This window comes from Hyperolius riggenbachi, chromosome 7 (assembly GCF_040937935.1).
Source record: "Hyperolius riggenbachi isolate aHypRig1 chromosome 7, aHypRig1.pri, whole genome shotgun sequence".
NCBI lineage: Eukaryota > Metazoa > Chordata > Amphibia > Anura > Hyperoliidae > Hyperolius > Hyperolius riggenbachi.
Window position 1 is genome coordinate 93,694,493 of NC_090652.1, and position 60,948 is coordinate 93,755,440.

Consider the following 60,948-nt stretch of genomic DNA (forward strand, 5'->3'; position numbering starts at 1 on the left):
ACCTTTAAGATGCATTTGGACAAGATCAAAATGTTCAGTCTTGAAATGAACTGATCATAATCATTTACAGTTTATGCCATTAAATAGTTCTAATTATTTTAATGCAGGGACCCATACACCTAATTATCTTACCTCCCAACATTCTGAGTTAAGAGAGAGACACTTTACGCATTGCGTCCCGGCCGTGGCCAGCTCCTGTGTGGAAGCCCGACTCCGGCGACTTACAAGAAGATTCTGGGGTGCGTTCAGGTAAAATGCGGGGGTAGAGAGGAGAATAGGGGGAGCGGTAGGCATCGGCACAGGTGACATATGCCCGCTCCCCCAGTCTTCCTAGTTTTTTTTGGCTATGGTATCCTAAAAATGCTGGGAATAAGGTTTAGAGACAGTTAAACACATTTTTCATGAGAAATATATATATATATATATATATATATATATATATATATATATATATATGTATTGATATTCAGGGGGACTGGGACTCGCAGCCAGCACGCAGGAGATGGTCAGTTCAAAGCATAGTTCATTGAACGCTTAAAACAAACAAGCTTCATGAATCAGCATCAAAAATCAAAGGAAAATAGGCTTACTTCAGCCACATAAGAGCATCCAACTGTCCACAGGAAAAGAAAGTCCACAAATCCTGCACAGTCCAGCCTTGTTTCCTCACAGAAAGCTGGGAATATTCCTCCAGATATTGGTGTGATAAGATCTCCTGCAGCTTACTGCTGCACACACACAGGCTTGCAGCTCACTGCTGCACACACTCAGCCAGAGTGCACAGGTCTGCACCTGACTTATTACCTGCCTTCCTGCTGGGCAGGTATGAAAATCTGGTCTGTATCCGGGTGGAGTGAGCGGCCCACCCATGCTATCCTTCTCACTCCTGAATCTAGCCCTGAAACTGCTATCAAAGATAGCAACCTTGGTTACTAATCAAAAATCCTGGACTCATTTCCGGATACAGACAGGATTCACTGAGACCAAACAACACAGGCAGGAGAAATGTACCGTCCAACCAGGACCTGTCCAAGTGGTCCTGTACAATATACAGATAGATAAATAGATAGATATAGATATATAGATATACTAGCAGACCCAAGCCCGTTTAAAAACGGGATCTAGGGTCTGTGTTTTTTGCCGCCGCATGTACTGCGCACACGCGCGCACCCGCCACACACGCATCCTATTATATAGGATATAGATATATATACTGATTATTCAAATTATGACTATACTTATGCATAGATATATACCGATCATCCGATATACAGTATACTGATCATCCAAATTATGGCTATGCCTATGCGTAGCTATATACTGATCATCCAAAACTTTCAAACCCCCTTTTTTAATATGGGGTGGGTCCCCTCTGTCCTGTAAAAACACAGAGGCGTAGACTCCACAAGATCCCTGTGAGTGTCCTGTGATTATTATGCTTGGGGGCCCACTGGGTTGTTGTTATGCCCTGGCTTGAGAGTAATGTTGATCTCGACTATAGTCAGTCTGCTGTATTATTTGAAACCTATTTTTTTTTTGTAGCCTGGTCTTTTAAGGCTCAGTCAGATATCCCCGAGCTACTACAAAGCAGCCCTACTTTAGATAGTGTAATGTAGTAATTATCCTTGTTTCAGCACCAGAAACATTTTCTTTATATACCAGTATATATAGCATTATATTGATATGTAACCCCACTATCACAATGGGCTCTATTCATAAAAAACTTGTGGCGTAAATACTCGTAGAGGTAAAATACCGCAGCGGTATTTTACACTTCTGGGTGGTCATTCAAAAAAATCTTGAAAGCTGCGATGCAAGAGCGGAGATCTCCCGCTGAAAGCTAGCGGTAAGCTGTCGGAAGGCATGCGGAAACACTTCAGCCGGCAGAGTCCCTCCGTGCACTGCTCTCTCTGTGAGGTCTGTCCCATTCACTTGTATGTAATCCGCAAAATCAGAGGAAGCGGTATTTCCCGTCCACATACCGCTTCCTCTAATCTTTATGAATGGCCATTTTGTTACTTTTTTCTAGATAAATCTAGAAAAACACTGGAGAAGGCGGAAATTTCTCGCTCTGCTGGGGGATTGTAGATTTTCATGCGGGAACAGCTTTTATGAATGCCCACTTTGCTAAATGGACGTGAAAATCCGCTGTTTTGAGCGGAAAACTTGCGGTAAGGTTTTATGAATAGAGCCTAATGATGTTTAGCCTAGGCTGTTTAGTTATGCGGAATTCTCTGCCCAGAGCATTCTGGGAGACCAGGTGTTGCTTCTACTGACTTCAGAACACACAGTACACAAACATTCAGCAGTGGTGCACCTACCAGAAGTAAAGATGTTGGCCCCTGTGCTAAATCTACGAATATAAATCAGAGAGAGAAAAGATTTTACAATGAGTAAACATTGACGAAATAAATTAAATGTTGTTAAAAATAAGCAATTGTATCAAGTAATATTGTTACAAATTATCAATTTATTGATTAAGCCATATTCAAGTTCCTCTGTAAAGTACCCCCCGAATCATGGGTAAAAAAAATATTGAATAGAGCCCATGGTGGGCTAGATTACCTTCTTCTAAGTCTCCTGACCCTGTTTGTTGTCTTTGGGGCTCCCACCTATTCCTTCTCCTTATTTCTCCCTGAAGTTTCTCCAATAGGCTCTATGCGATTCTGAACTGCGCATGTGCGAGTTTCAAACCACACATGTGCAATGAAAGAAAGCTCTTGTGAACGAGCACTTCCTTTTGCACACATGGTTCAGAACTTGCACCTGTGTGGTTCAAAATCGCATGGTCCTCTCTGGGGAATTTCTGGGGAACAAGAAGGACCCTGAGGATAATGATGGGCATTTGGACACTTGGGGAGGAAATCTAGCCCACCATGGGCTCCATTCATTTTTCTGGATTCAGGGATGTGACAAATGTTGCGCTCACCAATAGGTCTTTGTGACCACTTTTTCTGTTTGATAGTCAAGCAGCCTTGCACTAGACTGGCATCATACCTAAGTATTTATAGACCTCTTCTTGTACAGGCTGAGTTTAACACTGTAGTCTATGATGAATTGATCCTTTTGGAACACTTTTGAGTGGTGGCATTACTACAATACATGGGGCCCCCAGCAAAACTTTAACACCCCTTTACTTGCCTCCCTTTGGGGCCTATCTCACAGGGGTCATAAAGCAAGTGTGGCTATCATGATCTTCACATCCATAACAAGTGTAGCCACAATAGCACCTGATCTGAAGTATAGTGCCCTATATCGGAGGAAGGGAAGGTTGGCAGCTGGGGCCCCCCTTGCGATCATAAGGGCTGCTCCCCTCTAGTTATGGCCCTGCTCTTGAGTTGTAACTGATGATTGCAGTAACCAATGTTCATATTTCTTGTAGGTCTATAAAAAAAAAAAAAAAAAAAGACTATACAGTAAGCATAAAATCAAAAGTTATTTCATGGTATCAGTGCTGAAAATGTATTGGCTATCATTCATAAAGGAGCTGTCGGTAAGGAGAATCAATGCGGGAAAACACTGCTGCTGGTATTTTAGAATTCTGGGTGGGCATTCATAAAAATGTATCCAGTTGCGATAGCAGTGCAGAGATTCCCCGAACTAGGCTGGCGGTAGGCAGGCGATAGGCTTGCGGAAGCACAGGAAAGCAGCCGAGTTGATACATTTCTCCGTGTTCCGCTCTATTGCAGCTGCCTGAGAGGTCTGTGTCTCCATTCACTTTACATTGGTATCGCCACATCAGAGGGAGCGGTACTTCCCGACCTCACACCGCTTGCGGAAATCTTTATGAATTTACATTTTGTAACATTTGTTCCGATCATCACCCCACAAGGCGGTGATTTATCACTCTGCTCGGTAGTGTCAGTTTTTCATGCGGAAAGAGGCTTTATGAATGCCGAACTTGCTAAGTGTTCGGTAAAGTCAGCTGTTTTAAGCATTTCCGCATGCGGAAATGCTTTATACATGATAGCCATTGTCTTACTCTTCTTAGTTGTTCAAGATTTTATAGTTAAAAATAAATAAATATCAGACTGTACCCACACTACTTCCCCAACGCTTTGCTCTTGAAAGCCAGTAGTGAGTACACCTGACTTCCAGCAGCAGCAAGGACCCACTTGCAGATGAGCAGCTTAAGCTTACTGTGCAAGTACAGTTAAAACTCGTAGAGTTGCAGAATAGCCACACTCCAACTTGACGGGAAGCATGGCCATAACAGCAAATCTGACAAGCTCTTGTCGGATATGTTCAGAGTATGTGCGTGTTTACTGTAGGAGCTAGTAACTTAGCAGCGGGTGCCCCGAGAACGAAGCATGTCATTTCGGGGTGCGCTCTAACTCGCACTGCACCTGACCTGGGCGCTGCCATAAACAATGTTATTATGTCTATGGCCAAGCAGCAGCGTAATTCGGGTGCTGGAGATTGCCCCTAGCCCCCCCCCCCCCCCCCAGTTGCTCAGACTCGGAGTGGGAATATGGATTAACCTCCTTAGCAGTAATCACGAGTTCAGTTCGGGGTGGGTAAAAACGTGCCAGGAGCAGTATCCCCGAGCTTAACTCATGGTAGCCACCGGGAGGTTACTGAAGAATGTAGCGCACAGCAGTCGTTTTAACTCACCTCCCGGGGGATCCTAACGTTAGCTGCCATTCCAGTGTTCTCCCCAGAATTTTTTTCCAGCCGGGTGGCATGAAAAAGCAGCCGGGTGGGGCGAGATGAAAATGCAGGGCAACTCTGCTTACAGCATAGGAGGAGGTGAGCCGATGACAGCCGGGTGGTCACCAGATCTAGCCGGGTGGAGCACCCAGCTAAAATAGCCTGGGGAGAACACTGCATTCTTCTTCCTCTCCTCTGAGGCCCTTCTTCCCCCTGGTGAGATCACTCTCTGTCATCATGATGACAGCCGTCAATCTCACTGTAGGGTTACAGCGACACCCGGAGGACGGAGAAAAAACAGCAGCGCTGGATCCCAGGGAGGTGACTCTGTGCTGAGCTGCTGCAGATCTCCCTGGTAGCATGATTTTTTCCAGGGTCTTAAAGGGGGAAAAAAAAAATGGTACCGCTCTTTAGACCCTAAAATCCAGAAATAATCATAATGCCAAGTGGGTTAAAGCCGAGCTAGTCAAGAGAAGCATTTCTCCAGTGGACTAGTTCTATATGCTTTACTTCATTATAAAAAAAATAACTGTCTGGACGAGTTACCCTTGATGACACAAACGGTTATCTCAGCCTAACTGACAAGTACTCTTACAATTTACTATGCAAGTAAATGCAAACTGAAAGTATCGCCCCGCATATGCACAGTCAGCTAACTGAAAAGTTCTGTTCTGTGACGCACCAGCGAGGGAGTCCTCCAGCACGGCCAGATCGGCAACAGCAGCGGGCTCTTCCGCTCTCTTCTATGGTGCGTTTCCGGCTCAGGGTGACGTTTCCTTAGCCGGTATCGTGTGCTCGTTGGAGAAGCTACATTAGGAGCGTCAGAGTCTTTACAGGCTGTGGCTAGGTCTTCCGCGGCTGACGGGACCGACTACCACCTGACAGCCATAGAGAACTGCCACCACCGACCGAGCTCCCAGAGTCCAACGCGGCTTCCGCAACCCGCTCAACCCCTCCAGGAGCTGACAGGGGACACTTCCACTCCCGGTTTCCCAGTCCTGCTTTACCAGAATACCGAGTCCTGCTACCCAGGAATCCCTTGCGGACAGAATACTGCTTCTCCGTGAATCCCTTTACTCCACTCTCCCAGAATCCTCTGTGTCTTGTGTCCTGCTCTCTGTACTGAGCTCTCCCAGAATCCTCTGTGTTCAGAGTCCTGCTCCTTGTAATCCATTCTCCCAGAATCCTCTGTGTCCTGAGTCCTGCTTTCCTAGAATCCTCTGTGTCCTGAGTCCTGCTCTCTGTACTCTGATCTCCCAGAATACTCTGTTTATTGTCCTGTCATTGGCTAACTTCATCTACACCTGTCTTCTAAGGCTCATTTTCAATACTGTAAAGCAAGCTTGTTAGTTGACTTTACCCTCGACGCCTTGATTCTTCTTTTGTACTACAGTGTTAGACCTTCAAAACTCTCGCATCAACACTTGTTTGCCCTTCTTACTGTTTAATCGTGTTTTTACGTGGTTTTTTTTTTGTGTGTGTGTTTAATTGTCTTTTTGTGACCTATCAAGAATCTACTTTTCAGCTGTATTTCTCAACCACTATTTGCTTTTAAAGGTTACATCTTTAGAGACATATTACTCAATAACAGTATTTCCCCATTCTGACTGCAAGTCCAGTATTTGTGCCTCTTGTCACAGTCATGGCATCCAGAACACCAAACACGCCAGATCTGGAGAAGAGTTGTGTGCTGTGCTGTCAAGAGCTAGATGTGTATGCTGTGGGAAAATGTGACCATCCTATCTGCTACCGCTGCTCCACTAAAATGCGGGTACTGTGTGAGCAGAAGTACTGTGCTGTGTGCAGGGAAGAACTGGATAAGGCAAGTCCAAACCGCATTACCAAATATGTTTGTACAAGAATTGGTAAAATGTGTCCCTGGTACTTAACTGAGTTTTGCTGCCTTAGGGAATTGGATTGTTTTTATCTAATTAAGAACAGCAAAATAAGTAGATCTGCATAGTAACTACTAAGATTTTTTTTTTTTGTACTTTTTGTTAACATGTTTCACAACGTTCTCTTTTGCTTTTTTACTCATGCTTCTATGTTTCAATTTCAGGAAATTTTGGCACTAGTCTACTTTACACTCAACAGCACAAAGCGTTGCGATTGGCTTAAGAGTGTGGGCATAGTTTACTACAACCTATCTCATTAACGCACCATTTTCGCCGCCTCTGGACATTGCATGCTATGGGGGAGTTAACCATATTGCCGCAAGGGCTGACTTGCATGACTTAAGATTGAGGAGCTGTCACTTTGAAGCTGAGATTTAGTTGATGTGAAAGTAAGATGCTCCTTTGTCAAGGGATGAGTCCCACTGCTGCTTGAGTGTGTGGAGGCTCCACCCACTTGGACATAGATAGGGTCTTCTCCTCTTGGCCTTGAGGTACATATTACCATAAGTAGACAAGAGGTTACCACCTTACATTACAAGGAGTGACACCTAGAACAGATGATCATTGACAGAAATGTCTCTAGTAACGGTTTATGTTTAATGGTTAACTTCAGCCAGATTGGTTTGGAAGGCTATTTCGTGTTGTGTGCACACACAATTCTTCCTTTTTTTTTTTTTTTTTTTTTTTTTTTTTTGAGAATTTTTATTAATTTCTCAAAGAAAACACCGTATATACTCGAGTATAAGCCGACCCGAGTATGGGCCGACCCCCTAACTTTTAGCTAAATATACTGGGAAAGATGATGGACTCAAATATAAGCCGAGGGTAGGAAACGTAGTGGTGCAACGGTGCAGAAGAAAGCATTATTTGGAGAATACAGGTGGATTGGATTGGGTAGAAAGTACATATACAGTGGAAAATGCCAGACTGGAATGGTGTGTGTGTGTAGCTGACATTTGTGCCCCTGCCGTTCTAAAATGCATACAGGTGTCTCCTGACATTGCTGGACTCACCTGCAGCAACGCTCCTGGTCAGTTCATTGATCCACAGTTTCTTATGTTTCTTGCAAGATCGTCAAATAAAATTCCTGCAGAGTATAGCTTCATGCATACCCTTCCCCCTTTCCGTACAGCAGCACATGGTGCTCCACCAGAGCAGTTTGGTGCACATTTGTTGGTTCCCAAAGAGGGACTGTCCCCCTCCCCTGTGCACCCCTCGCATGTGGTCCCCCAAGTGCCAATATGAGATCTGGAAGTGCGCGGTGACGGCTGTCCATGTAGTCCTCAGCATGTGCAGTGTGCCAGAGCAGACTTTGGGAGAGACTTCTGTGCCGCCCACCCCCATACCCGAGTTCCTGTGTGTGTCCCCTGCATATGCGGTGGTGGTGCATCTGTCACTCACCCCCTGGTGCCTGATTGTCTCCCCGGCATGTGCGGCATATGCAGCGATGGTGTGTCTGACTGTCACTCAACGGTCTGCGCCGCTTGGAATCCCTCTGCCTCTCGTAGCCGCGGTCTCATTGCTATGGCGCCATCTAGTAACACCTGTAATTACGTCATAGCAATGAGACCGTAACTACAAGATGCACAGAGATTCCAAGCGGCACAGACCGATGAGCGACAGACACACCACCGCTACATATGCCGCACATGCTGGGGAGACAATCGGGCACCAGGGAGTGAGTAATGGACGCACCACCACCGCATATGCCGGGGGACTCACTGGAACTCAGGTACAGGGGTGGGCAGAACAGAAGTCTTTCCCAAATCCTGCTCGGGCACACTGCACACGCTGAGGACTACACGGACAGCCATTACCACGCACTTCCAGATCTCATATTGCGGCGGGAGCACATTGGGGGGCCTCTCTGTGCTTATATGACTCGAGTATAAGCCAAGACCCCCACTTTTGGGCTACTTTTTTGGGGTCAAAAACTCGGCTTATACTCGAGTATATACAGTAAGAACAATCGGCATGCACACACAATTCTAGCTAACATTGAAAGCCATATGTTTTGCATCACCTAGGCAATGTCCTGTGAATTAGATTTGTGTCCTAAATGACTTGAAGCGCTTTTACATTGGACACTGTTAATACTGTATATGTTGAATTGAGTGTATGTACGTTTGTTGTTCTACTTCATAACATTTGTATTGGGGGGGGGGAAAGAATAGAGCAGCATGTAGCTGCTTTAATGTAATCATGGTATAGAAATTGCAGCATTGGTCACCAAGGTGAAAAAGCTGTTCACACTTCTTCAAATTTTACGTTTTTTAAAAATGGTAAACAAAAATTGACAGACCATTTTCAGACCGACAATCTGTATTAATAAGCCTTGTATAAAAAGACAGGTCCTATATGGGTCTTCCTGTTTGGACCTTCACCTGATCAATGCTCAACCTACAATGAAAAATGTATTGTACCCACAGACTGACTGACACTCTTTACCAAGCAGAGCTACAATGGCTATTATGCCCTCTATAGCCAGTGGAACTGTTATATCACACCACTTCATCTCCAGCTGTAAGCTCCCCCCCCCCCCCCCCTTTCTATATTAACAATAGGTGTTTTAGTCACTCCTTAAAAGTCTCTGAAGTCTTTCCTGTACCAGGTGATGCTGTCATGTGCTTGCCTTAAAGGACAACTGTAATGAGAGGTATATGGAGGCTGCCATATTTATTTCCTTTTAAGCAATACTAGTGTCCTGGCTATCCTGCTGATCCTCTCCCTCTAATACTTGTAGCCATAGACTCTGAACAAGCATGCAGCAGATCAGGTGTTTCTGACAAGATTAGCTGCATGCTTGTTTCTAGTGTGATTCAAACAATACTGAAGCCAAATAGACCAGCAGGGATTGCCAGGCAACTAGTACTGTAAAGCGGACCTGAATTCAGAACTTCTTCTCTGATCTAAAGGATATGCAACAGCATAATAACCTTTAAAGAAAAAGATTTCTTTGTTACATCTGATACAAATCCTGCAATAAATCTGCAGTGTGTGTACTTCCTGCTTTTATGGAAGCAGATGTAGGGTTAACATCCTGTGTTTACCAATTAGCTTTTCTACTGTGGGAGTCAGCTGGTGCAGGTGAAAGATCAAATTACAACTTGTGCTTAGTCACAGATGAGGGGGATTAGACAGGCTAAACTCTAAATACACACAGGGTGCATTTCTCTGTTTTCCTTCTGTCCTGTGCAAGAGTTAAGGCCCACTTTAAAAGGAAATAAAAATGGCAACCTCCATATACCTCTCACTACAGTTGTCCTTTAATGTTTCCCCTATATTAGGCCCTGCTGGACGGGACTACCCCATAACAAGTCCCAGCATTGCGTTTTCTATAAAGGCCCTCTCCTCTATCTACTCCCTATCACAAGTGTTGCTACCCAACCTCCAATGACAGGTGCTGCTATTGGGTGCTTTCCCAGCCAACAAGGCATATCAAGGTCTGTTGTTATGTCTTCTCTGTACAATATGCCACTTTTGTGTTCGGTCCCCTCTAATAAGAACTACTGCAGTCATAACATCCTTCCTATAGCAGTTCAACTGTAACCACTTCATACCTCTATAACAGGTGCTGCTATTGTCTACCTCGCCCACTCGCCCGCTTCCCAAATATAGAGTTATTCTATAATCACGTTGCGCACACACACACGCCCAATGGAGTATTAAAGAGTTAAAAACACTAAAAACTAAAGGGTTGAGGTGGCTTGCCTCATAGACGACAACTTACTTTGAGTAGAAATGTTTATTAACCTCCTTAGCGGTAACCCCGTGCTGGACACTGGGTAAGCCGCCGCGGAGGATATCTCCGCCCCTAGTGGGGCGATTTTCATTCTATAAAGTGCTGTACGCGCAGCTAGCACTTTGCTAGCCGTGCGCAGAGGTGGAAGAGGGCCCCCCCCCCGCCAGAGGCCTGCGCTGCCCAGACCAATCACTCCCGGGCACCGCAAAGGGCCGGATCGGATGCTCCTGACGTCAGGGCGTCGGCTGACGTCCATGACGTCATTCCGATCGTAGCCATGGCGACAGGAGAAGCCAAACAGGAGATTGCGTTCTATACGCAATCTCCTGTTTGCTGTTGTTGCCGGCAGCGATCGAACTAGAGGGACACATGCGCCCTCTAGTGGTGGTTCATGTAGCTACCACTCAGGTAGCTACATGAAACAAAAACAAAAAATCACAAAAAAAGTGCAATGCAGCCTCCTTGGCGGAAAAAAATGAACCGCCAAGGAGGTTAATAAGCACAGGCAACGCGTTTGGTGGGATCTAGCCCACTTCCTCAGGCCAAATAAAGTGCCACTGCAGTCTAATCGCCGCATTCGGGGCGCCTCTAGCTTTCCTACTTTCCTTTCCTTTCTACTCAAAGTAAGTTGTCGTCTGAGGTAAGCCACCTCAACCTTTTAGTTTTTATTTTTTTTATACTCCATTGGGCGCCTCTTTACTCCCTTCTGTGTCCTACTCCCCTCCACGTTCCAGTGAGGGGAGTCCCATGCACCAAACTTGAGGTAGAATCCACACCACCTCATGGTTTTAGAGTGCATGAGGTTCTTTACCAAGAGAGCCTCCAGGATCACTGGCTTACCTGAGTGGAGTCCGGTATAAGACACTCCACCTGCTTGAAGTGATTGGTTGCCCCGTGTGCAATCCACCTTTGTGAGTATTCCCTTTTCATACACTTTATTTATCCATCTACCTGTGATATACTGCACAATTAGGGCTCCCGTTGTCTGTGGTTTTCCCCAGTACCCTATACTGTGCTGTAGTTGATCATTTTTCTGCCTGTGCTGTGTTGGCAGAATGCTGTGTTTGGCTGACTTGCTTTTAGAAAGAACACGTCTGTGACAAGCTGGGTAAAGAATGTCAGGGTGATGTCATGACTGAACTTTCCTGTGCGAGATTGAGCGTGATTCATCACTGTGTGAAAGCTCACGCCTGGCTTTTTTTTCTACAGGGATTTACCCTGTGCGCTCTTGTTATGACTGACTGAAATCACTGCTTGTATAACGTAAAACACTGTGGCCCTTTTTCAATTCACTTTTTCTCCTAAGTTTTTTCTCTTTTTCACACCTTATCAATAAAATGCCCTAGAAGCCACCAGCAAGCAAAAAAACGATTCAGAATAATGAAGTGTGTGTGTGGGGTGTGTGTTTTTGGTTTTTGTTTTTTTGTTTTTTATGGCAGAGTGCTAGAAAGTTTCTTTTTAAAGAGAATCTCTAACTAAATAAAACCCCCTGGGGCATACTTACCTCGGGAGGGGGAGCCTTTGGATCCTAATGCGGCTTCTCCCATCCTCCGAAGCCTCAGGCATCCAGCACTGGCTCCCCAAAAATACAGCCGACAAGCCTGTTGGCTGTGGCGCAGACGCAGTGGCACCTTCAATATTTAACTTCCCCGTCTCCAGCGCAGTAGCAGCTTTCCAATGGGTTAGCGGATTGCATTGGGCTCGGCTATTTCTGCCTGAGCCCGATCAGAAATCTGCTACTGTGCCTGCGCAGGATTGTGGTAGGTAAATATTTACCTCGCCAGTGTTCTGGGGCGGCCAGCACTGGATTCTGGACGGGGAAGAGGACGGGGGAAGCCGCATTAGGATCCAGAGGCTACCCCCTGCCAAGGTTAGTAACCCCCAGGGGGTGTTTTTTTAACCTGATCGTTCTGAAAAAAATGTATTGGTTAGTGGGAATTCAGTCGTTAATAGGAACAGATTGTTTCCGATCACCACAGTAATCAAACAATCAATTAGCTGTTGGATTGCACCGTTACTGGGCACCAGATTGTGAGATTCAGTCTGAACAGGTAGATGTATTGGTTTGATGCAAACAAACTTTCATGTATGATCACATACGTAGTCACAAATTATATTGGTAATTCCGATTTGAAGTAGACCAGAGACTTCAAATTGTAAAGCTTTGATATTTACCCGGGGCTACCTCCAGCCCCATAAGCTCGTCTGAGTCCCACGCCATCCTCCCACGGTCTGCCGTTCAGCGGCAATCAGCCCTGGTAACAGGCTGAGGCCTCTTGTACACTACATGCGATTTCGGTCTATGATCGGAATCACAAATTGTATTTGCAGAGGGCCTCAGTCTGGGTCACAGTAGACACGGACTGATGCGACTGAGCCTGTTACTGGGGCTGATTGTGGCTGAACGGCAGACCACGGGAGGACGGCGCTAGACTCGGACGAGTCTTATGGGGCTGGAGGAAGCCCCGAGTAATTATCAAAGCTTTACAATTTGACATCTCTGGTATACTTTAAATTGATGGTCTGAAAGATTGTACTAAGCAAGTACTGTCATTAATAAAGGATTTCAGCAATTAATGTTGAGCGACACTGGTGTAACGCAATTTGTCATATTGACATCCCTGTTCTTGTGTCCTCAGGTGGTTTTTATTAAGAAGGTGGTTCCTTTCTCCAGTATTAACACCTCCCAAATGCAGTCTGAGAAGAAACACGACATATACTTCAGTGATGGCAGAATGTTCGCTCTGTTCAGGTAATACAAACTTATTGTAAGGCATCCTTCAAACAGAAATTAATGTAGATCTAAAGGCAAATTGTTACAGATATTTTACTGCAGCCAAACCTAACCCTATTCTCACACAGAACCCTCCCACTACCGATGCCTAACCTTAACTACCGGACACTCCCCCCTGCGATGCCTAACCAAACCAACCCACCACCACCAATGCCTAACCTTAACTACCGAAACAAAAAGTTTTTTTTATACATACCTGAGGCTTCCTCCAGCCCCATCTGCTCAGATCGCTCCCACGCTGCTGTCCTCCAATGTCTGCATCTCTAATACCGGGTCCCGTCTCTTCTGTCAGTTGGAGCCAGTCTGACGTAAGAGAAGTGCGCTCTCACCTGCTGGAGAGCTCTATGGAGGGCGCACTTCTCTTGCGTAGACTGGCCCCGACTCGCAGAAGTGACGGGACCCGGTTCCTGAAGCGGAGGACGGCGGCGTGGCAGCGATCCAAGCGGATGGGGCTGGTCTAAGTATGTATAAAACTTTTATTTTTTTTATATTCAGCTCTGGTACACTATAACACCATCCCCACTACTGCAAATCGGCTGCAAAAACTGAAAAATGGCAGAGGCTCTGCAGGCGTTCAGGCACTGCCCTAGGCACCAATGGTAATATGTGCAAGCGCCCGCTATTTGAAGCTGCAGTTTGCATTACTTGCATTTCATTTGTCTAACTTTATGCCTGAGTAAGAGAACTAAATGTTCTCGAAAGCTTGCAGCTTAAAGAGAGTCTGAAACCAATTTTTAAAAACTTTTTTTTACCTGTTGTTTAGGTTAAGGAATATGGCCAGTGCTAAAACGATGCGTTTCCGTAGCAGATTGGGGTTTTATACCCACCAAAAACCGGGGAGCGCTTCCTAGTATAGGCAGAGCTTTCTGCTGTAGCTCTGCCTCTACTCATGTCAATCCCTGCTGATCGCCGCCCCTCTGTCTTTCACGGAGAGGGGCGGGGAGAGGCGGCGATCAGCAGAGGATTAACGCTAATGGAGGCAGAGCTACAGCGCTAAGCTCTGCCTCCCCGGGCAGCAAAATCCACGACTTTGAAAGTCGTGGATTTTTGCCCCAGATCCTTGTTCTGCAGTGGGAATGCAGCGTTTTAGCACTCGCCATATTCCTTAACCTAAATAACAGGTAAAAACTAATTTTTAAATTGGCTTCAGACTCTTTAAAATGAGCTTAGTATTACATACAAATTTTTCTCTTTCCCGATCTAAGGTTGACATTGCATATCATTAGCTATTTATATTTACTTTTGACAGCACTGGCACTTTTTTTATTTTTTTTTAATTTTATTTATTTATTTTTTTAATTTTATTTTTTTATTTGTTAGATCCCCTTTACAGGAAACCCAAAGCGGGCGACCGAGGCTGAGATAACACACCTAACACAGCCTAAACTGACGGGCCGCCCCCATGCACACTCTGGGGTGGTTTTCACTTTTTACAAAACCATTCTTGCTCATCCTTAGTAGGGACATTCCAGTGTGAGCTTTTTTTAGAGGCAGTCAGTTCCTGTTCAGTATAGTCAGTAAAGTGCTGCAGTTAAGATGCAGGTGTCAATACTGGGAATGCTAAAACTCCACTGTGTATTGCGTGATGGTTTGCTAGTCTCTCTTGTGCAGCAATATTCCCTTTTGTGTATGTTTTCTCTGCAGGCGATTGCTACAGCATGAATGCTGGATGTGCTCTGAAGTGAGGCCTTTCCACACCTTTGCTGATCTAGAACAACATATGAGAAAACACCACGAGCTCTTCTGCTGCAAGCTGTGTGTTAACCATCTAAAGGTAAGCTGCTCAGGCACAGGCAGTGTGTGTCACTGCCCCAGGCCACCAGGTGGGGCTAGATCACTGTTTTAGCAGAAAAGGGAAATATCTGTGTCTTGGGAGATGAGATTTAGTCTTTGTGGGACTAAAGTCTGTTTACATAAAATGCAGAAGTCTATATGATGAATGCTATATTGTGTTGCTATTTTAATGGAAAGTTATGATGTGCATTTGATCGGTAAAACGTTTGTAAATGAACAGTCTAAAACCCCATGAATAGATGATTAGAGGCACCCCAAAAGATAAAAACACAGTATCCTCTTCCTTTCTCTTTACCAACAACCTTTGCAGCCGTGCCAAGGATAAATCCTTCTTTCATCCACAGAAAATGTCATGCAATGCCACAGCGCCAGGGATTACGCTGTGATCGGTATACATATACTCCAATCCACCTCCAGAGATCCCTACTGTATCGTGGGTGCCTGTAGTGCAGATCCGTGCACCCCAAGAAAAGAAAGAGGGATTCTCTCAGTGGATAACGTTCAAGGCAAATTTATTTGTGGATAAAAACATCAAACAGGCTTGTATAAGTATCACTCACATAACGAGGGTCCTATACCATTTAGGACCCTCTCCGGCTAGTTCGCTTCCCACCCTTGTGGTTCTAAGTGAGCACTTGAATAGTTTCGGCCTTCCGCCGTCATCGGGATATGAGAGAGCGCAGGCGGGCTAGGATCTCTCTCTCTCTCTCTCTCCCTCTCCCTCTCCCTCTCCCTCTCCCTCTCCCTCCCTCCCTCCCTCCCTCTCTCCCTCTCTCTCTCTCTCCCTCTCTCTCTCCCTCTCTCCCTCTCTCTCTCCCTCTCTCTCTCCCTCTCTCTCTCCCTCTCTCCCTCTCTCCCTCTCTCTCTCCCTCTCTCCCTCTCTCTCTCCCTCTCTCCCTCTCTCTCTCCCTCTCTCCCTCTCTCTCTCCCTCTCCCCCTCCCTCCCTCCCTCTCCTGTGCAAGTTCCAAGCCTACTCCCGAATCACCGGCCGGAGACTGCATTACTTCCGGTCGGCAGCCATTCTCCCTGTTGCTAGGGAGAAATAGCCTATTGCAGCCAGTGGAGAGCCCCATGCTTCTGCTGGCCACCAGGCTGTTTTCAGGGTGGAACCAAGGCGGCGGCTGGACAGGTGAGCGGCGATCATTGTGGATGCAAAATGATGGAGCGCATCTGCTTAGTGGATGTGCTCACTGTGTCCATTTTGCATCCGCTTTAGTGGGAACAGAGCCCGACTTTGAACATTGCAGGGCTGTGAAGGTAGTGGTGGTATGATTGTACAGCCTCCCTTCCCTCCTGATAAGTTGGCTAAAGCCCCGTACACACGTAGATTAAAGTCAGCTGAGGCGTCTGATAGTCTTTGGAACATTAAAAACCATTTAAGGGATTTGCAAGCTTTATTTAAAGGAGCACTATAGCAAAAATGAAAAACTATAATTAAATATTTAAAATGTATACAAATAAAGCCGTAAGAACATTACTGGCAAATAAGGTTAAAAATAAGCCAATGAAAAGGTTTGATTGTATAAAATATTAAAATATAAAAAAACCACTTACCAATGGAGTTTGGATGAGCTCAATAGAGGAGGAAACATGCAGGTGTTTGGGAGGTAGAAGGGATCCCCCTTTAGGTCAGCAGTAGTGTAGTTGGATCCTCCTAATATCCTTGGCTCCCACAGGAGCAATGGTGAAACTAACAGCTCATATTCTTGTTTCAGAATTTCACTTATGAGAGGAAGTGGTACTCTCGCAAGGATCTAGCTCGCCATCGTATCCATGGTGACCCTGAGGACACCTCCCACCGCGGTCATCCTCTCTGCAAGTTCTGTGATGAACGATATCTCGACAATGATGAGTTATTGAAACATTTACGCAGGGACCACTACTTCTGCCACTTTTGTGACTCCGATGGGGCTCAGGAATACTATAGGTGGGTGTGCTTGTAGTTCAAAACGTCATACATTGAAACAGTCTAAGGTTTTATAAATGGCAGCACCTTGTTCTTCACTTCTGGCATGTGCTGATACAGGGGAAAGCCAGAGGAATGATGGTTATCAGCATAATTACAGGTTCATTCATCACAGGTAAATTACTCAGTGACAGTCGTTACACAGACAAGCATGTAAATCATCTTGTAAGAGCAATGAGAAGTCTTCTATACTGGAAGTTATTTACATATTTGTAAATGCATGTATTTGTTTGGCAGATAAGTTGGTGTTGCAGATCCTTTAGCCAGCTAAATCTTAGTTACATAGTTACATAGCCAGCCTGGCTGAAAAAAGACACACGTCCATCGAGTTCAACCAGTACAATCTGACACTGAAATTGAAAAGAAAAAACTTTATAATACAATGAATTGTATGTGTAGTATGGATAATTAATGGCACATTCGTAGCAAAGCAAGTCTAATTTTTATTTTCAGTTATAGAACCTTTTTTTTTTTTTTTTTTTTTTTTTTTTTAACCACTTCGCATCCAGACCTTGTTTTCAACTTATTGACCAGAGCAGTTTTGACAGTTTAGCTATGTCCCTATTTAATTGGAAATAACTTTATCCCTACTTACGACACAGAAATGAAATATATATTGTTTTTTTCAAGACAAACTAGGCGTTCATTGTATGCCATTTTTTTTCCCTCAAATAATTTTGTTTTCTATGAATTTTAATTGGAAAACAAAGAAAAAAATAGAAAAAACGTGTATTTCCTAGTTTTACCAATTCCAGTTTAAAAATAAAAAGTGCTACTGTAGATAAAAAAAACTCAAATTTTTTGTTTGGCTATTCTTACTGCTTATCACAAAACTTAGATTATGTTCCTGTCACCATTTATAGTGATGATATTTGATTCTGAAATAATGCAACAAAGTGTGTTTTTCACTATAAAATGAGAAAATACAAGTATTTTTAATAGTAAAAATCAATCTCATTAGCTCAGGAAACTTATATTCCCATTCACCAATTAGTCCTGCATCAGATAGTACCAAAAAATGTGCACAGGAGCAAGCCCAATCCTGCACAGCACTGCTTTTGCTACAAGACTTATATCTACTGACCTATGGCTTAGATGAAGTCCCAGAGGACGTATATCTACTGACCTGTGGACAAAGTGGTTAATATTGCATTATTGTTACATTTGCAGTTTACAAACTACACTCTGCATTTTCAACTATGAATCAGAGCAGAGCTAATGACCCTTTGAACTTCTCTGCAGTAAAATCTGATCTGAAGTTGTCTTTCATTGTTTCTTTGATGTAGAAGTGCTTCAGATAATAGCATGAAGTTTTTCACTTCAGAATCCCTTTAAATCAGTTGCTCTCAGTTCTAACTGAAAGGACAACTGATTTTTAAAGTAATGCCCATGTCTTCCTATGGCACCTTTCACACTTAATGAGAACCTGAACTGAAAATAAAGTCAAAATAACCACACACAGGTCATACTTATATCCTGTGTAGTCTATTCTTCAATCTTTCTCCTCTCCTGCGTCCCGTTTGTCCACTGTGATCAATGGAATTCTCTGTACTCCATTTTACAAATGGCCAATTCCCCATAACAGCTTCCTGGTCAGCATGCTGTTAAACTGTAATATCACCCACTTGAGCCATAGGGAAACATGGAAATTACCTTGCACATTCAGTTGTAACTGACAGCTGCTGATATATAACTGACAGCAACTGGTATATTTCAGTTCTGCCAAAATATTGTCAGAATTTGAAGAGATCACTGTAAGAAGAAAATGGTGAGCTTCTGAGAGGAACTGAAGACGAGGTAAGTATGTAATCATTTGCAGCTACATCATTTATTTTAGCCACCTGAGCAGTTTTGACGGTACGGATAGATTATGTAGCTGGCACTTGGCTAGCTACATGTGTCCCCCGATGGCCGCCGGCACCCTCTGATCCCCCTGATCGCCGCCCTTATACATACCTCCCCCCCGAAACCCGCGATGGCGCAGCCTCTCCAATAGCCTCCAGGCGTCGCTATGGGGAGGATCGGGACTGCGCATGGCGTCGATGATGTCCTGTCTAATTGTCGCCATAGATTTTTCTCGATCGTCGGGTCGGGAGTGCGTCGATAGCGGTCTCCGCTGTCTTCTTCTCCGCTCCGGGCTCCAGGGCTGCAGCCTCCTTGAACTTCCTGTCCCGGCAGGAAGTTTAAACAGTAGAGTGCCCTCTACTGTTTAAACTTCCCCTGGACAGGAAGTTCAGTGAAGCAAGCCAGCCGGACCGGAGACCAGCGCGGAGAAGACAGCAGAGACCGGGGCAGTCGCGTCGGCCAGATCAGGTAATGTATAGCGGTGGCAGCAGCTTCACAGATTGTGATCGGTTTAATTCTGAAATCGATTCGCAATCTGTTTGCAGTAAAGGCAGCCATACGATCCCTCTCTGATCAGATTCGATCAGAGAGGGATCTATCTGTTGGTCGAATCTGTTGGCAAATCGACCAGTGTATGGCTACCTTTACACAGTTGCATGATTAGGGCTGTTTATGTTTGACCTTTAAAATACACCTAAACTGTTTAAAAAAAAATGGTTCACACTTACCTCAGTAAAAGGAATGGATGGATGGACCTAAGGTTTTCCAGATCCTTTCGAAGCCAACCGATCCAGCGTGGAATAGGCTTCTTCTGGCAGCGCTTTCATCCGTGCAGGAGGGCATCCGTACTTAACATGAACACTCAGGGCCTGTTTCAACTTGAGACGCGCAGTGTCACATCCTGGTGTGCGGATACCGAGACGAATCCCATCAGCCGTGCCTTAGACGGCTATGGGATTCACAGCCTCCCTCATCATTTCGGATGGTAATGTCTGCCGAATCGCTAGCGCAATTGATTCTGCCGGCGGTTCCATTATACCCTATGGAAGACTTTCCCCGCACAATTTGCCTGCGGGGAAACTCTGTGGATTTTCCACACCAGTGGAAATGAGCCTTTGAGGTCTGTGCATGCCCAGTAGAACTAAGTTGCTTGTGTACAACATTTTTCCTCCATGCACAAGCAACTTTGTTCTACTGGGCATGTATAGACTTTACTTGAGCATGCCCAGTATGGATTTGCATGTCCACAGCTGGGATTACAGCCCGATGAAACCTAGTCAGCGCTGTATTGGTGACCTGTGGAGGATCTGGGAGTCACCCGAGGCTTCCCTCTACTGAGCTAAGTATCTAGTTCCTTTTTTTTTTTTTTCCAGTACTATTTCCCCAGAGGTTCCCTTCTAGGTGTACTTAAAGCCAAAATTACCTCTGTTTTACAGTGACTATTCTTTCTTGCGGGAACACTTTCGGGAAAGCCACTTCCTGTGTGAGGAGGGCAGGTGCAACACGGAGCAGTTTACACATGCATTCCGCAGTGAAATAGACTACAAGGCACACAAGACTTCCTGTCACAGCAAGAATCGCGCAGAGGCCAGGCAAAACCGCCAGATAGACATCCAGTTCAGCTATGCCCCCCGCCATAACCGCAGGGCTGAAGGTAACGTGAAGTAAAATGTGATGTGAATCTATCTGGTTCAACCATAACAGCTCTGCGTAACTTAATATTGCATGGGGCAGTATGAAGCTTGGGACTGTACCAGGGACACTGATATTAAATACATAAAATGAGGTGGCTTACCTCAGGGAAGACAAATTAATGTAATGAATTTTAACATGCACTGGCAATGCGTTTCATCGGTCTATGCCCACTTCCTTAGGCCAAATAAAGTTCTGAAGGTTGGTGTAAGCCATAGAGAGGCGCCTATGATTTGGCTTACAGCAACCTTACAGCAACCTTATATCCGCCTGAGGAAGTGGGCATAGACCCAGGAAACACGTTGCCTGTGCTTATTAAAATTAATTTATTACATGAATGTCTTCATTGAGGTAAGCCACCTCATATTTTCTCATTTTACTTGTTTTTTAACAGTTTTATTATACCATTGTGCCCTTCTTTCCCCCGTTGTGCTTCCTGCCCTCTTTAGGGAGGAGTATATCTCTGGCCCTGAGTGTTTTTGCCACCTCAAGGACCATTTGGTTGTTTTTCTAACAAGAGCGCGACTGGCACCCAGTTTGCCTGAATACCAGAGTGGAGTTGGGTTTATATATCTCCACTTCCCTGCAATGGTTGGTTGCCTTTCACTAACATCCATTTGTGAGTACCATTTGTGTTGTTTAAATCCCTACTCATTTGTGACATAATGCACCATCCGAGCTCCCGTTGTCTCTGGCTAATTGGCAAATGAAATTATTGCCGACCAGGTGACACTCTCTGCCTGTGTCTTCACTCTGTCCCCCTCCCTCTCCTGAATAGACACATCACCCTGGCAACAGCTGAGTCGCTTCAGAAAAGGAAGGGGGCAGAGTAAAGACACAGGAAAAGAGAGATACTTGCCGTCAATGTTCACAAGCAAGCCTGTACTGCTCTGTGTTGAAAATAAGTTTTGTGTTTTGTTTTTTTTGTTTGTTTTTTGTTTTTTCCACACCGTGAATGCTTTGGGATGCTTTTAAATGTTCTTTTATGTACCTAGGAGTAATTACCGTAATTACTAAAATTTTAGTTTTTATAGTATAATCCCACTTTAAAGACAACACTATCCAGTTAGTGGCAGATCTGTTATTATTATTATTATTATTATTATCATTTAGTATTTATATAGTGCCAACATCTTCTGTAGTGCTGTACAGAGTATATTGCCTTGTCACTTAACTGTCTGAGGGGCTCACAATCTAATCCCTACTATAGTCATATGTCCATGTATGTATGTATGTATGTATCATGTACTGTATGTATCCTAGTCTAGGGCCAATTTAGGGGAAGCCAATTAACTTATCTGTATGTGTTTGGTTTGTGGGAGGAAACCAGAGTTCCCGGAGGAAACCCACACAGACATGGGGAGAACACGATCTTCTTGACCAGTCATTTACTTGTTCTGCCACTTTGCATTATTCAATACTCTATTAGAAAATATTTTAGCAAAAATCTTGTGTAAAACCTATTATGCAGCCACCTACTGCTGTGAGCTTTATTCTGCTTAAAGAGACAATGAAGCGGAAAAAAAAATATGATATAGTGAATTGGTTGTGTACTATGAATAATTACTAGAAGATTAGCAGCAAAGAAAATATTCTCATACTTTTATTTTCAGGTATATAGTGTTTTTTCTAACATTGCATCATTCTATAATATGTGCAGATTACACAACACTCAGCATTCAAAATGAGTCTTTCAGAGCAGTCTGTGAAGTAATGACCTCTCCTCTAGCAGAGAAAAAGTAAACAGTTCACTTACAGTTGAGATAATAAAAGTCAGATAACAGCCCTCTCCACTACTAAGACTTAGTCGGAGAGTTAAAGTGAACCTAAAGCCTACCAAAAAAAATTAAATGAACTCACCTGGGGCTTCCCTCAGCCCCCTGCAGCCGATCGGTGCCCTCACAGCCCCGTTCTGACGCTCCAGGACCCGCCGGCGAACACTTCCGGTTTGGCCGTCACCGGCCGACAGGCATGGGAACGCGAGTGATTGTTCGCGTTCCCAGCCTGTATCGCCCCCTATGCTGCTATTGCGACCTCCTGGCCGCAATAGCAGCATAGGGGGCGATATACCGGCTGGGAACGCGAACAATCACTCACGTTCCCATGCCTGTGTGACGGCGAAACTGGAAGTCGTCGCCGGCGGGTCCAGAAGCATCGGCGCGGAGCTGCGAGGGCACCGATCGGCTGCAGGGGGCTGAGGGAAGCCCCAGGTGAGTTAATCTCCTTTTTTTTTTTTTTTTTTTTTTTTTTTTTGGTAGGCTTTAGGTTCACTTTAATGGCTTGTTTGCATAGAGATAACAACTGGAGTTTCTTAAGTCTTCCTGTACTGGAAACAATTAGACTGATGTATCTGATCTTAATGTTTTATTTCTTAGCTGTACTACACATACAAATCATAATATCATAATTTTGTTTTCGCTTCAGTGTCTCTTTAATGCAATGTAAAACTGTGATGTGGCTTATGCCTGGTGGTGCTCTGCTCCATCACTCACTCAAGAAGGGCATCACTGATCAGATTTCAGGTTTATGTTTAATTTAACATACAATCTATATTAAAAAAAATGTAAACACTTAGCTTTAGAGATTGCAGAGATCAGGCACAAAATGCTAAGAATGATACTGCTGGATGCTGCAGCCTGCAACTACTGGGATGGGATTTCTTCTACATCTAAGGGCCTGTTTCCACTACACGCAGATTCTGCATGCAGAAAACTGACTCCAATGAATGTCTATGGGCCTGTTTCCACTGAACACGATTTTTCTGATGCAGATTTCCCATAGGCATTCATTGGAGTCAGTTTTCTGAATGCAGAATCTGCGTATAGTGGAAACAGGCCCTAAGTGTTTCTACGTTCTATTGTTTTGCAGGGGTGGTCGGAGGAGAGGACTACGAGGAGGTTGACAGATTTAACAGACCGCTGAGAGGGCGTGGCAGCCACCAGAGTAAGAGGGGAAGTTGGAGATATAAACGGTAAGTGATGGTGAATTCCCTTCAGGTTTTATAGCTTCAGACTATTAGGTTTCCAAGTCCTGGCAGAAATGTGCTTCGATATTATTATTTTTTTTTTTTTAATTTGTGAAAATCTTTGATGTCTTCCAACAGGGAAGAAGAAGATCGGGAAGTTGCAGCTGCAGTGAGAGCCTCAGTGGCGGCCAGGCGACAGGAAGAGATGGGCAGGAGGCTGACGCATGATATTCCAGATAATTTCAAGTCTAGAAAAGAGGAGGGCCGGGACTCTGACGAAGGTCGCAGAACAAAACCTGCCCCTAAACCTTCTGCTGAAATGTCAGGTGAGCACAGATTACAGATTCTGTAAGAGGGCTTCTGCTTGTATTGCATCATCCTGCTGCTCAGGCTGCAAGGGGTGGAGCACAGATTGAGCTCTCTAGGAATAGCGGCTACAATAAAATTACAGCTCTTAGCAGCAGCTGGTGTGCAGACCTGGTTGGTGTCAGCTACTGACCAAGTGATTTTAAAAATCTATTTAACATCGCCCAAACAAATAACTGAAAACATGAGAGAAGGGACTCCAGCCACTGCTGAAGAACTGACCCTTGCTGTAGAAGTCTAAACCAGATTCTCCAACCAGTGCACATGGTAAGGCTAGGTCCACACTGGTCCGTTAAGGAACTTTTTTTTTTATTTATTTTTTATTTCTCACCCAGTTTTTTTCCAGAAATGCATTTTTTTGTAGCATATGTTTCCAGTCCGTGGAATCGTATGCCCCAGCCGTGGGGGGAGAGGCAGCCACGATGCTGGAGGGATTTAGCAGGCAGGATGGGGTTGCAGTGGTCACCTGGGTCCCCAGTCCCACCTACATGCCGCAAAACTTGTTACAATGTATAGAAGCGAGCAACTTACCTTCTCTCCACTTCCTCTGCTTGCCGTGTCACTGCCTGCAATGCCGCCCTCTATACTTCGGAGGGAGGCAATGCAGGCAACTATACCCTCCAGCATGGCAGCCCCCACTCCCCCCACAGGCTGTGACACAGAAACGGATCTGTTTCTGTGTCCAAATCTGCCTGTGTAGAGGGGGATCAGTTTTTTTTTTCTATTGCCTGCCACTACCCCTGCGTGTGTCAGGATCCAGATCAGTTGCGTGAAAATGCAGCAGATTTTCCGGTTTTGAAAACGGATCCCCTCAAAATCAGAAGGATGCGGTTTTTGTTTGGGTGAAGATGGCTGCTATTTTTAACATTGCTATCCATGGCTCCGGTTTTGATCAGGTTGTAAAAACGGAGCCACGGATACGTTTCCAGACCTAGTATGAACTAGCCCTAACGGCTGGAGGGAGGGGTGTCCCAGGGGTATAGAGAAACCGGCAACTGGTGTTTGAGTAAAAACGGAGTAGGAAAAAAGCGAGAGAGGGGGACAGCCTGCAGTTACTGGGATTTCTTATTTGGGTGTTTCTACATTGTATTGTTTTCCAGGGGTGGTCGAAGGAGAGGAATTTGAGGAGGTTGACAGATTTAACCGGCCGATGAGAGGGCGTGGCAGCCACCAGAGTAAGAGGGGAAGCTGGAGGTATAAACGGTAAGTGATGGTGAATTCCCATCAGGTTTTATAGCTTTGTTTTCCGAGACCTAGCAAAATTATGAGAATATCTTTATGATTGACATCTTCCAACAGGGAAGAAGAGGACAGGGAAGTTGCAGCAGCAGTGAGAGCCTCTGTCGCAGCCAGACGACAGGAAGAGATGGGCAGGAGGCTGACGCTCGATATTTCAGATAATTCCAAGTCTAGAAAAGAGGAGGGCCGGGATTCTGACGAAGGTCGCAGAACAAAACCTGCCCGAAACCCTTCTGCTGAAATGTCAGGTGAGCACAGAGCTGCTGATTTCTGATTTCTTTTGTTGGCCACTTGTGCATCATTGTTCGAATGATGCGTTAAAGGGAAATAGGAGTGAGAAGGGATATGGAGGTTACCTTATTGCTGTCATACTTGCCAGCTCTCCCTGACTTTACATCAGATAGCTTGAGTCTTGTCACATACCTGGAACAAGTTACTACTAGGTCAGTGATTCGAAAAATACTGTATTAGAGGAAGGCAGAAGACCAGTGGCACCCCCCCCCCCAAAAAGTCTGTAATGGCACCTTCCATATCCCTCTCACTTCAGGTTTCCTCTAAGCTCTTCTCCAGGCCCGGATCATTTAAACAGAATCTGTACTCTAAAATTCTTACAATAAAAAGCATACCATTCTATTCATTATGTTCTCCTGGGCCCCTCTGTGCTGTCTCTGCCACTCCCTGCTGCAATCCTGGCTTGTAATTGCCAGTTTTATTCAAAAAGATGCAGAGGTGGCGTGGTACTTCTCCTTTAAGAGGTGTGGTACCCCCAGCTTTTGTGCGAGAACAATGTGCACAGGTGGCTAACTTTATCGCCGACAGGCTGCGCGCATTCAAATTGCTTGCATAGGACGTGTGCTCCGCTGTGGCATTTTGAAGAAAGGAGCGTAAACTATGTACATATAGAAACAGATAGCGTGCATCTTCCGTCCAAACCTATGTATTTATTGCAAGTGGACATCACCAGTGAAGGTTCAAGTAACACAATCCAAGTGTATCCTATGCAGTAAGCAAATATTTGTAGCATAATACCTTGTCTGTAGTTCCGTGCGTTAGCCTGTCAGCATGGGAGGTGGGAGTGCGGGGCAGATGTGGGCCTAGCGACGGCCGTTTCGCGTCCTGCTGGACGCTTGGTCACGCTGCTTTCCACTGAAATTGCCAATTTTAGGCAGTGTTTACAAACCAGACATGGCTGCTAACAGCATGTGATAGGCTGAGAGTAGCTCAGTGTGTCTCATACAGAGTCTGCAGGGTGCCTGGAGAGCAGTGCAGCTTGGATACCACTTTTCACTATCCGGATCTAATTCGGATCCGGATATCCCTCTATCCGATCTGGGTCAGATATCTGAGTTTAAAATTTTCCAATCTGAATCGAATATCCGACCTCAGTATCCGGCCGGATTCAGATATCCGGATAGAACAGCGGAAGTGACCTGAAAATGGCAAAATACCCGTTCGGAGGTCTCTCTCTCCTCTCTTCTCTCTTCTCCCTCTCCCTCCCTTTTGAAAGGTATTTTTGCCATTGAAGGTGATTTTGGCTTTTGCTCAGATATCTGAACTAACTATCCGCTCGGATTTCAGATGGGAAATCCAAGTTTACTCAGATAGTCAATTCGGATTTTAAAAAAATATCCGAATTGCTATTCAAAGTTTGGATAGTGGAAAAAGTTCGGCTTATCTGGGTAGTTCCGATATCCGGAATCTGGATGAGCACCACTGCTGGAGAGAACAGAGGCGCCAAAAGGATAAAAACAATATTTAAAAGTTTTAAAATTATTGCTTAGGAGGCAGTGGTGGACTCACCTCCCACAAGCAGACACAACAACTGTGTATTCACAAAAGGGACATTTATTGGTATACTCCAAATAAGGTTGCAACGCGTTTCGCAGGTCAAACCCGCTTCATCAGGCAATTACAGGAAGGAGCACACAACTGGGGGTAAGAGGCAACACATTTGTACAAATCCTGAACAGACTGCATATCAATAAACATAAATATTTGTATGATGGAATTCACTGGTGTGATTTAAATTAACGGGAAGAGGTGGCTAATTATTGTATTTTGGGGGTGGAGGGGGGGCGGGGAGAGGGGGGGGGGAAGAGGACGGAGGGCCGGGGGGGGGGGGGGGGAAATGGGGAAAGAATTGGAGATGGGAAATGGGAGGGGGGGGGAGGGGGGAAGGGGAAGAAGGGTGGGGGGGGTTTGTTTTAGGGGGAAGATTTGCACTATTTCATATAGGCTAACCGCTCCCAATACACATATGTATGGGTAAAAAATATATATATATGAATTATGATACTGTTTACTGTATGTTATGAAAGTATCTCGCCACATGCTTGAGATTAACGTTTGATTATGTTTATGATTATGTTTATGAATATTAATGCTATGATGTAATACTTAAAATTACCACTATCTTTCTTCCCCCTAAAACAAACCCCCCCCACCCTTCTTCCCCTTCCCCCTTCCCCCCTCTTCCCCCCCCCCCCCTCCCATTTCCCATCTCCAATTCTTTCCCCATTTCCCCCCCCCCCCCCCCCGGCCCTCCGTCCTCTTCCCCCCCCCCTCTCCCCGCCCCCCCTCCACCCCCAAAATACAATAATTAGCCACCTCTTCCCGTTAATTTAAATCACACCAGTGAATTCCATCATACAAATATTTATGTTTATTGATATGCAGTCTGTTCAGGATTTGTACAAATGTGTTGCCTCTTACCCCCAGTTGTGTGCTCCTTCCTGTAATTGCCTGATGAAGCGGGTTTGACCTGCGAAACGCGTTGCAACCTTATTTGGAGTATACCAATAAATGTCCCTTTTTGTGAATACACAGTTGTTGTGTCTGCTTGTGGGAGGTGAGTCCACCACTGCCTCCTAAGCAATAATTTTAAAACTTTTAAATATTGTTTTTATCCTTTTGGCGCCTCTGTTCTCTACCATAATACTGATTGTATCCACCTTTGGTGGAGGGGGATACCCCTTCTTGTTTTTCAAGCCTACAGAGAGCGACTTCTTATTCCTGAGTGAGGACAGGCTAATCTCCTCACCTGCCTACACAGTGGTTGCCTGGAGGTAACCCTGGTTTGTGAGTATACAATTCATACTCTTTCTAATTATCCAATTACCTTGACATACTACACCATATCGGGCTCTCGGTTCTCTCTTCTTCACCACTGCTGGAGAGGTTGTGTATAGCTTCTATCCTATCACAAACAGGGCTGCACATTCCAGCCTGACTGCCTGAGCCAGACAAAGCCGTCAGGCCACAGTAAGATTACACCTCAGCTACAGTGCAGGACATGGCCAGTGATGGCAACTAACCAGACCAATTAAAAGTGATTTAGTTGACATTTCTTTCACAAATGAAAACAAGCTCTGCCACTGAGTGCCTGAAGAGGAGTTGGCCATTTTCCAGATGATTTTCCGCTGAATCGAGTAGTCCATTTAATAGAATAGACTATAAATAGAATCTAAATTCTTAAATACTTACTGAAAAGCGATTTAACATAAAGTGATTAACTGAGAACCTCACTTGGTCAGTCCTAAAACTATGTCGATTACACAACTCTATAAAGCCCCATCTACACGATACGATTCTTTGTACGATTCGATTACGATTCTATTTACCATCCGATTAAATCCGGCATGTCCGATTTGGGATTCGATTTAATTCGATTTGCCATTGTTTTGCAATTGCTAATCGAATCGAATCAGGATCGGACATGTTGGATTTAATTGAATCGTAAATAGAATCGTAAACGAATCGTACAAAGAATCGTATCGTGTAGATGGGGCTTAACAGACGGAGACTTCGCAATCAATTTCCAGGTCAGTCATGTCTGGAAGTATGTGCAAATATTTGTGTTAACAGCACTGACTACTGCTCGTAATTAGTTCATTTTTTTTTTTTTTTATTAAAGTCAGTTTGAGTTTCAGTTTGATTGATTTGTGTATGGCTAAGACATAATTTGGGATTAGAGTGGACCTTTTAAAGTCTTAGTGTTCTTTATACTTTAGGGTGCTTCAGGGACCTTGCACAATTACTGCATTGTGGTGCTCTCCGCTGCCGCAGCTTTTTGCATGGGCCATTGATCTCAGTGAGACAGGCTACAGAACTCGAGATGTGACGGAAGTGATTCGGGCAAAGCGGAGGCTGCAGTGCATTTCCATGTTGTACCACTCTGCACACAATTGCTTGGCAGTCAATGGCAACAATCTTTTTAGATTGCGACAGCAAAGACATGTTTAACGTACCTCCTCTTTTGCAAGTGCATACGTGACTGAGGAGATCGACATGTGACACTTGTCCTACAGTGCAATCTGCATGCAATGGTGCATTGCGCTGCAGTGGACTATGTGTGCAACCAGCCTTGATGTTTTAAAATGGGGACTTTGTCAGTAGTGCATAATGCCTGCATTATTTATTTTACTTTATTAATTTTTTTTTTCCTTTTTATATAGAATTCCTCCAGTATATACAAAGCTGTTATGCTGGGAATAGACGAGACGGGTCGATCCGGTGGCCAATTAGCCGCCGGATCGAACCCAGCCGCGTCTGCGTGGATCGATCCCCGCTCGTCCCCGCCGGCGCTTCCTTATCATCGCTCGATTCCCTGCAATTGTCCGCCGGTGGGGGACGAGTGGGCGGGGGTCGAGCGGCTTGATCGGGCCAGCTGAATATTATCAGCTGGCCGGATCAGCTGGTCGATGCACGGTACAGAAACGTACAGTGTATCCCCAGCATTACTCTGTCCTTATCCTGACAGAAATCTTTTTTTTTTTTTATCTTGCATCAGCTATATTTAACTTCTTCTGGACCTTCTTAATTGAAATCTTCATTGTTTACTGCTTCTTATATCTGCCAAGTTGTACATATCAATTACCGTATATACTCGCAAGCAAGCCGACCCGCATATAAGCCCACCCCCCCCCCCAACTTTTTCCTGATAAACCAGGAAAAAATGATTGACCCCTATATAAGCCGGGGGTAGGAAATGCTGGCCGTGTGATTTCCCCCCCCCCCCCCCCAGTGTGTCCCAGTATAGTTAGTATAGTGCCCAGTATGGGTAGGTAGTGCCCAGTATAGCTAATATAGTGCCCAGTATAGCTAATATAGTGCTCAGTATAGCTAATATAGTGCTCAGTATAGCTAGTATAGTGTCCCAGTATAGCTAGTATAGTGCTCCAGTATAGCTAGTATAGTGCTCCAGTATAGCTAGTATAGTGCTCCAGTATAGCTAGTATAGTGCTCCAGTATAGCTAGTATAGTGCTCCAGTATAGCTAGTATAGTGCTCAGTATAGCTAGTATAGTGCCCCAGTATAGCTAGTATATTGCCCGGTATAGCTAGTATAGTGCCCTGTATAGCTATTATAGTGCTCCAGTATAGCTAGTATATTGCCCAGTATAGCTAGTATAGTGCTCAGTATAGCTAGTATAGTGCCCCAGTATAGTTAGTATATTGCCCATTATAGCTAGTATAGTGCCCCCCATAGCTAGTATAGTGCCCCCCATAGCTAGTATAGTGCCCCATTATAGCTAGTTTAGTGCCCCCCATAGCTAGTATAGTGCCCAGTATAGCTAGTATAGTGCCCCCCATAGCTAGTATAGTGCCCCCCGCATCAAGCAACCCCCGTCCCCCGGCGGCCGCCGCTGCTATTAGCTTACCCTGCGGCTGCCGGCTTCCAATAGTCCCCTCTCCGTCTCCCGGGCATGTATATAGATCACAGCAGCTCGCTCCACGGCGGCTGCTGTGTGATTACAGGAAGCTGTAGGGAGAGCGGCTTCCTGTAACGGCGATGTGCATCGCCGTTACTATGAAAACCGCTCTGCCTACAGCTTCCAATCCTGTCATCACACAGCAGCCGCCGTGGAGCGAGCTGCTGTGATCTATTTACATGCCGGGAGACGGAAAGGGGACTATTGGAAGCCGGCAGCCGCAGGGTAAGCTAATAGCAGCGGCGGCCGCGGGGGGGGGGGGGGTGTTGGGGCGCACTACGACCACCGGCCAACGTGACTCGCAAGCAAGCCGCCCCCCCAACTTTTGGCCCACTTTTGGGGGGGGGGTCAAAAATTCGGCTTGCTTGCGAGTATATACGGTACTGCCGATTGGTTCTGTCGCTCCAGTGCTGCTACAGTCGGCTCACTCATCTGAGCAGAGCTCCATACGCCAATCAGGGTCCAATTTCATTGGCTCCTGACCCTGTGATCATTGTGAGCCAATTGCAGTGTTTACAGCTCGAAATTTAGAAAAATAATGTCCCTCTGGTTTTTAATGGGCCAGAGATGTCTGGTATTGGAAGAGTTCATGTCTACATTATTTAGCATGAGTACTTCAAATTCATCTTCTTCTGCTGTGTGTGTATGCGGCGATTCTGATGTAACCCTTACATTTTGTAATTGCAAGGCCCTGGTGATTCTGGGAGAATGTCGGGAACACCAAGTCCAGTATTGCGTGAGGAAGATTTCCCTGCTATTGGCTCAGCTGTGACTGCTCCTCTCATGAGGTAAGAAAGTCCATTGTCATTCGCTGATGTATATCAAAATGCAATCATTTGTAATTAGCCATAACTATGTGGTATTGGCTTCACACCTTCTTTGTAAGCTGTGTTTTTGTCTTAGAGCTACGCAAAATCTAAACGCCATGTGCTCCACAAACACATATTGAACTGACATCTGACTTTTTGGGGAGGCCTTTCAGTTGCCTTCTATTGAACACACAAAGAAGAAGATCGTTACTCCACGTGTCACGGGAAACATTTGATTTTGCAGATGTATGGTGCACATTTAGGCCAGCAGATTAATTCAAGGCCTTATACTCCGTGTTCACCATGGAAATTTTCCCAGCTGGGTGGCGTGAAAAGTAGCAGAGTGGGGGTCGCCGGAGGAATGAAGAATCGGCACAATTCCGCTTACAGCGTGGGAGGAGGATGAGGAGACGAGCCGATGACAGCCGGGTGCTAACCAAAATTAGCCTGGTGGGGCACCTGGCTAAAAGAGCCTGGGGAGAACACTAGACTCGTGTATATATCTGTGTATCCTATTTCTGTGGCTGCTAATGTAATATGTAATACACGCACTTTTGTTAGTGGTGTCACGCTGAATGGTTGACATCCCTGCTGGTTAGGGCTTCTATTTGGGCGTACCTCCAAACATACATTTAAGAGTCTGCTCCGTTTCATGGCAGAGCAGGGTGGGTCAGAAAATATAATTGTTACAATCCTTTTAAAAAAAAATTTTATTTTATTTTTTTACATTGTTCCGGTGGGTTTACGGTTTTAGTTTTTGATAGGTTTATTGATGATTTTATTTATTAATATGCCGTCTGCATTTGTGTGATACTGAGTTGCAGAGTGGTGTATAGAGATCAGAGCCGGCCTTTGGGGGGGGGGGGGGGGGAGGGGGGCAAGTGGGGCAGTCGCCCCAGGCCCCGCGCTTGAAGGGGCCCCCGCACCGTCCGCCACTCAGAGCCGGCCTAATTTAATATTCAATGTCTGCTGGGTGCTGGCTGCGCTGCGGGCGGCCACCACCGCCGATCGCTCACTGACCTGATGCCGTGTGTGCGCTTCCTGTACACGTGGAGCACATCGGCATCCTTTCCCTCCTCTGCCCGGCTGCTGGGTGCGCTCTGCGAGTGACTTCACGATTGACGTCACATGCATGCGCAGAGAGCGCTCCCAGCGGCAGCCCGACCTGAAGAGCCGACCACACCAGCAAAGACTGAGCGAGTCGCCGGACCCGGACGTATAGCCTATAGGCTAGGGCACTGAGGGCAGGCGGAGCGGGAGCGCAGATACCGGTCTGGGAGGTAGGAGGATTATTTGTGGGGCCGCCGCTAATAAGTAAATTTGGGCTGGGTACTGGAGGAGCATATTTATTTTATACTAGTCACTGTCTGGACACTATGCTGCTAGCTATATACTGGGCACTAGCTATAAACTGGGCAATATACTTGCTATATACTGGGTACTAGCTATGTACTGGGCAGTAGGCGCTATACTAGCTATATACGGGGCACTATGCTAGCGATATACTGGGCACTAGCTATATACTGGGCACTGGGCACCATGCTAGCTATATACTGGGCACTATGCTAGCTATATACTGCCGGGCACTAGCTATATACTGGGCAGTGGGCACTATACTAGCTATATACTGGGCACTATGCTAGCTATATACTGCCGGGCACTAGCTATATACTGGGCAGTGGGCACTATGCTAGCTATATACTGGGCACTATGCTAGCTATATACTGGGCACTATGCTAGCTATATACTGGGCACTAGCTATAAACTGGGCACTATACTAGCTATATACTGGGCACTAGCTATATACTGGGCAGTGGGCACTATACTAGCTATATACTGGGCACTATGCTAGCTATATACTGGGCACTAGCTATATACTGGGCACTATGCTAGCTATATACTGGGCACTATGCTAGCTATATACTGGGCACTAGCTATAAACTGGGCACTATACTAGCTATATACTGGGCACTAGCTATATACTGGGCAGTGGGCACTATACTAGCTATATACTGGGCACTATGCTAGCTATATACTGGGCACTAGCTATATACTGGGCAGTGGGCACTATACTAGCTATATACTGGGCACTATGCTAGCTATATACTGCCGGGCACTAGCTATATACTGGGCAGTGGGCACTATACTAGCTATATACTGGGCACTATGCTAGCTATATACTGGGAACTAGCTATATACTGGGCAGTGGGCACTATACTAGCTATATACTGGGCACTATGCTAGCTATATACTGCCGGGCACTAGCTATATACTGGGCAGTGGGCACTATACTAGCTATATACTGGGCACTATGCTAGCTATATACTGCCGGGCACTAGCTATATACTGGGCAGTGGGCACTATGCTAGTTATATACTGGGCACTATGCTAGCTATATACTGCCCGGCACTAGCTATATACTGGGCAGTGGGCACTATACTAGCTATATACTGGGCACTATGCTAGCTATATACTGGGCACTAGCTATATACTGGGCAGTGGGCACTATACTAGCTATATACTGGGCACTATGCTAGCTATATACTGGGGCACTATACTAGCTATATACTGGGCACTATGCTAGCTATATACTGGGGCACTATGCTAGCTATATACTGGGCACTAGCTATAAACTGGGCACTATACTAGCTATATACTGGTCACTAGCTATATACTGGGCAGTAGGCACTATACTAGCTATATACTGGGCATTATGCTAGCTATATACTGGGCACTAGCTATATACTTGGCAGTGGGCACTATGCTAGCTATATACTGCCGGGCACTAGCTATATACTGGGCAGTGGGCACTATGCTAGCTATATACTGGGCACTAGCTATATACTTGGCAGTGGGCACTATGCTAGCTATATACTGCCGGGCACTAGCTATATACTGGGCAGTGGGCACTATGCTAGCTATATACTGGGCACTATGCTAGCTATATACTGGGCACTATGCTAGCTATATACTGGGCAGTGGGCCTATGCTAGCTATATACTGGGCACTAGCTATATACTTGGCAGTGGGCACTATGCTAGCTATATACTGCCGGGCACTAGCTATATACTGGGCAGTGGGCACTATGCTAGCTATATACTGGGCACTATGCTAGCTATTACTGGGCAGTGGCACTATTGCTAGCTATATACTGGGCACTATGCTTGCTATATACTGGGCACTATGCTAGCTATATACTGGGCACTATACTAGCTATATACTGGGCACTATACTAGCTATATATATTTTAATTGTTTTTATATTGGTTGGCTTAGTGGTCTTTACCGAACGTAATTGCTTTCAAACAATTATAAGGAATACTGCATTAAAGGCGGACAAGCCCATGAACGTGGCGATACGGTATATGGCCTACCCTTATGGCTCTAGGCCCCGCATGTGACACTCGCCCCAGGCCCCGCATACTCTAAGGCCGCCTCTGATAGAGATATACTTGTTGTTGTTGTTTTTTTCATCTTTCTTCTTCTTCTTTTTTTTTTTATTTTTTTTTTTTTTTTTTTTTATCTAAATGTTTCTGAGAACGCAAAGTGGTAGGAAATCTGACATTCCAGCGAGTGACTTGATGGACTCCGAGGCCTAAATGATCCTATGAACTATTATTATTTAGTATTTATATAGCGCTGACCTCTTCCGCAGTGCTGTACAGAGTATATTGTATTTTCTAATTCCTACCATAGTCCTATGTCTATGTATATATCGTGCATTGTATGTATCGTAATCTAGGTCCAATTTGGGGGGAAGCCAATTAACTTATCTGTATGGTTTTTTTTGGGGGGGATGTGGGAGGAAACCAGAGTGTCTAGAGGAAACCCATGCAGAGACGGGGAGAAAATACAGAAAATAGTACCCTGGCTGGGATTCAAATCAGGGACCCATCGCCGCAAGGCAAGAGTGCTAACCACTACTCCACCATCCTGCCTGCCGTAAAGAAGATATAGTGGCACTGGGAACTTACACAATCCAGAAGCACTAGGATATTATATAGACCCACTAAAAGAAAATATACGGTACCTATGATGTGCCTCCATATTACTGATCAAAGGCTCCCGAACACTCTCCTAACACAGGCCTTGCTGGTTTCAAAAATGTGTAAAATTAACAGGGTTTTGTTTTTCTCACTCCCCTATGGATTAACCCTTCTCTCCCCGAGTTAAAGAGACTCTGAAGTCTCCTAAAAATGAGGTTTTTACTTTAACCACTTCCCGACCGCCTAACGCACAGAGGCGGCCGGAAGTGGACCCCGCAAGGACCGCCGTATAGACAAATGGCGGCGGTCCTTGTAGGGGCATGGGCGGAGCGATCGCGTCATCCGTGACGCGATCCTCCGCATGACATCGCTCACCCGCCGCTACATCCCGTCGGCCATACGGAAGCGTCGGCGGGAGGTAAAACCGACGATCGCCGCATACAAAGTGTATAATGTTTACAAAGTGTATTATACAGGCTGCCTCCTGCCCCGAGGGACCACCAGGGCAGGCTGCAGCCACCCTAGTCTGCACCAAGCACACTGATTTTACCCCCCCCCTTCCCCCTGATCGCCCACAGCACCCCTCAGGACCCCCCCTGCCCACCCCCCAGACCCCTGTTTGCACCCAATCACCCCCCTAATCACCCATCAATCACTCCCTGTCACTATCTGTCAATGCTATTTTTTTTTTATCCCCCCCCCTGCCCCCTCCTGATCACCCCCCCACCCCTCAGATTCTCCCCAGACCCCCCCCCCCCCCCCCCCCCCTGTGTACTGTATGCATCTATCCCCCTGATCACCCATCAATCACCCCCTGTCACTGCCACCCATCAATCAGCCCCTAACCTGCCCCTTGCGGGCAATCTGATCACCCACCCACACCAATAGATCGCCCACAGATCCGACATCAGATCACCACCCAAGCGCAGTGTTTACATCTATTCTCTCCTCTAAACACCCACTAATTACCCATCAATCACCCCCTGTCACTGTTACCCATCAGATCAGACCCTAATCTGCCCCTTGCGGGCACCCAATCACCCGCCTACACGCTCAGATTGCCCTCAGACCCCCCCTTATCAATTCGCCAGTGCAATATTTACATCTCTTCTTCCCTGTAATAACCCACTGATTACCTGTCAATCACCTGTCAATCACCCATCAATCACCCCCTGTCACTGCCACCCATCAATCAGCCCCTAACCTGCCCCTAGCGGGCAATCTGATCACCCACCCACACCAATAGATCGCCCGCAGATCCGACGTCCGATCACCTCCCAAGTGCAGTGTTTACATCTGTTCTCTACCCTAAACACCCACTAATTACCCATCAATCACCCCCTGTCACTGCTACCTATCAGATTAGACCCCTATCTGCCCCTAGGGCACTCAATCACCCGCCCACACCCTTAGAACGCCCACAGACCCCAGCCCTGATCACCTCGCCAGTGCATTGCTTGCATCTATTCCCCCCTCTAATCACACCTTGAGACACCCATCAATCACCTCCTGTCACCCCCTAGCACACCTACCCATCAGATCAGGCCCTAATTTGCCCCGTGTGGGCTCCTGATCACTCGGCCAAACCCTCAGACCCCCTTCCGATCACCTCCCCAGTGCATTGATTGCATCTATTTTCCCCTCTAACCACCCCCTGAGACACCCATCAATCACCTCCTGTCACCCCCCTAGCACTCCTATCCATCAGATCAGGCCCAATACAACCTGTCATCTAAAAGGCCACCCTGCTTATGACCGGTTCCACAAAATTCGCCCCCTCATAGACCACCTGTCATCAAAATTTGCAGATGCTTATACCCCTGAACAGTCATTTTGAGACATTTGGTTTCCAGACTACTCACGGTTTTGGGCCCGTAAAATGCCAGGGCGGTATAGGAACCCCACAAGTGACCCCATTTTAGAAAAAAAGACACCCCAAGGTATTCTGTTAGGTGTATGACGAGTTCATAGAAGATTTTATTTTTTGTCAAAAGTTAGCGGAAATTGATTTTTATTGTTTTTTTTCACAAAGTGTCATTTTTCACTAACTTGTGACAAAAATAAAATCTTCTATGAACTCACCATACTCCTAACGGAATACCTTGGGGTGTCTTCTTTCTAAAATGGGGTCACTTGTGGGGTTCCTATACTGCCCTGGCATTTTAGGGGCCCTAAACCGTGAGGAGTAGTCTTGAAACAAAAATAACCTGTGAAATCCTAAAGGTACTCATTGGACTTTGGGCCCCTTAGCGCAGTTAGGGTGCAAAAAAGTGCCACACATGTGGTATTACCGTACTCGGGAGAAGTAGTACAATGTGTTTTGGGGTGTATTTTTACACATACCCATGCTGGGTGGGAGAAATACCTCTGTAAATGACAATCTTTGGATTTTTTTTTTACACACAACTGTCCTTTTACAGAGATATTTCTCCCACCTAGCATGGGTATGTGTAAAAATACACCCCAAAACACATTATACTACTTCTCCTGAGTACGGCGATACCACATGTGACACTTTTTTGCACCCTAACTGCGCTAAGGGCCCAAAGTCCAATGAGTACCTTTAGGATTTCACAGGTCATTTTGAGACATTTCGTTTCAAGACTACTCCTCATGGTTTAGGGCCCCTAAAATGCCAGGGCAGTATAGGAACCCCACAAATGACCCCATTTTAGAAAGAAGACACCCTAAGGTATTCCGTTAGTAGTACGGTGAGTTCATAGAAGATTTTATTCTTTGTCACAAGTTAGCGGAAATTGATTTTTATAGGTTTTTTTCACAAAGTGTCATTTTCGCTAACTTGTGACAAAAAATAAAATCTTCTATGAACTCACCGTACTTCTAACGGAATACCTTGGGGTGTCTTCTTTCTAAAATGGGGTCATTTGTGGGGTTCCTATACTGTCCTTGCATTTTAGGGGCCCTAAACCGTGAGGAGTAGTCTTGAAACGAAATTTCTCAAAATTACCTGTGAAATCCTAAAGGTACTCATTGGACTTTGGGCCCCTTAGCGCAGTTAGGGTGCAAAAAAGTGCCACACATGTGGTATCGCCGTACTCAGGAGAAGTAGTATAATGTGTTTTGGGGTGTATTTTTACACATACTCATGCTGGGTGGGAGAAATCTCTCTGTAAATGGACAATTGTGTGTAAAAAAAATCAAACAATTGTCATTTACAGAGATATTTCTCCCACCCAGCATGGGTATGTGTAAAAATACACCCCAAAACACATTATACTACTTCTCCTGAGTACGGCAATACCATGTGTGGCACTTTTTTGCAGCCTAACTGCGCTAAGGGGCCCAAAGTCCAATGAGCACCTTTAGGCTTTACAGGGGTGCTTACAATTTAGCACCCCCCAAGATGTCAAGACAGTAAACACACCCCACAAATGACCCCATTTTCGAAAGTAGACACTTTAAGGTATTCAGAGAGGAGCATAGTGAGTCCGTGGCAGGTTTCATTTTTTTTTTTGTCGCAAGTTAGAAGAAATGGAAACTTTTTTTTTTGGTCACAAAGTGTCATTTTCCGCTTACTTGTGACAAAAAATAATATCTTCTATGAACTCACTATGCCTCTCAGTGAATACTTTAGGATGTCTTCTTCCAAAATGGGGTCATTTGGGGGGTATTTATACTATCCTGAAATTCTAGCCCCTCATGAAACATGACAGGTGGTCAGAAAAGGCAGAGATGCTGGAAAATGGGAAAATTCACTTTTTGCACCATAGTTTGTAAACGCTATAACTTTTACCCAAACCAATAAATATAGGCTGAATGGGTTTTTTTTTATCAAAAACATGTTTGTCCACATTTTTCGCGCTGCATGTATACAGAAATTTTACTTTATTTGAAAAATGTCAGCACAGAAAGTTAAAAAAATCATTTTTTTGCCAAAATTCCTGTCTTTTTTGATGAATATAATAAAAAGTAAAAATCGCATCAGCCATCAAATAGCACCAAAAGAAAGCTTTATTAGTGACAAGAAAAGGAGCCAAAATTCATTTAGGTGGTAGGTTGTATGAGCGAGCAATAAACCGTGAAAGCTGCAGTGGTCTGAATGGAAAAAAAAGTGGCCGGTCCTTAAGGGGTAGAAAGCCCTAGGTCCTCAAGTGGTTAAAAACCTCTAACATATTTGCCCCTCCTAAAACGCTGCATCACTGCGGCTGAAAACTCCATAAAGCGCCCCTAATTCCCTGGGCAAAATCCACAACTTTCTTGGTAGTGGATTTTGCTGCCCTAAGGAGGAAGAACTTTGGGCTATAGTTCTGCCTCCATGCGCGTCAATCAGCGCTGATCGCCGCCTCTCCCCGCCCCTCTCAGTGAAGGAAGACTGAGAGGGGCGGGGAGAGGCGGCGATCCGCCCTGATGGACGCGTGTAGAGTAGATTTGGGGCGAACAGTTCGGCTGTGTTAGCCGAACTGCAGCCGAACTGTTCGGCTGCCCAATCTGTCATGTCCCCGTGGCTCTTACTACTTCCGGGTCGCAATGACCCGGAGTAGTACGTCTGCGCTGGCCCGGCGGAGCGCGTCCTAGATGCGCAGAGAGTGCCCGGCAACGGGAGCGCGATCTAGGACGCGCTCCGCCGGGCCAGCGCAGACGTACTACTCCGGGTCATTGCGACCCGGAAGTAGTAAGAGCCACGGGGACATGACAGATTGGGCAGCCGAACAGTTCGGCTGCAGTTCGGCTAACACAGCCGAACTGTTCGCCCAACTCTAGTGTAGAGGCAGAGCTGAAGCCAAAAGCTCTGCCTCTATGCGGAAGGAGCCCTGCTATGGCTCCCAGGTAATTTGGGGTGATTTATGGAGTTTTCAGCAGGGGATGCAGCGTTTTAGGAGGGGCAATTATGTTAACCACTTGCCGACCGCGCACTCATAACGCGCGTCGGCAAAGTGGTAGCTGCAGGACCAGCGACGCAGATCTGCGTCGCCGGCTGCAGGCTAATTAATCAGGAAACAGCCACTCGCGCGAGCGGCTGTTTCCTGTCATTTCACGGCGGGGGGCTCCGTGAATAGCCTGCGGGCTGCCGTTCGCAGCTCGCAGGCTAAATGTAAACACAAGCGGAAATAATCCGCTTTGTTTACATTTTTACAACGCTGATACAGTAGCAGCGTTGTAGTAGATCAGCAATCAGCGGCCGGGGATCGCTGTCACATGACAGCGGGGAGCCTGTTAGAGGCTGCACAGGACAGATCCGTTCCTGTGCAGCCTCCGATCTCTCGAACAGAGAGGGAGAAGAGGGAGAGGGGGAATCTTGCGGGGGAGGGGGCTTTGAGGTGCCCCCCGCCACCCACAGCATGCAGGAGCGATCAGACCCCCCCCCAGCACATCATCCCCCTAGTGGGGAAAAAAGGGGGGGCGATCTGGTCGCTCTGCCTGTTATTTGATCTGTGCTGGGGGCTGTAGAGCCCACCCAGCACAGATCTGAAAAAACAGCGCTGGTCCTTAAGGGGGGGTAAAGGCTAGGTCCTCAAGTGGTTAAAGAGGTTTTTAAAGTTAAAAATCTCATTTTTAGGAGACTTCTAAACATTTTACTGGGAACCTATATAAGTCACTGATAGAATTTGGGGCTGTAGAATGTTCAGCAAATGGACCGTGGCTGGCATACAGTTAGACCATGAGGAGTGGGGAGACTTCTGGGCAGCAGCTAAAAATCTGCCCCCGGGCATACGTGACCGCGCCACGCAATTATTTATTTTACATCAAACGTGTCTCACTCCCTCTCACATTACATATCCTAGTGCAAAAGCTGACTTCTCCAAGTGTCTTCTGCATAAGCCCTCCTTCATCCACTAGCTTTGGGACTACCCTATGTTGGAAAGATTTTGGGAAGAAAAGTAATCAATTTCTTTCATGATAAAACTGGGTACTCCACAACCTTATGCCCTGTAATGTGCCTGTTAGGTGTAAGTTCCATTGATTGTTGGCACTCCAGTACTAAAGCTTTTATGATGGACACTATTTGCTGCAAGATAGGAAGTAGCATTATATAAATAAGGTGGCTTTGTGCATATGTTAAACATTCCATGAACCTTTTTCTTTATATTAAAAAAAAAACTTTTACTGCTGTACTTTTTCATTTTAATTTTCAGCATGCCTAAACCTGCACGGGATCTAAACCAGGAAGATTTCCCTAGTCTGACAACAGTGGTCTCTTCAGCTTCAGTCTCCTCCTCCGGTCCACCATTTACAGCTGGAATTTCCTACACTGCATCCGCAAAGTCTTCAAAGCGTTTCCAAGAAGACGACTTCCCAGCATTGGTTTCCAATGCAAAGCCTTGGAAATGCACATCTGCTGTCAGTTCTGCTTGGGCATCCGCCACTCCCAAAGGCTCAGCAAAATCTTCTGCTCCTCCTGTAGCTGCTGCTAGCAAGTTCTCAAAGAAATCGAATCCATCCGTTAACAAAAGAGGGGCCAATGCTAAAGCCCAGAAAGCTCAATCCCTCTCTGAAGATGAGGACGATAGTACTGGAATCACCGCGCTAGAGTTCCGTAATGCTCCAACCATGATAGACATCTCTAAACTGCTGACTACATCCAGCTCCCAAACCAGTGGGAAGATCAGCAAGATAAAGCGGGTGGGAGCAGAGAAACCACGTCCTCCCACTATTCAACCTTTCGAAGAATGGTCCATAGATAGCTTTCTCAAAGAAAATTCTCCAACTCCACCCATGACCTCTATGTCCAATGACAAGTCAAGCATAGGTATAAATGGACTTGGTGAGAGGAAACCGCCGGAGAAAGGGGGCGGGGATAAGGAACCACCTGGTTTAAAGAAAACATCAAATTCTCTATCCAAACTATCTTTAAAGGATGAAGACTTCCCTGTATTGATTAATAAAAATGCCCGGGCAAATCCACCATCAGGTAAGATTGTGCAGACTATGATAGGCATCATACAGGGAATAGAGAGCTAAATGTTCTTTACTAACAGCATCTACCGGTAGTCAAATACTTTTTCATCTTAAAAGCAATCCCGAGCTGAAGCTCTGGTTCAAAGTAAAATAGTAACCTGAGGTGAGGAAGCCTCAGGATCTTATTGAGGCTTCTCTGTGGTCACCTGTCACTGAGTGCAGCCCCTCTCCTTCTCTATTACAAGAACGGCCATGCAGTAGTCACGTGGGCACGGCCGTGCATGCGCATTAGCATGGGTCCTGCGACTCCTGCTTACTGCACATGCGGGCTTGCGTGGCTACTGCGCCACAACACTGCAGAAAGAGGAGCTGCATGGCCCCAATGTGATTCGCAACAGTGTCTTGAAGCTAATCTTCCAGGGGGCCGCGCTCAGCGTCGGGTGACATAAGAATACTAAGGGAAGCCTCAATAGGATCCTGAGCCTCTTTAGGTAAGTATCTTATTTTGTACCTGAGCTTCGGGCCGGGTACACTTTAAAGGGGCGCTATGGTGAAAAATTGTGAAATTTAAAATATGTTCAAACCTATACAAATAAGTATGATAGCTTTTTTTTTTTTTTTTTCTCAGAGTAAAATGAGCCATAAATTACTTTTCTCCTATGTTGCTGTCACTTACAGTAAGTAGTAGAAATCTGACAGAAGCGACAGGTTTTGGACTAGTCCTTCTCTTCATGGGGGATTCTCAGGGATTTACATTTTATTTGTCTGTTTGTACATATTTTAAAATTTTAAAATTTTTCACCATAGTGCCCATTTAATAATTCAACTCCATAAAGAAAAACATGTATTTTGCATAGTGCGGAAATGCTGTTAATCAGTAGAATACCACAATACGGCTGGGAAACTGTTAAAGAGGTGAGAAGGAAGCACTCCTTGTGTTTAAGGCTTCTTTCCCACCAGGACGTTACGTTTTAGGGGACGTTATAGGTCGCATAACGTGCCCCTAACGCAACGCCTGGTGGTGCTAGAGGGCGACTCGACCAAGAGCTGCGTTATGCAGCTCTTGGTACGCCTTTTTTGTGCTGTGCGATGCGGGGACCACGTGATCCGCATCACGTGGTCCCGACTGCCAATCTCCTCACAGAGCGGCCGCTCCAGGATGTAAACCCTGCACGTCACAGTGCAGTGAATATTAATTAGCCATGTGGCTGGCCGCGGAGGAGGAGGGGAGACCTCCTCCTCCAACAGCACTGAGCATGTGCAAACAGTCCAACGCGGCTTTGCCGCATATAACCTACAGCATGCAGCACTTTCTTTTAACCTGCTGGTTACAATGTAATGCAACGTGGGCACTGTGAACAGCCCATTGATTTTTTCATTGCTGTGCGGTGGGCTGCGTTACAGGCTGCACTAGCGTGCGTCTGTAACGTCTTAAGCCTCATCTACTCAGGTAGATGAGGCTGCGATCCGGCGGCTCGATTAGCCACCGGATCGCTTCTTCCGCGTCCCCGCCGCATTCGATTCCCCACTCGTCCCCGCCGGTGCCGCTTATCTTTTGCTCGATTCCCTGCCATTGTCCCCTCGTGGGGAGCGAGCAGGGAATCGGCGGAAGCAAGATCCGTCCTGTCGGATCTTATCAATCGAGCCGCATCAGCAGCTTGATTGATAAGGAACATCGCGGCCGCATCTACGCGTGTAGATGCGGCTTTACTGTGAAAGCAGCCTAAAGGTATACAATAGATCCTTCTTTGGAGAGAACGGCTCACCTTATTAGATGACTGAGAATGCCAATATTGACAGTTCAGCACACAATTGTATTCGTGGATAAACCACTGTTCATTTGTCCCGTCTCTGTGGAAGCCAGGGCTGTGGAGCTGGAGCAATTTGGGGTACCTGGAGTCAGTGGTTTCATAAATTGACGAGTCTGATGATTTTTGTACCAAATCCACAGCCCTGGTAAGTGTTTGACTAAGGAGTCGAGGAGTCCGAGTCAGAGCCATTTAGGTTACCTGGAGTCAGTGGTTTCATAAACTGAGGAGTCAGTTGGAGTCAGATGATTTTTGTACAGACTCCACAGCTCTGGTGGAAGCCCCATCCAAGGATCGAATATGCAAGCCAAAATAACAGACCTTTATTGGACAGAAAAAAATAAATAAAATGCATACAGTGGCCTGATGCGTTTCCCATTGATCACCCTTGTTTAATGGCAAACTGCTTCCGATGAAACAAGGGTGATCCTTGGGATTACTTCAACGGCTTCTATATTGGATCCCTCGAGATCCAAAGCTGAGTGTTCCATATATAAGCAACTCTGTTACATTACTCTGTGTCACTATTGGACTGATTTATTTTCAAATAAGGGGTTTCTCTAATTTTGTGTATGTGCAGTGTGTGGCAGGAATAGATCCTTTTTTTTTTTTTATTAGATTTTGATCTGTGAGGGATTGATCTTTTGCCACATCTGCTGCTGGCCATCTAAGTGTATGGGTTCTCTTTTCTTTAAAAAAAAAAAAAAAAGTCCAACCACAGAAGTGACAATAGCAACATCCCTGCCAGTCCACATGATTCTACACAGCTCTGCATTACAGTGGAGGTTGATTATAGTCATACTGTATGTGTGGAAAGATCACACGTCCACATCTTGCCTTGGGTAAATACTTGAATTCAATTCAGTTTTTTCAGGCTCCAGTGATGCTGGGAAAATAACAACTGTGTCAAATGGCTTAATGCAGGAGGACTCACCTGCGACTGGCTTAGCCGGAGCCACTCCTCTGTCGAGGTAAGAAAGTCAGTTGTCATTTACACACGTGGTTGTTTCCATACTTTGCAACTTAAATATGTCATACAAGGCAGCCCGATTTTCATACATTCTAAAGGCTCCACATTCATTTAACCAGCAGAAACTTGCTTAGCTTATACTTCACATTCAATAAGCAGGAACCTTACAATCCTTTACACAGACACTGATTCAGCCAGTGTGTAAACACAAGTGCAATCACTGTCACCTGAATCGATCAGGTTTCAATCCCTCTGCAGACAGTTTTTGGCTGAGTGCTGTACAGATGCATTGTTAGGATACAGCCAAGCAACCTGTTGCTATGGAGAGGGGAGGCGGGAAGACAGCCGACACACAACGGAGAAGTTTCTGTTGGGTGGGATAAGGAGGGGAACAATACACTCGGCCAAAATGATCCAGCAGCGACACATCAGAGTGCCTGTACCTAAGGGCGGAGTATTTTTACCTGGACTTGGTCTAGAAAAACCTACCTTGCTGCAGGAAAATTTAGCTTTACCAATCCATTGGTAAAATTTGAAACTTCTGGGGAGTGGTTTGTGTCAGGAATGTGCATTCATGTCCCTGAGTGCTTCCAAACATGGGCAGCTAACACACAGGCACAGTATTGAGCTGCCCATTTTTGGAAGTACTCTGGTACACGAGTGTTTAACAAGAGCTACAGGGAACAGGGGTGACAATGCTGAAGTGAGAGGACCGAGAGAGGACCGGGAAGGCGCTATAGGATCCATAACTAAGTATCTGATTTTAATTTTTTATTTCGCTTCAGTGTTACTTAAAACAATGCAAATTGTCTGGCAGTTATCTGCCTCGAATACATTTAGCCATAGACCCTGAACAAGCTTATACAGACCAAGTGCACGGACTAAAGCCTGACTAGATTAGCTGCATTCTTTTTTCAGGTGTGAATCAGACAGTACTGCTGACATCAGGACTGCCAGGTAACTGGTATTTACCCCTGTACTGGTCTGGATATAACTTTTTAAATTATTTTATTACTGGTGCTGTGACTGTTTTACAGCACCATCCTTCCCCCTCCAGCGCCCCCCTGTGGCCCGTTCCAGCAGCATATATGAGCATTATGATCATCATCTTCCTCCCCGCTGTGCGTACATAACTTCGCCCCACCACCTGCTGCTTTAGTTCCCTATGTGTTTCACTACACACAGCTGCCGCCTCATGTTAATTAAGGTTGGAAGTATATCCAACCTCAATTATCACAAGTCCACACACAGCGCAGCTCCCCTGCTCGCTGTGTGCAGTGAAACACATAGGGAACTAAAGCGGCAGGTGGAAGGGCGTACGCACAGCGGGGAGGAAGAACTGTCACTTCCTCCCTGATCATATCCGAAATTTTTCCTCAGTCGAAGACTTTGAGCAGAACGGGGGTCAGAGTTGGCACAGGAGGGGGGAGGCTGGTGCTGTGTACTAGTTGCAGCACAAGCAATAAAACAATATTAAATGTTTTTAAGGGGAGGGGGGAAGAGGGTAAGGAGTACTTTAAGCAACTTCCCACTGTCAGCCAGGGTTCTTTCTAGTCATCAGATTAATGGCAAAACTAAGCCAGGGTTCTTTCTAGTCATCAGATTAATGGCAAAACTAATTTCAGCTTGCTTACATTATAAACATACTCCAAGACTCTTTACTGTGACCCTCATATAGGAGTATCCAGGTTTGACAGTAGTAAATGGATAACTTCAGACTTCTTAAACAAAAGCTCCTCCTCTGTGCAGCTAAATAACCTTACAGCAAGGCAGAAGTACAAATCCAACCCAGGAAGTCACACTGGGCACACCAAGATCCACCGTGGGTATAGACAAAGTCCAACAGTACAAAGCTGCACTTTAGAAATACAGTCTGGTTTTTTTTTTACCATTAAAGAGGAGCTGTCAGCCATACTATGCCAGATAAAAAAAAAGACATATATAAGTAGATAAATACAGGCTCTACTTACATAATAGATGTATTGCACTGTCCACATGTTGATTTCAGTGAATTTTATATGTGGAGGACACCGCATCTCCGGTGACTCCCGGTGTCCTCCGCTACAGAAGCCGACCGAGCCTGGTCGGCTTCTTGTGCGGTCCACCACGCGGGTCACGTTGTCTGGCTGAAGTCATCAGGTCTGTACTGGCAGGCGCAGTAGTTCTGTTTTTTTTTAATCTGCCTGGACCTTCCCTTTAAACACTGGACGAAAATACTCATCCAGTTAAACTTTAGGAGCGCCTATCTGAACGAAAGTACTCGTCCAGATAGGCTTAAGTGTTTAAAAGACACCTGAAGTGAGAGGTAATTGAGTCTGCCATATTTATTCTGAACTTCTAAACCATACCAGTTATCTGGCTATCCTGCTGATCCTCTGCCTCTAATACTTTTAGCCATAGACCCAGAACAAACATGCACACGATTTTCTTTTAAATAGTACTAACATCTTCCGTAGTGCTGTACAATGTACAAAAACCTACAATAATGGGGAGCATAAATAAATGAGCAGTTCAACATACTATACTATAGGATGTGTCTGACTGGATTAACTGCATGCTTGTTCCAGACACTACGGAAACCAGTAAGATCAGAGAGACTGTCAGGCTGGTAATAAGGCAGCCTCCATATCCCTCTCCAGGTATTAAGTTACAAGATGTTTTGTGGAGCACAATATTTATAGCAATTGGAATGTCTATTTTCGCTTTAATTTGTGCAGTTTTGTTTACAAAAAGATTTATGAAAAAGTCAGTCAAAATGTTTAACCTGGATTTTTGGTGTGAATATGCAGCATGCTTAAACCTGCAAATAAAGATGAAGACTTTCCCAGCCTGACATCCTTGGTCTCCTCTTCCTCCTCTATGCCGCCATTTCCACCTGGAATGTCTTACACGGCACCCACTAAGTCCTCCAACGCCTTCCAAGAGGATGACTTTCCAGCGTTGGTGACCAAGGCCAAGCCTCAGAAACACCTGTCTAATTCCACCTGGACTTCCGCTACTTCCAAAAGCACAACCAAATCTAATGTTCCTAAGGCAGCCTCAAAGAAAGCTACTGCCCCCAGCAGCAGGAAAGGGGCTTCCACGAAAGCCCAAAACAGTTTGTCTCTGTCGGAGGATGAAGATGATGGCATTGGGACCACAGCACAAGAGTTCCGTAGTCCTCCAACCATGATGGAGATCTCGAAGATGCTGACTGCACCAGAACCCCAAACCAATGAGAAGAGCAGTAAGGTGAAGAGGGTTAATTCAGAGAGGCAAAGTGTGCTGTCTGATGTCCAGCCTCCAGAAGACTGGTTCACATACTCCTCCCTGAAGGAAAATGCCAGAGAGACGGAACGCACACCAACCCCGCCCACCACTTCCATCCTCAGTGACAAGTCAAACACAGTTGTGAATGGATTCTGTCAGAGGAAAGCACCACAGAAAGGAGATGGAGAACCACCTGGATTAAAGGCAACATTAAATGCTGTACCAAACTACTCTCTGGCTGAGGAGGATTTTCCAGCCTTGATGAACAGTAATGCTTCAACAAAGCCACCACCAGGTAAAATTAGACCGAAGATGGTAAGCATGATAAAGATATGGGAGGAAAGTGTTGGTTTGTTTGTTTTGTTTTTCTATCAGCAACCAGTCATATTCTTCCATATAGCTCTAAAGTTACTGTTGCTGCTTTAGAGAGACAAGCTAATAAAAATTGCTATTTTTACCTCATAGTTCGCTTCAGGAGTCTCAGTAGAGGTAAACCGCCGCATTCCCACGGCAAAACGAGGGCTTTAGACCCCCCCCCCCCCCAATCCCTGGGGGAAAATCCGGGGAGCGTTTCCTGAAAGAGGCAGAGCTTTGTGTTGTAGCTCTGCCTCTACTGAAGTCAGTTGACGCGGATCTCTGCCTCTCCCCGCCCCTCTGTCTTCTTTCACAGAAAGGGGCGGGGAGAGGTGGTGATCCGCATGGTGACTGACGTCAGTACAGGCAGAGCTACAGCACAAAGCTGTGCCTCCCCTGGGCAGCAAAATCCACGACTTTGAAAGTCGGGTATATTTGCCCAGGGATTGTTTTGCCACAGGGATGCGGTGGTTTAACTCTGAGACTCCTAAAGCGAAGTACCAGGTAAAAATAGCAATTTTTATTCACTTTAGAGTCTCTTTAAAGGGAACCTAAACTGAGAGCGATATGGATGTTTCCTGTTAAACAATACCAGTTGCCTGGCAGTCCTGCTGATCTCTTTATTTAGCTGCAGTAGTGGCTGAATCCCACACTTGAAACAAGTATGCAGCTAATCCAGTCTGACTTCAGTCAGAGCACCTGATCTGCATGCTTGTTCAAGGGCTGTAGCTGAAAGTATTAGAGACAAAGGATCAGCAGGAGAGTCAGGAAACTGGAATTATTTTAAAAGGAAAAATCCAAATCCTTCTCAGTTTAGGTTCCCTTTAAATGCAGCGAGCCTGTAAGTGCTTGGCTTACCTTCTATTTGCGGTTCCACAGTAACCTGCCTCATACTAGTGTGAGTGCAATGTTTATATTCACCTATGAGCAGCCCTGCATGCATTTTTTTCATGTCAGATAACACGTGCAGGGCATCTACAAACTGCATATGCCCTATAGCTGCCTAATGCAGCTATGCAGAGCGGTGTTGGGAGCTTCTGTATAATTTTCCCGTTGGTGGCTGGATCGGCTTCTCCTCATCAACCGGCAACGCTGCACTCTGGGCATCCTCTTCGGAGTTCCAATCACATGATATGACCTGATCGTAACCCTAGGGATGGTGTCAGCATTGCAGCGCCACCCAGTGGTGGAAGAGGGGTGAGGAAAGAGAACTCTTCCTTCACTCCTCTTCCACCACCGGGCGGGGCCTAGTGCTGACATGTCGTCCGAACTCAGAAGAGGATATCTGCATTGCAGCACCGCCGGTGAGGGAGAGGAGACGCCAACCAGTCGCCTGGAACAGGTACTGTAAATATGACCGCTCCCTACGCTATTCTGCATACCCTGCCAGGCTGGGAAGGCACACTTCCTCGGTGGCAAAAAAAACCGGCCCTGCAGCCACATATAGCTTTGCTACAGGTGGCTGCTAATAGGTTAAAACATTTTCACTTACTTAAAAAAAAATATATATATAAATAAATATATTACACATACACACATACTTCTTAACTTCAGCTGGGAGCATACTTGCTTCCACTGGACATTGAAATCAATTGTCCCCTTGGGAATTGCACCTCATTTGCTTGTGGTTTCCTTTCAATAGTTTTATTTTTCACGATTTTAAAGAGAACCCGCGGTGGGATTTACTTATGTTAGTGGGGCACAGAGGCTGGTTGTGCACACTAACACCAGCCTCTGTTGCCCCATGGTGTGTCTCCAGGACCCCCCTGCGCGTCGCTATAGGCCCCGCAGTGCTGGCGACACGCAGCGTGTTGCCAGCACAATGTTTACCTTCTCCTGTCTGTTAGCGCCGCTCCCTCCGTATCGCCGCTACCCGCCCGCGTCACTTCCCTCCCGCTGATTGGAGGGAAGTGACGCGGGCGGGTAGCGGCGGTACGGAGGGGGCGGGGGAGCGGCGCTAACAGACAGGAGAAGGTAAACATTGTGCTGGCGACACGCTGCGTGTCGCCAGCACTGCGGGGGCTATAGCGGCGCGCAGGGGGGTCCTGGAGACACACCATGGGGCAACAGAGGCTGGTGTTAGTGTGCACAACCAGCCTCTGTGAGCCACTAACATAAGTAAATCCCACCTCGTGTTTTCTTTAAAACACGGCATTCTGCTCATTTCCATACATATCTTGAATAAATACCTTGAGCCGGCAACCTGAAAAATTATGAGTGTTCCAGCAAAATTATGATGTAAAGCACAAGGACTGGCACTGCGGTGCCATTGGATTGTACTCCCCAGGAGGCACTGGGGTTGGGACTTTGGCACGCTGCTTCTCATTTTTGCTGGTCTGTGCTCCCTTCCATCTGTTTGCCTGCAAAATGACGTGCAGGAAACGCAGAGAGCTGGAAACGTCCGTGAAATCGCACTATGTGCTCCCAGCATTATTGCTGCAGATTCTGAAGCCTGGCCCTGAGCTCAGTTCCCGGTACTCCTGTTTCCCATTCAACTTTCTCCCCTTTATGTAAAGCAAGGGTCTCAAACTTGAGGCCCGCGGGCCATTTGCGGCCCTCGATACAATATTTTGTGGCCCTCACCGGCAAAAACTTCCTTATAGTTCGCTTCAGTGCTCCTAAGTAATCCGCCACATCCCCGCCGCTAAACAAGGGCTGCAGAGCCCCCAAATCGCCCGGGAGGAATCCGCCGGCATTTCCTGGAAGGGGCAGAGCTTTCAGCTTCAGCTCTGCCCCTCCTGACGTCAATCGCCGCCTCTCCCCGCCCCTCTCTGTGAAGGAAGAGTGAGAGGGGCTGGCAGAGGCGGAGATGTGCCGCGATTGTGAAATTCCTTATGCGGCCCAGCCTCATCCTGCCTTTGCCTCCTGCGGCCCCCCAGGGTAAATTGAGTTTGAGACCCCTGGGCTACAGACTGGCTGGAAGGCCCAGCTGTGAGAGAGGGGCTACAGACTGGCTGGAAGGCCCAGCTGTGAGAGAGGGGCTACAGACTGGCTGTAAGGCCCAGCTGTGAGAGGGAGGTACACACAGACTGTAAGGCCCAGCTGTGAGAGAGGGGGTACAGACTGTAAGGCCCAGCTGTGAGAGAGGGGGTACAGACTGTAAGGCCCAGCTGTGAGAGAGGGGGTACAGACTGTAAGGCCCAGCTGTGAGAGAGGGGGTACAGACTGTAAGGCCCAGCTGTGAGAGAGGGGGTACAAACTGTAAGGCCCAGCTGTGAGAGAGGGGGTACAGACTGGAAGGCCCAGCTGTGAGAGAGGGGGTACAGACTGGAAGACCTTGCTGTTAGGGAAGGGGGTACAGACTGGAAGGCCCAGCTGTGTAAGAGGGGGTGCAAACAGACTGGAAGGCCCAGCTAAGATGGGTGGTTATTGTGTGCATTTGTGAAATGTTTTTAACCATGTGACTCTTTTTTTTTCAGGCTTTTGTCCTGTAGTGTCTGTCAGCCCTCTGACACCACCCCCAGGATTAGCATCCACTGTAGGCAAACCTCCTCCAGGATTTTCCGGTGTCTCTTCAGTGCCCAGTTCTGCTGAAGCACCAGACAAAGAGTAAGTCTAAGGCAGTAACAGCTCTGTGGCTGAGGCCTAAATCCAACTGTGCTTCACCGTCTGTGGAGGTGTTATGATGACTTCCCCTTTAAGCTTTGGACGTGAAACTCAGCCTTTCCACATTCATCTTCGGAACCAAAGCAGTGTGTTGTCTGCTACTGATAGATTGTTTGGAAAGAAACGAAGTGTTGGCACAAACAAATCCTAAAAATATGTGGCTAACATTTTAAAGGGATCACAAGGTGAGGGTGATATGAAGGCTTCCATATTTATTACCTTTTAAACAATACTAGTTGCCTAGCAGTACTGCTGATCTTCTGTCATACATAGTGTCTGAGTCAAAACCCTGGAACAAGCATATGACTAATCCAGTAAAAGCTGAGTCAAAGTACCTGATCTTCATATAACTCTCAACTAGGGTTTCCTTTAAAGCACACGTGAAGTGAGGGATATGGAGGCTGCCATATTTATTTCCTTTTAAAGAGAACCCGAGGTGGGTTTGAAGAATATTATCTGCATACAGAGGCTGGATCTGCCTATACAGGCCAGCCTCTGTTGCTATCCCAAACCCCTCTAAGGTCCCCCTGCACTCTGCAATCCCTCATAAATCACAGCCACGCTGCTGACAAACAGCTTGTCAGAGCTGGCTGTGTTTATCTCTATAGTGTCAGTCTGCTGCTCTCCCCGCCTCCTGCCGAACTCCAGTCCCCGCCTGCATCCCTTCCCTCCCTGCTGATTGGAGGGAAGGGACGGGGCAGGGACCGGAGCTCTGCAGGAGGATGGGGAGCAGCTGAGACTGACACTACAGATGTAAACACAGCCTCACAGCACGGCTGTGATTTATGAGGGATTGCAGAGTGCAGGGGGACCTTAGGGGGGTTTGGGATAGCAACAGAGGCTGGGCTGTATAGGCAGATCCAGCCTCTGTATGCAGATAACATTCTTTAAACACACCTCGGGTTCTCTTTAAACAATCCAAATGATCTGGCTGTCCTGCTGATCCTAATCCTGGAGGGCTGGGAGTACACTTGTCTGTGCAGAAAAATAAGAGTTTTCTGCCATGTTCGTTTCTGCGTTCTGCATTTTTGAATTTGCACTTTTGTAAGCATTTGTGTTTTTCATGCATTTTTCATTTTTAAATCTGCCTTTTTAACATGAGGAAAAATACATTATCAGATGTATTTTGTAATGGTTGTAAGACAAGAAAGGGAGGAGAAACCGAGAGTCCAATATTGTGTAGTAATTTCAAGATTCGCAATATGTTAAACATTAAAATGTGAAATTCTACTCACAAACATAGGTTGCCACACAGGCAACCACTGTAATTGCAGGTGGGGAGAATTGTTACCTGACCCCACTCAGGTTTAAGAAGTCGCTCTTTGTAGAAATGAAGAAAAGGGGGGTAACACCCCTCCACCAAGGGTGGACTAGACAATGTTTGGAATTTTGAACAGAGGTGCCAAAGTAGGATAAAAAGTCTAATAAAAATGTTTCAAAGGGGAAGTGGTGGAATATCCTCCCTCAAGGAAATGCAGACAGGAATTTGTTGTTTTTATATCATAAAGAACATTTATTAAAAGCTCCACTTTGCAACGCGTTTCGCAGGCACAATCCCGCTTCATCAGGCAATTATTGGAGAAAGTCTGTAGCGTGGCCAAACACCTCTGTATTTTGTAACAGAAACAAACGCATGCATTTTTTATTCCCATAGAAAAGCATTATATGTAAATCTCATGCAGTTTGCACACACTATGCAGGAAGAAGCAACATGCTGTGCAATATTAGAACGCACATTGTGAATTGCAATGAGCTGCGATTTACAATTCACCCATAGGCTTTCATTTTGCATGCATTTTCCGCTATGCAGTAAAACACAAGCGATTCAAACAAGTGTGCTCCTAACTGTATACCCTAAACAAGCATGCAGATCAGGTGCTCACACTGAAGTCTGACTAGATTAGCTGCGTGCTTGTTTCAGGTGTGTAATTCAGACACTTATGCAGCCAAAGTAAATAGCAGGACTGCCAGGTAACTGGTATTATTTAAAAGGAAATAAATCTGGCAGCCTCTATGTAACTCATTTCAGGTGTCCTCTAAGCCTGCAGGGATCGGGGATCCATCCCTCAGTTGTCTGTCCCGGGCCGAGTTCTGTTCAGGCGCATCACTAGCCTCCAGGCTAGCAATATGTCTTTCTCCTATGGTGAGGTGCGGAGGGACAATGGAGTGGGAGGCATGAGGAGGAAAATGAGAACCTCAGCATGCACTCGGATGAGAGGCTGAATCTGTTGCCAATGCATCAGGGATATTGTACACACACTCGATTTTCAGCAGAGGCACCCAAACAGATTTTGAATACGATAAACAGATTGTATAGCCTCTCATCCTAGCAAGTGGTAAATGAGATGCAAATTGTTCTGAGTTCACTCAGTATTATGCACATTTGCAATGCAAATGTATGCAGCTAAAAAAAAAAAAAAAAAAAAAAATTGGATGTGTGTATACTATAGGAGTATCCTTCTGTTCTGGCTAACTGACACATTGAAATAGAAGTACACGAGAGATGATAAAAAAAATATTGTTTTTTGTACTAAAGTAGAGTAAAACGTTAAATAACAAACCTGTATTCTCCTTTCCTTGTGTGCTCCCCAGGGTATCTCCCTCCACTAGAGCCTTTCCACTGCCTGAAGACTTCCAGCAGAGGAACATCGATCTGATCAATTCCATCAGAGATTACCTGCACAGCGATGAGTCCAAATTCAATGAATTTAAATCGCTGTCTGGTAAATTCAGGCAGGTAAGAGATTACAGCGCTGCTGCAGCCAGAATTCTGTGCTGCCTCTCTCTCTCTCTCTCACTCACTCACTCACTCACAACGAATGATTTCAGCTGTGCTCTTGGATCGCCAGCAATACCCTAAAGGGCTATGCTGATAAAAGGAGTTGCAGGTGATCCCACACGAGCAATCGCGGGTCTTGCAGCATTTTTGGAGCATTTGTGCTCCAATGCAAAATATAGGAACACTTCTGAATCGCTGTTCAAAAGCGATTTTGTGAATGATTTTACAGTTTTAAATAAGTTTTAAACTACCTGCTAAGTCTCCCTTGGTCGGAGCCTGCCCCATTCTGGCGCATAGCTCCACCCCCTTGCACTAAATGTCATCAGGGCTTCTGTATTTGCACCTTTTTTTGCAAGGGGTGTGGTTACATGCCAGCAGACATGGACCTTGGGAGACCTGGCAGGCAGTTTGAACTTTAAGAAAAACAAAATGCAGATCCCAAGAGAGGGATATGAAGGCTGCCATATTTATTTCCTTTTAAACAATACCAGTTGCCTGGCTGTCCTGCTGATTTCTTTAGCTGCAGTAGTGTCTGAATTACACGCCTGAAATAACAGACTTCAGTCAGAGCACCTGATCTGCATGATTGTTCAAGGTCTGTGGCTAAAATTATTAGAGGCAGAGGATCAGCAGGACAGCCAGACCGTCTGGTTTTTATCTAGTAGTTACACTTTAAACAATGCAAAGAATTTTGGGTTTTATGCCCAACAAACAAGTAATAAGAATAACCAGACAATCCTATAGTTTTGTGGCCCACAAAGCGACTTTTGTGGCCCGCGGAAGTGTCCTGAGGAGGAGGATTGGGGATTGTGTCAAACTATGTCATAGGTTTACACAGCATACTCGCGTTCTCCGCAGTAATCCTGTGATAGGGAACCTTGTCCATTGGTTGCTGCAGGAACCCCCCTCCAATAGGAAGCAACCTTATTTTTATTGGAGGGAGATTCCTGCAGTAACCAATGGGCGAGAGTCTCTAACTATCACAGTGCTGCAGAGAATGCTGTGTAAACCTATGACACAATCCCGTTCCTCCTCCTCAGCACGGATTTTTGCTTCAGCTTTCCTCACGTGCTCTGGCTATCCTCTCCTAGATGCTTTGCTACTGCTCTGGCCTCTCATCTCAGGGGACAGTGTGACATCACACCCTACCAGCAGGTCAAGCTGTAAAAAACTTTGCTACACGCTGACCTTCACCCGCGGCAACTAATTGAGACCCCGGCCTCTGCTGAATAGTAGGCCTCAACTCCCTGCAGCTCACACAGCACTTGTGCTAGGTTGGGGATCACCCAGAGAGCCTCTACATATACACTTGGGTACCCCAGAAAATGGGCATCAAATGGTGAGTACAACAGTTCTTGGTTTGCCGTGATCTTTCCTTTTCCAACACCATGTTAACCGTTACTAGAAAAATGTTTGATTACAAGATTAAATACAAGATTTGTATTTAAATGTATGTATGTGTTCTGGCCTGCAAAATGTATCTTAATATGAAGTGCAGCCCTCAGGCAAAAAAAGGTTGGGCACCACTGCTATAGTTAAAATCACTATTACTTTTCTTGTTGATAAATGATCATTCCCCAGTTTACCTGTCTCATTTGGTAGACAAAAAGGAAGTTGCAGGGCATGCTGGGTTGTCCTTTGTGCTTCTCTACTTTCCCCTCAGAATTAACTAATGCAGCCTGATTGGCTGAAGCCTCTTTCCCTCCTTTTTTCCCTTACACACTCTGTTCCTCTCTGATTGCATCGTCTCAGCATGAGAAATATTGGCCACATTCTATAGTGCAGGGTGGGCAAATCAGGCAGAGGAGAGTAAGGGAGGAAATTACTTCAGGATTGGCTTTACAATAGCCACAGTTAAAATGGGAAATGCTAAGTAGGATTTTCTCTTGATTTTAGTGATTTTTCTAAAGTAAAAAAAAAAAAAAAAAGTGGACAGTGCAATTTATGTTATGTAAGTAGAGCAAGTATTTACATATATGTTTTGTTTTTTTCTGAGATATTATGACTGACCGCTCCTCTTTTTAAGAGGAAATAAATATGGCAGCCTCCATATCGCTCTCGCCTCAGGTGTCCTCTAAGTGGCTAGACCACAAAGGCTGATTGTTTTCTTTTTGTTCTCATTCTAGGGATTGATATCGGCCTCTGAGTATTATAAAAACTGCAGACAGCTCCTTGGTGAGAATTTCAGCTTGATCTTCAACGAGCTCTTGGTGTTGTTGCCAGATAATGCTAAGCAGCACGAGCTACTGGCTGCCCACCAAGAGTTCTGGGTTCAAGAAAAGCAAACGTCCAACAAGCCCAAGAAAAACAAGAAAACTGCCTGGAAAACTGAAAACTCGGCAGCACCCAATCTGAACTATTCGATCTGCCCTACGTGCAACCAAATCTTAGCCCAGCGGGACGTTGCCTACCACAAAACATTGCACTTAGAAGATGAGGGCTTTCCCTCTCTCCAAGCCATCAGCAGGATTATTAGTTAGGCTCAGGAGAGGGGCGTCTGATATTTGCGTTTGCACTTAAAATGGAGGGTGAAATACAATCTAAATGTCAGAAGTAGTAACGGGAGTGGCGTATCAAGGCTGCAGGTAGCTGTCAGGTTACACTGAAGTCACTTGTGATGGTCTGAATGACCAGTAAAAGGGGTGCTAATCAAGGTGTTGCATTTTGAAGGAGGGCTGGTTTGGTGCTGCTTCTGCGTTCCCAGAATCCTCTGGGGGACCTCCAGAAGCAATCATATTTTAGCCCAGCTGCTCAGACACTCGCCACTTCCTTTTACTGTCATGTCACTCCCCCAGAGCCTCGTAGAGCAGCACTGGAGTTGCTGCAAAATGTTCCACCCTAAATTATTTTCTCCAGTTAATTAAAAGTTGGTCTGTTTAATTTCTTTCACGGTCATTCTGAGCTGCTGCTTTTGCCGAATCATACATGTTCTACAGATTGATATTTTACATGCCAAATTGTAAAGATGTAAACACTTTATTTCTTCTGAGCTGTCTGAGATTGTTCTTGAAAGCCAGAGACTTTGTAAGTAAAAGCTGGATATTATATATACATATCAGGTTTATCATAGTGCTTCTTTTGCACATAATGGGTATCATTTCTCAGCTGTTTAGTTTTTTAATAAGCCTGTTGGCCTTTTGCTTTCACGTGTAAGGGCTGGTTCACACAGACGGTTTTGCGACATTAAACAAAGGCCTTGAGTCTCTTCATTTAACACCCTCCATTCATACGAATGGAAAGCCATCAGTATGATCGCTAACCTGCATTGGTGCGGATGCTGTGTTTTGATCTCGATTTTTGTTGTCGTCTGCCTGGTGCTTACCTGGTCCTGGAAGTAACATGTTGCTTCCAGGATAGTTTCCCGCAACACTTCCGTGACCCCCTGCAGGGATGAAAAACGCTGCGCGCTGGGAAGCTCCACCAATAGCTGCAAAATGCTTTTCTACAAGTTTGCAGAAAAGCATTTGAAATGAGACTCCAGGCTGCTGATTCGGACATCCATCTGTACAAACCCTAAGACCATTAATTGTGCCCTTCAAGGAATCCCCACTTTGTGGTTCCTGGTATGTCTGTATTTCATGGTTGATATGTGAAAGAGCAAGTCGAATGCCTTGTACAAACCTGTCACCAGTCAGGAATCCATAAATGAACCCTTGGGCAACAGTGCAATGGTGATGTTGTACAGACGTGTCACAAGTCTCCTAGCAGTGCATCGGTTTCCACGGAGGGGGTGAACAGTGCGATCGCTGCTCATTCACTGGTGGGGATTGCTAAAGATCCAGCATGCCGGCACTTAGCAGACGTTGTGCGGCCGCTGCACTGACTCGTGATTCTCAGTGTCTGTCCTGAGTGCTAACAAGCTCCCGGATGGTGCAGAAAGCTGCTGATGGGCAGTGAATTCACCACCTGTCAGTTGCCCATCTGAAAGAATCCAAACAGACCACATAAGTTGTGCTGTGCAGAGCAGCAGAGGTTTGTGCAGGAAGAGACCACATGGAAGGCCCCAGCATTGGCAGTGTAAGAGAAGACTGAGCTTGTAAACCATGAGCAGGCCGGGTTCTTGCATCTCTTCATGGGGAAGCTATAGTAATAGAATATCATGGTTTCATCACTGGCTTGAAACAGGTTTTGTTTATTTGTATAATGGGACCTGTTACAACACAAAGCATGCCCAGACCTAATAATGCTACCGGCAGTGCAGCACCTGCATACACACGACTTACAATAAGCCTGCAATCAGTCTGTACAACCACATGGTGCTTTCTATACAGATAAGCCTTGACTCTGTGCCTGAGGGAAACCTGCTACTGTGGGAAGTGTCCGCCCTAAAGGGTAAGTGCACCTGTAACTTTGCCCTCAGGAGCCCAGCAGAAGGTATTCAGCAGCAGCCTCTGTGTCAGAGGTATTGCTTATAATGAAATTCCATCTTTCACTTATCTGTGCTGCACAAGTTATTTTTGTAATTCAATGTTAATAAAATTGATCTTCCAAATTGCTGATAAATTCAAATGACATTTTTTTCCCCACTGCTGCTGCAGTGCATTGGTTCATTTCTAAGCTGCATGCAATTTGTATGAGTTTAGAATTATTAGCATCTCATGGACTGTCCCTACTTGGGAACAATTCACAGCCAACTGCCACTTTGATGTAAGTAGTTGATGGCATTTAGAGTAATTTGTTGAAGTTAATAAAAAAAAAGCTTACCTCAGTTTGTGGAAGGATCTGGATAGTCCATAGTGCAGAGGCTTCTCCCTACTGAGGTATTAGCTAGCGGCTTCCCCAGTCTTCCTTCGTCCCTCTTTTGACACCCCTGGTTTAGAGTGTCACAAGGCAGCAAACACAATCACTTAAGAGGACCAAATCTACAACATAGTCTAAGGCCACATACACACATCAGACCATAGTCTTTTGAAAATGAAAGATCACAGACCAATCTTACCACTCTTCATGTAGTATGAGAGCCATACTCTACACAGTCTTTTCTATGGAGCTGAACTCCACATCAGAAAAAAATCTTTGCAAGATGCTGCACACACAGATGCTGTACAGACACAAAAGATCAGTATCTGCAAAAGATCTGTTCTTCCCAAAAATCCATTCATGCAAATTGCAATGAGTCTATGAGATCTGCAGATCATCATACACACATGATTTAACTGACATTCATCTGCAGATCAGATCCACCCGGATGGATTTTCAGATATGCAGATGATTGCTTGATCTGCAGATGAATGTCAGTTAAATCATCTGCATATCTGAAAATCCATCCTGGTGGATCTGATCTGCAGATGAATGTCAGTTAAATCATGTGTGTATGATGATCTGCAGATCTCATAGACTATCATTACAATTTGCAGGAATGGATTTTTGGCAGGAACAGATCTTTTGCAGATACTGATCTTTTGTGTCTGTACAGCATCTGTGTGTGCAGCATCTTGCAAAGATTTCTGTCTGATGGGGAGTTCCGCTCCATATAATGGACTGTGTAGGTATGGCTCTCATACTACATGAAGGGTGGTAAGATTGGTCTGTGATCTTTCATTTTCCAAAGACTATAGTCTGATGTGTGTATGAGCCTTTAGGCACGGGTCAAATTTTTTATTAACATTAAAGCGAGTTTGTAGCCAAAAAAAACCCTGATTTTACTGGCCATTTATGTTAAGCAATAAGCTCCTACCTAAAAAAAAAAATGCATCCCTGCGGCAGAACAAGATATTTATACCCCCAAAATTCCAGAGGAAAATTCCACAATTTATCAGTTTGTGGATTTTGCTGCCCGGGGGGGGGGGGGGGGGGGGGGATGGGGATTGGGATTGGGGATTGGGTAGAGCTTTGCGCTTAACTTACGTCAATCTCCACAGATCTCTGCCT

At 45.6% G+C, this 60,948-nt stretch overlaps 1 protein-coding gene across 1 annotated transcript; it reads left to right on the forward strand.

Annotated features, from left to right (window-relative positions):
• The first annotated feature begins 5,391 nt into the window (after window positions 1-5,391).
• On the forward strand, window positions 5,392-59,580 carry ZNF598 (zinc finger protein 598, E3 ubiquitin ligase). The gene is made up of 16 exons (XM_068244342.1): window positions 5,392-6,472; window positions 12,927-13,039; window positions 14,726-14,855; window positions 16,592-16,803; window positions 20,124-20,341; window positions 23,248-23,350; window positions 23,483-23,670; window positions 24,811-24,913; window positions 25,010-25,197; window positions 31,348-31,447; window positions 41,549-42,324; window positions 44,985-45,090; window positions 47,879-48,633; window positions 52,112-52,241; window positions 54,891-55,035; window positions 57,204-59,580. Exons 1-16 carry the CDS (start codon window positions 6,293-6,295, stop codon window positions 57,555-57,557), a joined length of 3,801 nt encoding a protein of 1,266 aa, XP_068100443.1. The 5' UTR covers window positions 5,392-6,292; the 3' UTR covers window positions 57,558-59,580.
• The last annotated feature ends 1,368 nt before the right edge of the window (window positions 59,581-60,948 follow it).

What these genes read in the sequence shown, in the direction of transcription:
- ZNF598 (XM_068244342.1), top strand. Translation starts at nt 6,293, where the DNA reads ATGGCATCCAGAACACCAAACACGCCAGATCTGGAGAAGAGTTGTGTG. An exon ending in GCAGGGAAGAACTGGATAAG is followed by an intron (nt 6,473 to 12,926) that starts GCAAGTCCAAAC and finishes TTGTGTCCTCAG; the next exon opens with GTGGTTTTTATTAAGAAGGT. An exon ending in CCCTTCTGCTGAAATGTCAG is followed by an intron (nt 25,198 to 31,347) that starts GTGAGCACAGAG and finishes TGTAATTGCAAG; the next exon opens with GCCCTGGTGATTCTGGGAGA.